Genomic DNA, 72,089 nt, shown 5'->3' on the forward strand with positions numbered 1-72,089 from the left:
CTGTCTCACCTTCTGGTACCATAGGAATTGTCCTGGGGGGAGTCCATCTGTCTGTTGCAGTGATTCAAAGTCTCTAAACAGCCCATCGCTGAACATGTCTCCCCATGAGTAAAGGCCGTGGTGCTCCCATCTCCTCATCGCCGATAAGTCGCTGTTGGTTTTGCACACGTCTGCCAGGATGGGAATCTCTGGTGCGTACGGGTGCCGTAGCCCCAGCATAGCTGTGACCTTTGTCCATACCTGTCGCCCCAGCTGTGCTATCATGGGTGGGTCATGAGGCCCCACTTGCTTGTTCCATATTAGCTCCTTGGGGTGCATGGGGGAGGTTAGTTGGTGCAGGAGATTCGTCTCTGCCGAGGGGTCGTCACATAGCCATTTTGCGATATGGGTCAGTTGTGCCGCCAGGTAATACCTCTGAAAGTCGGGAAGCTGAACGCCACCCTCAGCGTAGGGGAGCGTAAGGATGTTCAGTGCAAGCTTGTGTCTGGTCCGGCCCCACAGAAAGTCTCTTAATAGGGATTCTAGCTTCCTGAAGAAGGGTGGTGGGATGTAGTATGTTATGTTTGTGAAGTAGTAAAGAAATCTGGGCAATATTATCATTTTGGATATTGCCACTCTACCCATCATTGAGAGCGGCAGTTTCGACCAGAATTTAATAGATCTGCGTACTCCGGACATGGCCACCTCCGTGTTGCAGTCATGGGTAGAGGCCGGCGTGTGCTTAATGGTGAGGCCCAGGTAGCGGAACGCCTCCACCTGCCATTTAATCCCAATCGTAGGGAGTTCGTCAGCGCTCTTGCCTCTGAGTCCAGCCAGGGGGAAGGAGCATGATTTCTGGCGGCTAAATTTTATCCCTGAGTATTTCGCGAAGTTGTCTAGGATATCCAGGGCTATAGGGGCGTTTATCTGGGGGTCTCGTAGGTATAGGAGGACGTCATCGGCATACAGGGAGATGATATTGTCTGTTCCGCCCAAGCTGATGCCGGCATCGAAGAGCTGATTCCTGAAATAGATCGCCACCGGTTCAAGGCCCAGAATGTATAACATTGGGGAGAGGGGACATCCCTGCCTGGTTCCCCTCTGGATGGGCCACGCCCGCGATATCATGCTGCCAGTCTTCACTCTCGCAACTGGGTTGTTGTAAAGCACCTCGACCCAGCGAACAAATTGATCGCCGAGCCCAAATTCCCTCAGGGTCTCAATCAGCCACTCCCAGAAGATCGAGTCGAAAGCCTTGATGGCATCTAGCGACAATACTGCCAGGTCTTCGGTGGATTCGGCCGTGTATGCTATCACATGCTGGAGTCTACGCAGGTTGGCCGTGGTGTTGCGTCCCGGAACGAAGCCAGTTTGGTCTTCGTGTACCAGGGTTCCTATTACTTTCGAGAGCCTCTTTGCCAGAATAGTTGTTAGTATTTTGCTGTCGTAGTTCAGGAGCGCTATTGGGCGGTATGAGTCACAGTTTTCAGGTGGTTTGCCAGGCTTAAGCAGTGGGACTATAAGGGTCTCCCTCATGCTGCTAGGTAACCCCCCAGTTTCGAATGCTTCCGCGTAGACTTCTTGTAGTATGGGGGATAGGAGCCCCTCGTATGCCTTGTAGAACTCCGGTGTAAGGCCGTCTGTTCCGGGGGTTTTGCTCGTGGAAAGGGATCTGATCGCCTCGGAAATGTCCTCGGGCGTGATGGGCTCCCCCAGCATGTCTCTCTGCTCCTGATTCAGTCTGGGTAGACCGACTTCCTCCAAGGTGTCTTTGATATCAGCCTTGGGTATGCGATTGGTATGGGCGTATAGTTCGGCATAGTAATCAGAGAAGGTGTCGTTTATAGCTTGCTGTGTCCTGTGGGGTGTACCCCGGCTGTCCTTAATCAAATTTAGTGCCGACCTTGGGTGTTCTTTACTGCATAACCAGGCAAGTATCCTACCTGGTTTATCCGCTTCGCTGTGTGCCTTCGCAGACCGAGTGGAATAGTCGAACTTCGAGAGTCTCTCCCATGCGGTTTTGCAGTCTTCTCTAGCCTCCTTCAGCCTGGCTTCCGTCTCCATCGTTGGGGGGAGTGTACTCTCAAGGTGCTTGATCTCCTCCTCCTCGGACTCTAGTACTTGTCTCAATTGCCTCCTGATCCCGCCTGCTTCGGCAATTACCTCTCCCCTCGTCACCACCTTCATTGCTTCCCAGAGTGTACTCCATTTGTCGACTGAGCCCTTATTGAGGTCTATATATTCCTCAAGCTTCTCAGCTAGGGTTTCCTTGAATGCGGGATCGGTCAAGGCCTCTGTTGGCATGCGCCACATCGGGATAGGGGGTCTAGGGCCTCTCAGACAGAGTTGCAGTACTAGCGGAGAGTGGTCCGATATCGATCTGCCCAGGTAGGACGCAGATTCAGCTTGTGAAGTCAGCTCATGGTTTATGAAGAGATAGTCTATCCTGGTGTGGAGGTTGTGGGGGGCCGAATAGAACGAGTAGGATCTATCGACTGGGTGCAGGTCCCGCCAAATGTCGGTCATGTGCAACTCCTTCATTGCTCTGCGAAGGGCTTCGGAGGAAAGATTGTTGGGTGCGCGTGGTGTGATAGACCTGTCCATTTCAGCGTCCATGACACAGTTGAAATCCCCTCCCCATATTAGGGTATGGTCCCTATGGAGCATGATCCTGGCGCACAGCTTCCCGAGGTGAGAGGGAATGCCGTGTTGGGGGAAATATGAGTTCACTATGCATAGCCGAGTGTTTTCCAGCATGCCCCACATTATCAGGTATCTTCCTTCGTTGTCTCTTTCTACGCCCAGTTGTTGGAAAGGGGTGCCTGGGCTTACCCATGTGTACACTCCCCGTGCATATCTCGAGTAGGATGAGCCATGCCCCTGGCCACCCCAGTATTTCAATAGTTTGTCCGCGGAGTCTGTGGAGAGGTGCGTTTCCTGTAGTAGAGCGAAGGATATCTTCTTCCTCTTCAGATAGGAGTGTATCCGGTTTCTACGAAGGTAGGATCCCATTCCCCTGACATTCCACGTGATCACCTTAGGTTTTGATGCCATTGTGCGTCGGCTTCAGATGTCAGCGGAGATACCCCCACTCTTCCAAGGGTTGATCGTATTTTGTCTCGGGCCATGACCTGTCCAAACCGTGAGGGGCGATCCGTTTCAAAGTTTAATTTTGAGTTTGTTCTGGAGCCGGTAAAAGTTCTCGGAGGCGGGAGAGTTAGAACAACAACAACTTGAAAAACACAACTGTAACTGGTGCACCCAGCTCCTGTCACAACGGTGCAGTGCTCGGGTGCTCTCGCACTGTCTGTCCCCATCCGGGTGTCTAGCGCGAGTAAGTATGTGCTGGCAACTGGCCTGCACTGGTCTCTCGCGGGAACGGGGTCCATGTACGCGCATGGGGAGTCCGGCGGGCCGCGCACTCGTTTAGCGAACTCTTTTTGTAGTTTTGCTTCAGGTGGGTCGGGACTCTTTTACCATTTCTGGTGTGTTGGGGGGGCATCTGTGTCATCCCTGGCTATCTTCATTATGTTGTCCGAGAGAAGCATCCGCAGGGACCTCGGCCAGGCCGTTATGTTCCATCCACATAGTGGCCGCCTCCGGAGTTTCCAGGAACACTGCTCTTCCCTTAAAAAGCACTTTCAGTCTGGAGGGGTAAAGCAGCATATATTTCAGATTGAGTTTCCTCAGTCTAGCCTTGATTGGTACGAACGAGTTCCTGGCTCTCTGGACCGACTGGGTGTAATCGGGGTATATAGTGATTTTAGAGTTGCCCCGTTGTATTTCTCCGCCTTCTCGAGAGAATTTCAGGATTACCTCCCGGTCCCGAAAATTGAGTACCTTCGCAATGATGGGGCGAGGGTAGGAGCCTGGGGGGGGTTTCTTTTGGAGGGATCGGTGAGCCCTCTCTATGGCGAAGCCCTGGGAGAGATTTGCCACCCCAATCTCCTGTTGGATTAAGGATTCCACAAAGGCTGTCGGGTCCATAGCCTCTGTCCCCTCCGGCACCCCCAGTATCCTGATGTTGTTGCGCCTGGCGCGGCCCTCCGCCTCTTCGGACCTCGCCTCCAGAAGGGACACCTTGTTTTTGAGAGTTGCAACCTCCGACTTTAGGACCGCCGTGTCGTCGGACCTGTCCTTCTGGGAAGATTCGATAGCGGTGACACGTTCCGTCAGGTTGCGGGCATCCTGTCTTATCAGTTGGATGTCAGCTTTGACTTCGCCTATCTTCGATTCTATGGATGATCTTAGGGCGGCGATCGCATCCAATACCTGATTGTGCCTGGTGTCGTCCTCCGAGCTGGCTCGCGGTGCTGGGCCTGTCGGGGTGGTCTGGGAGGCTGGCTGAGACTTAGATGTAACGAAAGGGTCCATGGTGGCATTTCTGGCCTTATTTCTTGCGGCCGCCATAGTGGAGTTTCTTGGCTTCGATGAGTGAGGCAGGGGGTTCAATGTCTTCCCGCAGAGTGGGTAAGCATGCGACTTCAGGCAGCCCACCGCTGCGTGTCTGTTAGGTGCGTCGTGTCGCCAATCCCAGTGCACCTCTTGTGACAGGTGTGCAGCTGCCCCGTGGTGGGGGCGTGCAAGTCGTTGTGGCCCGAGGATGAAGTGGTGGCGGGAGCCGGTCAAAGCTGGTTGCTGCGGGGCAGGGGGGTGCTGGTTGGGGGAGGTGGGAAGGCTCCCGTCATCTGGCTGATGGACTGCTGGTCTGAGGCCCGCAAGAGATGTTGGGGTTGGCCTTTAGATGGGGCGGGGGGCTCCCGTAGTGAGTATGGTGTACGCCCCAAGTGCGGCGTCCTTGTGTCGGTCCCAGTTGGAGGCCGCCGAGCGCGGCCGCAGTGTGGAAGTCCACCCAAGTGAGCCGGCAATGTCTGATCTGCGGGGGCGCTGATTCTGGGCGGGAGGCGGAGGGCCCCCACAATGCTGTCCCTTGATCCCGGTTGAAGTATGTGGGGCCTCGTTCCGAGGTGTGGCTCGGGCCCCTGGGTGACAACAGTCTGCAGAGGGGACGGCAGGTGACCCAATCTCCGCGGGCTTTCTGGTGCCCCGGGGTCGACGACGTGATGTGGTTGGAGTGGTGGGGGGAGCCGGTCAAAGCTGGTTGCTGCAGGGCAGGATGGTGCCAGTTGGGGGAGGTGAGGAGGCCCCCGTCGTCTGGCCGGTGGACTGAAGCTCGCAGGAAGATGGTGGGGTCGGCTTTTAGATGGGGTGGGGGGGGCTCCCACTGCAGGTGTGGCACACGCCCCAGATGAAGTGTCCTTGTGTCAATCCCAGTTGGAGGCCAGATGCGGCCCCGGTGTGGAAGTCCGCCCGAGTGTGCGGCCAGGGCCCCCGGGTGGCGGCGAGTGTGTCAGGCGCCCCACAGGCCAGGGCTCAGAGTCCGCGGGGCCGGCGGTGTGTGATCCGCGGGGGCGCCGGTTCTGGGCGCGAAGTGGAGGGCCCCCGCGATGCCGCCGTCCGATCTTGGTAGAGGTCTGTGGGGCCTCGGTTCGGGGGGTGGCTCGGGCCCCTGGATGGCTGCTATTATCCGGAGGGGCGGGTGATCAGTCTGGTGGGCGTCCCGATCTCCGCGGGTGCTCCGGAGCCCCGGAGTCAACGACGTGATGCGGCCGCCATCTTGGAGACTTCCCTCGGGAGGTGGGGGGAGCCGGGCTGAGTCGATTCCACGGGTGCCCAGGCTCCGATTTTCTTCGGGAAAAGATGCCACACACGGGCAACCGCCTTATGAGCAGCTGTACCGGTGAGTAGACGGCACAGCTACTCTCGTAATGCCCGAAAAAAGGATCCGACTGCGCGGCCCAACCGGAGCTCAAGGAAGCGCCGTCCTCACTCCATGCGCGTCAGGCCACGCCCCCTTGGCAGACCCTTAAATGCGTCGCTAGTAGCATTACCGCCGCATTTAAGAGTTACCGCCAAACTCGACATCACAGAATACATTACAATTAAGAGCCTATATTTTGGTGCGGGTGAACAAAAAAAGGCAACATGCAGAAAATGGGAGAGCAATGCACATATTACAAGCATACTTAAAGCATTACAAGCATAATACAAACACCAGTGCCCCATCTATCAGACCATTGCCCATTTGCAACAAAAAAGGAATTTAGCACTGAACATGCTTCTTACATAATATGGAATGGAACAAAGAAGTGTTTCCCTAATTCGCATTACCGAAAAATGTTTTCAGCAGGGCAAGTTTGTTCTATTTGCTATGTTTGCTGTGTAACACGAAAACAAATGTAGTAAGCACATTTCTTTTATAGTTTGCAGCAAAGCTAGCACCGAGTTCAAACAGTTTTATATCTTATGGAGTGAAACGAAACCTGTTTGATCTGTTCCGTAATATGCAAATACTTTGCTAGAATTGATGCAAATTTTAGGTCATCTGGCCGGAGTCCCAGTTCTGCTGCTTTTAGAATAGATAATAAAGCCAAATGTTTTTGCCCCAATCCATATTATCTAAACATGTTTTCAATAGGGAACTTAATGAAGCAAACTGATTCTGTTTCTGTAAAAAACAAAACAAATCTAGGAACGTATTATATTTTATTTTGCACAAAACCCTAGTGCAAACTGTTTTCATTAATACAGATTGGGGCTCTACAAGGGGCCAGAGTATCAAATCAAAATGTTGTTCTTGTGCAAAACATTTAGTAAATTAATGTATCATCAGTTTTGCTGTTCAGATGTTATGGAATGGACATACAGATTTAGCCTCAAATTAAAATGATCTCTAGACGTGTTGTCAGTTTTTTAATAGCAAAAAAGAAGCAGGCTATTGCATCTACTGGTTTATAGTGATATAATCGAAAACAAAAAGGTCGAAAAAAAAGTCGCTTTTTTTAATGACTTTTTTTTCGAAATGGGGGGTTCCCCCTCCAACACCCCTTTTTTAATTTTTTTGTTTTTGTTTTACCCATTTTTTTTTATTCCCGGACCCCAAAATAAATATATAATTGAAAAAAGAGGAATTCGACTTTTTTTTCAACATTTATTTTTTGACATTTTTGTTTTTCCACCTTTTTATTTCGATATTTTGACTACACACCGTATCTACTCTGTTTGCTGTCTACCATGAAAAGAAATGTTGTAAAAACATTTCATATTAAGCAGGACATAAAATACACAAAAAAACAGCCTGATTACATTTTGCCCTGGTGCAAAAGTGTTTATATAATATTGCTTGTGACACAACCTGTTTACTCCATTTGGTATTATCTAAGGATTTTGTTAGTGTTTAGCACTGGTGCAAATGTTAGATAATGTGGTCCGTGGACATGTGTTGATAACATAAAATTAAAAATTGCAGACTTGGAAGCCAAGGCCATTGATAAAAAATGCCTTAACAACTGCTCTGCTGCTTAAATGGTGGCTGTATGTCACAGCTACAATTAAGGTGGATCTGCCACAAATGTGGTGATCCTTGTCCATAAGCAACTAGAGGTAAATATTCCTACATGCAAAAACCTCATCATGTTAGAAAGAATGTGGGCCCAGTCAACATTGCTGGCTTTAGTGGTTCCAGTCTCGAAAAGTTCATGAAACAGTCACTATGATGGCTGAACATTTATGTTGACTCTAGACTAGTTGTAAGCATGGTAAATGTATCAAAATAGGCCCACTGGAGGTACAGACTCCACACAGTCAGATATTAGTTTTCTGAGCCACTGTATGCCATGGGTAGAGGATATATTTGTGGCCAGCAGAATAATAGAAAAACAATAAAGAGGGACTAATAATTATTAGGAATAATTTCAGGTCGAAAATTGGAAGGTTCAAACACAAAATGTGATAGCTGAAAGGTTTATAATTAAGCTTACCATGGGCACAGCTCTGGGCAACCCTTCAGACCATCGCTTTTCATCCTGCCATGCCACTACAGAAGGGAAAAGGCCATATGCAAATCAGACTAGGCCCCATTCCAAAATGGTCAGTCCAGCCCTAATGGCTAGGTCATATCCCTTATGCACTAGACCACAAGCATCCCCAGACATGTTTTGGCAAAAAATTGTAATGTGAGCAGGAGAAGAGTGAAAAGACAATTGATGTGTTTATGTGTTTATTTAAATATATCATTGTAATATGTGTAATGGTACACATCCTCTAATGATGCACATATTTGTCATGGGATTCCACACAATGTTAGGCATTATCTAGAGGTTTGTGAAAAGTGAATGCATCTTGCAATGAAATGTGTATATTTAACTCTCCACCAAGAGATGTTGGTCACAAAATATGTATCCTGCAATCATGCTGCTGTATGCATTGCATCTACATGCACGGAAACACACACATCCCATTAAGATGCACGTACTTAATGCCGAATGTCTGATAGGACTTACATTATACCCTTTCACATTGACATATCAGACCTGACGCTCAGAACATTACAAAGTGCACTGGGAGAACTTTTTAACTTGTGTGTTTTTTTAAATAAACGTGTAGGACACTGCATTTTCACTTCTGTAAGGGTGATTCGATTTTGGACAACCTTTTAATAGATTGGGAGGACAGATTCAGGTTAAGCTCATGACAATTTAATCCTGATGAAATGTTTCTGTAAACCTTGGGTTGAGGAGATCAGACATTTTCCTGCCAGGACACGTCCAAGCAAACAAAGTATAAAGTTAATGGACTAGGTTAGGCCTTTCTTGCCAACGATGCTCAAAGAAAGCAAAGTGTCTTAATGAGCAATGGTGTGCCCCTGGCTGTTTACACATGTAGAAACACAAATTAAATAGGTGTTTCCAGCTGACAAATAATTCTAAGCTTTGAAAAATAAAACAAAATACATGGCTCATTTTACAGTTTCCTTGTAAATTACTCATGGTGGAACTTTTACATTTGGATTTCGGTGCAAACAAGCAGGACACCACCATGTCATTTTCATCATTCGCACATCCAAGTGCAAAAGAGAGGTGTAAAATTGAGGCATAATCACCTTTAAGCCTCCTTTTTCACTCTGCTATGCAAGTTGACTAAACATTGACCCCACCATGTATGCATGGCAGGCAGTGTTTACAATGGATTCGAATCTGCCTGCTGTTTGCTGCTCTAAAAAGCTGACATATTCCACATCAATCCACAGCATCACCTCCAGCAAGAAAATGTCATACTGGCATAAATACTGTCACATATGTATGGTGAAGAGGATGGTGGTGGCGGAATTCAGAATTACTATTTGTGCCCCTCCCCACATTCAAAAGAAAAAATACAGTGTAGTGAAATTCATGTATACAATGTTTTTGCATACATGTTATGTATGCATTCTAATAAACGCCATGCCAAACATGACCTCTTTAGTCACACATTTACAAAAAGTAATGCATTTTATTTGTATGCGTCATTTTCAGAAATGCTCAGAGATTTTCAAAAATGTGCATGTCACCTTATTCAGATACTTTGTGAATAGGGCACATCTTTGTTGGCCAAAAGTGATGAGATGCATTCATTTATCTCATCATTTGCAGCAACAAATGTTTCAAGAATCATCCTCTACATATATGTGTTTTCCACATGTCCAGAGCTCATCACATTGCAATACTACCTGAATAATTGGTAATCTGGTAAGGAACATTAGCATTATGTCTGCATCGTGAATGCTTGATGCGTGACTAATTCTGCCTCAGTCCTTCCTTTTTTCTGAGGTCATTTATTTGTAGCCAGTAGTCCCCTTGGAAGAAAGATGATCAGGAAGAAACCTCATGCACCCCTAATGCATGACCGACTCTTGTATAGCCCTAAAGGCTTTTTCAGAGGTGTATAAATATTATGAATGCTGTATCTTGTAATATTTTGGAACTTTATAATACCTCTGAATGATGAAAAGGAGACTCGGGCATGCCTGACATTTGACTGACTCAGCTGGTCTGACATGAAATAATATGTGTCCTTTAACCTTACTAATGTGATCAACCTCAGCTGGATGAAAGTCTGAGATCTTACTCACAGTCAAACCTTAGAACTACAGGTTACACATAGATATCTGCAGTAAGTGCATTAATCAACTGAGAAAGCTTACTGCAGAGTTACATGGGCTTTCCTACTTGGATTACTACTTGGATTAAATTTACATATGCACAGAACTTAATTTCCTCTTGCTATGCAATACTATCCTCCCCTGACCCCTCCCCTTCCCCTAACCATCATCTTCCTTCCTGAAGTCTCTTGTTATTGTGTCTATGCTTTTTCCAATAATCTATACACACCTATCCCACTCTTTCCCAAACACTTACGGCTCTTAAAGTTGATTGAAAATCACTTACTATGTCATTTCTCTGTGGTTCTTGTTTTATTCAAAGTCTGTAACCTGTTGATATCTGTATCAAAATCAATATTTTAACAATAAAAATCATTAAAATAAAAAAATAAAGTTGATTGAAAAGATGTGGGCTGGAAGATACATCTGTGGGACTTCACAAACCTACACAAATCTCACTACGAGCTTGGAGGGAGTCTGTGGAACACATTTGAGAACGTTATGTACTACAGGTCCACAGAGAATCAACCGTAACTTCAAAAGTCCTTCCCTAAGTTATCTGGGGCTGTATGCCCAAATGTTCCAGCAAAGTTCTGATACAGTTTGCGATGCAGGAAAAAATGAAGGTAGGGTCACTGGGGTCCAGCAAACAGTTCCAAGGGTTAGAGGACAGTTTAAGCTAGCTAATAGGAGTGTCCCCAACCTTTGGAAGGCTTGTGTGAACAAGCAATGGCAAGGCCAAAGTATATCAGAAGTTTTATAAAAGTTAGGAACATTTTTAAAGGGAGTTTAGGCACAGTTAAGAATCACTGTAATTTACACCCCATACTCCAATTCTTCCCAGGACTTGGCATGTCAATGGATGAAGGTCTGAGGTTGATTTCCCCACTGTCACCCTTAGTCCTTGATTCACAGGGGTTGCAGCTTCAAGCTGATCTGGTCTGTGTCTTTCGCTGGTGCAAGGACTCTCGGATGACAAATGCAGAAAAACACAATGCAGGACCCCTCTCTGGACTGGTCTCAATGCAGATAAGCTGTTTTGAATGGTGGTCACTGCAGCAGGGCAACACAAAGGGTCTCTCTTGTTGTAGTCAGACTTTCCGTCCTTTCTCGGGTTCCCTTGACACCAGGACTCTGAAATTTTGCTGAGGTATGTCTTGTAGGAAAAGCTGAGGATCTCCTAAGTTCCAGTTCTCAATTCGGAACGGCAACATCAGCAGCATGGTAGCCCAAACTCAGAGCAGGTCAGCCACAGAACGGTCCAGGGACACTTATTTTGCAGGGTACCGAGCAGATGTCAGGAAATGGATGTTCCCTCCACTCCAATGGTCAGAGCTCTATTGCAGGACTACTGAAGATCACAACCAAGACAGAAGTCCACCAGGACAGCAGCAGAAGTTGGTCGCCAGGCCTGCTTCAGACGGGCCTTCAGTCTCTTCAAAGGTCTCACAGCTGAACAGGAATCTTGACTCCTTCAGGTTGCTCCACGATCTCTGAAGAATGTGTGCAGGAGTCCTCTTCTTAACCTAAATCCAGGTAAGAGCCCAAACTCCCACAAGCCAATAGCAGGACTAGCCACACACACACACACCAGCAGTGGTCCAATCAGGACCAATGGCAGGAACACTCAGGCACTCAGGCATACCACTCAGACACCTAGAAACCAGTTTGGGGATTGGGTCCGACAGTCGCAGCCCACGCAAACACACACAGCCCTCCAGTAGCCTGTCAAAAGCCTCTGCTTTCCCAGGCACTGGAAGTCCATCTAAGGATTGTCCTGGCCTCACAGGACAGGAATAAAATTAAAGAACAAGATGAACAAAGGACAAGCGAAAAACCATGTGCCACGGCCATGTTTGGACACTAGCCAAAGTTAGTAGCCAAATGCAGTAAACGCGGTAGGGCTAAACAAAAATCCCCAAAAATGACAAAATCACTGCTGCCACCAGCTTGTCCATTTAGCACACTTAGAGTAACCAAAAATCATTTGAGTGTTAGTCTTGGACAAAACAAAAAGTGTACCCCATTGTACTGCTTTGTAAGATGCATTGTACAATGATATAATTTACCACAAGTGATAACAAGTTACTAAAAGTGGTAACAAAGTAGCAAGAATAAGGGAGACAATGTTTTCCAGTACTGACAGCCTGAAGGACATGTCAGTTTCCCCATAGCATATGAGCAAAAGACAGTGCAGTGAATCTGAGGGCTTAAAGTCGAGTCAGGATCAAAAATAAAAGCAAAAGGTGTGGGGTCCATAAAAATTGAAGGAAATGTGAATCTGAGGGCTTAACTGCACTGTTTAAAGTCGAGTCAGGATCAAATATAAAAGCAAAAGGTGTGGGGGTCCATAAAAATTGAAGGAAATGTGCACTAAAGAGCTATCTTTCCTAACCGTCACCAGCACAATGCATATGCTGACTGGACCTTTGCATACATGAGTTTAGAAAACATGCACCAGACACTAAAGTATAATTGTTTTACAACACTCAACTTAAAGAATGTGCTAGTACATTTCATAACTTGAGTCACAAAACATTTTGTGAATTTGGATCTTAATAATCGTCATTCACACAACAATATTTGGCATGCATTGTGTCTTGATTTTTTTTATTTGCAACTTAGTTGCATGATTGGGCAAGCACATCATTGCATGATCCACATATCCCAATAAATATCTGATTTAGATTTCATAATGACCTGTTTGTTTTTGTATAAATGTAGCAGAAAATGGTACAAAAATGAATTTGCATTTTGTTGTGCTAAGGTGCATTTTTCGTGATGTGTCCCAAAGAATCTTTCGTAAATGTGGGAGTGAATGAGAATGTATATCATCCATGTGTCAATGACGTGAACGTGAAATGTGTTACAAATGAATCTGCAAAGGTGAGGCTCCACAACATAGTTCAACTTTTGCAACAACAGCAGCAACTAGGTGATCCACAAGCCGATATTTATCAAGTGTGTTAGTCAATAAGTGACACTCAAATTTAGCACAAAACGAGCTCTGCATCTAGATTACAAAAATATGCATAAACTGCACAATACAGATTTTAATCGAGGGTAAATTGCTCACAACTTTTCTTAATTTATTTTAGGATTAATAAAATAAGGTTCATTGAAGGGCTTGAAAAACATATATGGGGTGGTATTGCTCTACTTTGCATTGATGTAAGTGCAATTAGCACTATGGCACAAATCACCCTGGTGCAAACGCATATTCTTTTAATGCATGTTTGCCACAGGGCAATGGGTGCCCTAGTCGTGGTCCAATTCCCTGTTGCAAAACCTGCATTATTTTGCTCTAGGAGACTTTGTACCCTCGTGCTACTTGCGCTTGTACCAGTGCAAAACGTATGCCTCTAATGTTTTCAGCAGAGCAAATAAACGCCATTCTAGACGAATGCTCTCAAAAAACCCTTTTGATTATTCACTCTATATTGGACATTTTAGATTCTCTGGAATATATCTTTCAACAATGACGCACAACACAGCACATGTGAAGTGACACTTCAAGGAGTGACATATTGTTACTCCCCTTTATATGACTATAACATTTGCGATGTTATATGGAATTCTCCATACAGATATTCTGTGCACCGCTCGAGTTAGAACACGAGCATTGCAAAGTCCAGGCGACTAGTGGAAATCGACACTGCAGATTGATGATGGTAAAGGGTTTATGCAGTTGGAAATGTTGGACAGCACGTGCTCGGTAGAGGGGGATGCTCATTTGGGGTTTTGGTGCTACCTCTACTTGCTTTCAAGCTGCCCCACCAATAAACAAAAGAAAGCAGGGCTTTGGAAGGGAAGCACTTCCCAAACAAGTTCCTCGTCTCACCTTTCACCAATAGCTCCGCCCCATTCTGCCAGTTGCATTAAACATGATACCTTTGAATTTCTTCTTAGATTATTGCAAAACGATAATGTTAATGCGTGTGTAGAGACAGCATTACACAGAGAAAGAAGGCTGATCGCTTACTGCCAGCTTGTGTGTAGATAGAGGTGAACATGACACATTTAGAAATAGGTTTCTTATCAGTGTGAATGTCATTTTATTCCCGTAATAGTGGAATGCGAATACATATTGTCTCCCCATCAGTTGTATTTCAAGATGGGCCTGTCAGAATATTGACATGGAAACGCAGTGTTCAAATAGTTAATTAGGGGAGAATTCTCATACAATTGCGAAATGAATGTCAGACTAATTTGAAATAATATCTTTTATATCAGGTGACTGACAAGTGACATATGCTAAAACATGATAATATAACTGCAAAAAAGTAAGGCAAGCACAAACTTCAATGAAATACCCTATATTGCAGAACGGTGTATAGCACAGGTGGCCTCAGAATAACCTATTTTGCTTTCATTTGTAGAACCTAAATAATGGTAAGGGGCAAGGAAACATACCAGCGTGAAAGAAAATCTCTCACCCACTCCCATCAAAAAATATCTTTCCATTTTTTATGAATTCAGAATCATTGATTGGTTCTGTGGCATTGTTGCTCTTAACATACATTGGATGTCCATTCTCTCTCTGCTCATTTTCATTGTAAGGACCAATGCAGTAAATAACAGCCAACTGTGATAAGAGATTACATTATTGAATACCATATAAAGCTGTTGGACTACATATCTACACAGCTCCATACGGATGATCTGCAGCACCTTGACAGACACAGATGTGTATCAGAAGACTGGTCTGCTGACCCGCTTCCAAATGGTCACCTGCTGTTGATATAAGCACACAGAGAAGAAGGGGGTTCCCTCACTTTCTTGAGGTATGCCACATTCTGCTGAGGGAATCCTGATGACCTGCTGAGGGAATCCTAATGACCAATTTGTAGTTTGCTTTACCAAAGCATGCGACTGGACCTGTAGGAATGTCAAGAATGTGTGCCACCCGAGAGGCTGCACAGATTCCATGAATAAACCCAGGGTAACCTTTGCAGGGGGATTTTGTGGTCTCGGACACTTGCCATGGGCTCTCTGTGATGGTGGGTGGACAGTGCTGCCAGGGAATGTTCTCCTTTGTTAGATATATGCATAAGTGCAAACACTATAAGCTTGTCAGGAGATGCTTAAACAAACTATTGCAAGCATACTACTCAAACCATTTGACCTAACATGCACTTGGGCCACGATTCTGACAGCATGCATTGGCTTGCACTGTGCACGGTATGGATACAGTGGAATATTATGTGTTCATGGAGAGAACAGCACAATTCCCCTTTCTGACCAGGAACTTTTGTTTGTGCTTGTGTATAATTGCACAGTTTGTCTGTGTGATAGGTTTGCACATATTCTTTTAGTTGTCAACCTAATTACGTTTAAATCAGAGTTTACTTCAATTACATTGGTTAGTTTTAGTCTCTAAATGTACTCCAATATCTGTCATAGTCATCTTTCACAATACCTCCCTGTGTCTATCGCACATGATACTGTAGTAATATATATAGCGCTTTATAAGAATATATAGCGCTTTACTAAATGTGATAGCATTTTTTGTTGTTGTTTCCAGCAGTAATGTGGCACACACATGTAGTTATTTTTTGTGTTGTCAATATAACAGGTGAATATGTTGCTGGTGGCATGTAAGGTACAGAAATCAAAACACAGCAAAAGCCCAATGTGAAACTGCAGAGAATAAGTGCACCATTTTCTTTTCTTGAATACCTCATACATAGAAGACTACACTGTTTATATAACTGACTAAGTTTAATTAACATTTACTAAACACAAACTCTAACTTCCTTAACATTATAATGTAGTCTCATGTGCAAAATGAAGTGAACATACATATTTTGGAATTTGTTTTTAAATGTGCACTGGCATTTTCTTTTCTTCTCTCTTTCTGTGTTGGGTTGCAGAAAGCAGAAAGTTGTTACAGAAGGAAATACAGTTGTAACAGTTGCCCTGTGAGCAAGGATCCCATTGTGTAGAAGTGAAGGGTGGCTCTGAATACATGCTTTCAACCTAATTGGAGGAACGTGTCTGCAGACCTATCAGGTAGACAAGATAGAGAGGTCCCACGTTCTGCTAATGGGAAAACTTACAGAGAGAAAGCAGTTTGTGTTGACTGGGCTCGGAAGACAGAAGTTCATGGTGTCACTGAGCACTGGCTTGAGAGTTTCTCTCCCTGCTTCCCAGACACTCAAGATTACAGGAGCAGTTTGAGCTGACTGAGCCTGTCTTTCTGAGACGAGCAAAGCAAGGTCATGTGGAGGAACTTCAAACAAACACTTTTGGAAAGGAGATAAGTTAAGTGAGGTCTCTCTGTGCGGTCGCATGGATGACTGAATTATAATACCGTGTAGACAGGATAGGAAATCCCCCGCATTGTTACTTCGTCATGTTCAGAGTGTTAAAAATGAACTCATGTTTTAAGAGGCTTGCTTGCTCTGTTTCTTTTTTCTTTAGTATTACAGATGATGGTGCAATGTTTATGGTAAGAACTGATAATTGTGAATTGCATGTGTATATAATATATTTAGAATATAAAAACAATTGGTTTAGTGTTATTTTTGCAGCTGTGAATTTATATGAATACACAGCGGAGATTCATGCTCTTTAGTAGGGCATTTGTCAATTTGCCCATGCAGATATAATAATAATCCAGAATAAGCTGATCATATTCAGTGATAAAGCAGGTTTGTGTGTGTGTGTGCCTTCCTTGCATGTTGTTTGGAAGGAATCTGAAATAATATATAGATCACTGGGTGTAGATAAACCAGTGATGCCCAATGGCGCATAGATGGCTGGATGTAGATAAGCCAGTGATACCAGCCACAACCTTTAGGTGGAACTCTATATAAAATTGTTAGGTTTCCATCACTTGCATATGTCCAGGGCTCTCTATAGATCACTGGGAGGTACTCTAATAGAAAGAAAGGTTTTGTTTATGATGGGGCTAAAATATAGGGAAGAAAAATATGCTCACCACTAAATACCGCAAACAATATATCACCACTAAATACCGCAAGTAATATATCACTAGATTCCCCAATAAAATATAACAAGGTATGGTCACTAGAATGGTATGAGGCCAAACCCAATCTAAATGCAAGGATAATTTATCACCAAACTACCGTTCATATTTTGGCGGTAAGAAAATACTGCCACCCCCAAATTTACACAAAATATCCTACAATACCCTCTTTTCTTCTGTAGATCAACACTCTGATGATTACAATCAGTTACACCTGTATGCATTCCTTACTTGTCTCTGCGTACAGCTGAGTTCCTGAAGTGGACACCTGCATGGCATAGTTTGCTGTGGAATAGCTCCCGAACAGTGACTGATGACTGATTGTCAATATTCCCGTAAAAGTCACATTTAGGGAAATATTGGCAGGGTTTTTCCTGGCACAGTGGATGTGGATTGCACACCTGCCTATCAGTTGAACAGATAACTGACAGGGTCAGATGTGTTTTTCTTTTCTCTCAACCCTCACTCAAACACAGAGGTCAGGATATTGGAGCAGTACTGCATCTGATTGTTGCTTGTATACAAGGCAAGTGGTGTCATCAGCAGGCATATAGTTTCAGAATGGTCACTACCGGATTGTGGGTGCCACTCCATTCTAATACCAGCCCACAAGGCTGTATAGTAATCACATTCAAGGATTAATCCCACAATTCCTCGAGTTATCTCATTGCAAGAAGGACATCAACATCTTCTAGCCCTAAAATTAACTTTTGTATTTCTTGTCTTAGACCCTGTATACAGACAGGCATAGAAGGCACTCTCACTGATAATCCAACAGATACCACTCTGGAATGGCTGACCTACTTCACAAAATACTGTGTTTTTGAATTATTTAGCTTTGTTCATGTTTCATACAGATTAACATATTTTTGCACTGGTAAGTCAGGAAGTTACATTCATGAATACCTGTCAGCAAAGCTCATTGGTGCGATGTCCTTCAATATGAGAAAAATGTAGGTAAGACAGCAATACTGTCCATTTCCTTTGACTCGTTGTTTTCGCTCTAATTGGCCTGCTCTTTTTTGCACCTTCATGCACTCTTTCAGTCATTCATGTCTGTGTGGATGTGTGAGTTTTAGGAGGGGTGGGGATCTGCAAAAGCTGCTCAGAGGTTCAATCACTCATCACTGCCTGATAATAACACTATTACTTACTATATAGCTGTATAAACCTCTACGGCAGTATAATATATACTGTATGGAAACTCTTCGGATTGCACGCTTCCATGTGAAGCTATGGGCTTTGAGAACATTATGGGGCCAATTCATAGAATTCGGCGCACAAGTGGCGCACGCGGCTGGCGCACAGTGTGCGCGTGCGGTAGTCTGCGCCAGCCGCGTGCGCCGAAACACATTCAGGCGCACAGCGTATTCATGGATTCCAACATCCACAACCAGCCGTGGCGCAGAGTGGCGCAGCGACCCTGCAGCAGCGTCAGTTACGCCCCCAAGAACGCCCCTTGCGCAGGGAAAAGCCATCAAAATCCCCAATCCAGCGCAAAGGGCAGCAGCAAACGCAGAGCGGGGAGCGTGTATTTCAGGGGTGTGCGGGTGTCCCCACACGCGATAGGCCTGGGTACGTGTATTACAGGGGTGCGCGAGAAAATCTACACGCGATTGGCCTGGGTACGTGGATTTCAGGGGTGCGCGAGAAATTCTACACGCGATTGGCCTGGGTACGTGGATTACAGGGGTGCGCGAGAAATTCTACACGCGATTGGCCTGGGTACGTGTATTACAGGGGTGCGCGAGACACGCGATTGGGCTGGGTACGTGGATTTCAGGGGTGCGCGAGAAATTCTACACGCGATTGGCCTGGGTACGTGTATTACAGGGGTGCGCGAGAAAATCTACACGCGATTGGGCTGGGTACGTGGATTTCAGGGGTGCGCGAGAAATTCTACACGCGATTGGCCTGGGTACGTGGATTTCAGGGGTGCGCGAGAAAATCTACACACGATTGGGCTGGGTACGTGGATTTCAGGGGTGCGCGAGAAATTCTACACGCGATTGGCCTGGGTACGTGGATTTCAGGGGTGCGCGAGAAAATCTACACGCGATTGGCCTGGGTACGTGTATTACAGGGGTGCGCGAGAAATCCTACACGCGATTGGGCCTGTGCGAGTGGGGCAGTGTATTACGTAGGTGTACGGGAAGTTGAAGAGGTGAATTGCCAGTGTGGGTCCTCCCAGGTCTCCCCTCTACCCCCTCCACGACCTCTGCAGGCAGCCCACATCACAGGGGACTACCCTGCACCCCTGGTCATGTCCCGCAGGCAGCCCATCCACCATGGGCATGCCCCCCAGCCAAGCAACATGTCCCCTTGCACCCCCACCCCCCAGCACCGTGGGGCACCTGCCAGCAGGCCCCCACTCATGTCCCCTTGCACCCCCACCCCCCAGCACTGTGGGGCACCTGCCAGCAGGCCCCCAACCATGTCCCACTCATGTCCCCTTGCACCCCCACCCCTCCAGTCACCAGGGGCAGCCTCCACCAGGCCCCCCACACATGTCTCCCACCACCCCCACCCCTCCAGTCACCAGGGGCAGCCTCCACAAGGTCCCCACCCATGTCTCCCACCCCCCCCACCCCCCAGCACTGTGGGGCACCTGCCAGCAGGCCCCCAACCATGTCTCCCAGCACCCCCACCCCCAGTCACCAGGGGCAGCCTCCACCAGGCCCCCACCCATGTCTCCCACCACCCCCACTCCTCCAGTCACCAGGGGCAGCCTCCACCAGGCCCCCAACCATGTCTCCCACCACCCCCACCCCCCAGTCACCAGGGGCAGCCTCCACCAGGCCCCCACCCATGTCTCCCACCACCCCCACCCCCCAGTCACCAGGGGCAGCCTCCACAAGGCCCCCACCCATGTCTCCCACCACCCCCACCCCTCCAGTCACCAGGGGCAGCCTCCACCAGGCCCCCAACCATGTCTCCCACCACCCCCACCCCCCAGTCACCAGGGGCAGCCTCCACAAGGCCCCCACCCATGTCTCCCACCACCCCCACCCCCCAGTCACCAGGGGAAGCCTCCACAAGGCCCCCACCCATGTCTCCCACCACCCCCACCCCCCAGTCACCAGGGGCAGCCTCCACAAGGCCCCCACCCATGTCTCCCACCACCCCTACCCCCCAGTCACCAGGGGCAGCCTCCACAAGGCCCCCACCCATGCCCCAGCAGGCCCCCACTCATGTCCCCTTGCACCCCCACCCCCCAGCACTGTGAGGCACCTGCCAGCAGGCCCCCAACCATGTCCCCTTGCACCCCCACCCCCAGCACTGTGGGGCACCTGCCAGCAGGCCCCCAACCATGTCCCCTTGCACCCCCACCCCCCAGCTGGCCCCCACTCATGTCCCCCTGCACCCCCACCCCCCAGCACTGTGGGGCACCTGCCAGCAGGCCCCCAACCATGTCCCACTCATGTCCCCTTGCACCCCCACCCCCCAGCAGGCCCCCACTCATGTCCCCTTGCACCCCCACCCCCCAGCAGGCCCCCACTCATGTCCCCCTGCACCCCCACCCCCCAGCACTGTGGGGCACCTGCCAGCAGGCCCCCAACCATGTCCCCTTGCACCCCCACCCCCCAGCAGGCCCCCACTCATGTCCCCCTGCACCCCTACCCCCCAGCACTGTGGGGCACCTGCCAGCAGGCCCCCAACCATGTCCCACTCATGTCCCCTTGCACCCCCACCCCCCAGCAGGCCCCCACTCATGTCCCCTTGCACCCCCACCCCCCTGCAGGCACCCACTCATGTCCCCCTGCCCCCAGGTCCTGACGAAACGCAATCATGGCAGTAATGGGCAGCATACCCAGCACAAACACCCAGCCAAGGATTGCATCCACCCACATAGTAGATGCAATTACATGATACAACCCCAATGGCAAGTATGTAAATGAACACATGTCCGTCACACACACATACACAATGGGTGCAAGTGAATGTCAAAACCCATATCATGACATACATGAAACCAATGAGAAAATACCACAAATGTAAGTAATAAATATATGTATTAAAGATGAAAATGAAGTAAAGAAATAAAACACACAACAATGGGGATGACGAAACAAATGGTCCATGTCCGAGAACTAATAGAAAAAATCAAAAAACAAAGGAATCCAAAAACTAATGTAGTCCAAAGCATAATAATGGGGGAAAAAATAAGGAAAAACCATTGCCTCATGGTGAACACAAATATAAATCCAACAAATGTTTTCCAAACATCAAACTATGTACAAGAATATCCCAGGGTCCATGAGCCCAACACCATAAATGAAACCTACTACTACTAACTAATAATAAAAATATATACAGAAAAGTGGCCATTGTCCGAGCGGTCCAAAAAAAACTTAAAAAATAAAGGAAACCTAACACTAACTAACTAAAGAACTATATACAATGGCAGCGGGCAAGTCCTGCGACTCACTCTGTGATGTTGCCGGCCAGGGCATCCTCGAACTCCATGTCGATATCCCGGAGGCGGGACTCTGTCCTGGCCCCGAGGTCTCGCAGGGACAACCCCGTGTCCACCTCAAACTCCCTGCGAGCTTCCTCGAGGCACTCAGCCCGCCTCAACGCCCGACGCATGGAGAACTCCGCCCTGACCATGGTGAGCCGCTCCTCTTCCGCCCGCTGCCGCTCCGCACCTATCCGCTGGACCAACTGCTCCCACACGGAAGACACTGCCATCCCAGGGTTCTCCTGCCCTCCGGCCGATGCCTGCCCCTCTGATCTTGATGGCCCCGAGCCATGATGCCTCCCACGTCGAGCCTGCTGCTGCCTCCGACGCCACTGCCTCTGCCAGCACGACGGCATCCAGGCTGATGGAATCCACCGATGCCGTCGTGCACGTGCCCTGCCAGATGATGCCGGCACATCCTCCATCTGCAGGGGGACAGTTGCTGGTGTGTCCACCCCTGCTGGACCTTCGACTCCCGACTGTGGCAGGGATGGGGTCCCCACCGAGCTGGCTGCGTTGGTCGGGGCAGGTCCACAGGGGGCCCTGGTGGCATCTGGGCCTGAAGACGGCATGGAGCACGACTGGCGCATAGCCTCCACAGAGGAGGAGAGGGTCGCCAGAAGGCCACACACATGTAGGAAACCCCCGACCATGGCGGCTCCCAAATTGTGCACGTACGCACGGTGCTCTTCGTGATGATGTGCATGCTCCTCCCGGGAAGCATGCACCTCATCACGAATGCCAGCCGTGCGCAACGCGACACCAATCAGGACCCTCTCCACACGGCCAGGGGTCCCCTCGTCCGCAGGTAGAGGAGTGTCAGATGACATGGACATCTCCCCTACCTGCGGACGGGCCTGGGATGGGGCATCCCTGCTGGTGCATGGTGGTGCAGTCACAGTGTCAGGGACAGTGACATGCACAGGCACCTCCACGGTGACCTGTGCTGCCTCCTGCCCCTGGCCCTGGACTGCACCACTTGCACCAGCGGGGATGCCCCCACCAGGCCCCATGTGTGGCTCAGTAGCGGCCTCCTCCCCCTCTGTGGAAACCACCAACCTGGATGTCTCCACGCCGTCTTCCGCCGGTGCAAGCCCCTGTGGGGGCTCACCCACCCCTTCCGCTGCAGCCGTGGTGGCATCCCCGCCGCTCTGCTCCACAGCGCCTTCTCCGCCCTCTTCTTCACTTGCCACTGTGTAGAGGGAGACATAGAACACAAGCATCAGGGTACTGTACAATGGTCCCCTAGACAGGAAGCAACAGCAGATGAGTGGCACTGTCATACATCACTTCCATCATGTCCCTCCACAACACATGGGTCAGTGCAGGCAAAACACATACAGTAACAGGCATGGCGCATGCCATGGACATTGGCATACATGACCAAGGGACTCATGATTCATACAATGTTGGTTTTAAACTCACATGCATCATGGGTCTTGCCATCACATGCACACACCTCACCGTAGTTCCATCCATCTAGCCTCGTACACCACAGACGCAGTTGATACAAGGATGACTAGGCTGCATCAGTGAATCTGAACATTGTCACAGACATGTGTCATGCATCCATGGCAGTTACAAGTCACAGACACGCAGGTCAGACACACACACATGGACACCATACGTGTACATGGGACCAGCACCCATCCCTCACCCCCACCCATGTCCAGGAACAGAGACTGCCATGCTTCCATGTGTCCATTCCGCACAGAGCCCCCCATGTTGCAATAGAACACATGCACCAACCATGTGGTTCACACATCACTGTACTCACATGCCTGACCATGATGTCCCTGCACACACACATACGTACATGGCCTATGTCACACATACAGGCATGTATCAGACAACCAGCACACTGCAACATGCCCTGTCTCACACAGTAATGCTTGGCCACTTACCGGCCAACTCCAGATGGGTCTGCCTCCGAAGGATCTGGGCGTGGAGCGCTGGGTCTACGCGTTCCAGGACCCTCATCTGGATGTCACTCAGGCGTGCCCGGCCCCCCTCCGCGAGGCGCCGGGCCTTATTGAGGGTCCTGGACCTCAAGTCCTCCCAGCGCTTCTTGATGTGCTTGATGTCGCGGGTTGCCACCCCCTCCGCGTTGATGGCAACCACTACATCGTCCCAGATCCTCTCCCGTCCTTCCTTGTTGGCGCGTGGTCTTCCGAAGAGGGCATCATAATGCCCCAGGACATGCTCCACCAGGACACCAACTTCCTTCTCACTGAAGCTGGTGGCCCTCTGCCTCTCTGGCTGGGGGTCGCCACTGGTCTCAGATGGTGCTTGCCCCGACATGGCGACCCCCGAGGCAGGCGTGGGTGGGCAACTGGGTCCTGGGGCTGGGCTGTGGAGCGATGGTATCCCAGTTGGGAGTCTACTGTTCCAGCAGGGGTCGACACAGCAACTGGACCCCTGCAGATGGCTGATGTGCAGGCACCAAATGGCAGGGCACGGTGGCAGCAGGCAGGCAGGCAGGCAGCAGCAGATGGCAAGTGGGAGGCTGCTCGGGGCACTGGGGGGCAGTGATTCAGCCTTCTGGGCAGGAGCGTGGTCTTCCGTGTGTATTCGCGTGGCCAGCTTGATACGGAGTGATTTGGCACGTGAAAAATCTGCACGTCAGCGTGTAATTCGAGGAAAGGCCCGTAGCGCTTAAGCGCGTCTGCACGCATACGCATTTTCATTGGACCAAAGGCCCTCAGGCTAATCGTGTGTGGAACTACCCGCGCACCCGGAAACACACGTACCCAGGCTAATCGCGTGTGGAACTACCCGCGCACCCGGAAACACACGTACCCAGGCTAATCGCGTGTGGAACTACCCGCGCACCCGGAAAAACACGTACCCAGGCTAATCGCGTGTGGAACTACCCGCGCACCCGGAAACACACGTACCCAGGCTAATCGCGTGCGGAACTACCCGCACACCCGGAAACACACGTACCCAGGCTAATCGCGTGTGGAACTACCCGCGCACCCGGAAACACACGTACCCAGGCTAATCGCGTGTACGCTCGCTCCCCTCCGATCACACGCGATGACACCCGAATACGGGAAACCCGTGCACGGCAAAAGACGTGCACAGGCGTCAACGAGTCCGCCCACACGGAGGCGTCCCGCGGACAGCATAAAAGTGCGCGCAAACAACAAACGCGTATATACAGCGACGATGAATGCCCCATTTGTTGCTGCACTGATCGTGGGACACCGCAGGAGGAGGAGAATAGCCAGGGCACACATTTTTGCACCACGGACAAGCCTTTTTGGGATGCCTGACGACCAGGTCTACGGCCGGTATAGGTTTCCACCCCATATCATCCTAGACCTGGTCAGGGAGTGGGAAGATGACCTCACATCCCCCACCCTTTGCTCCCAAGCATTGAGCCCCTTGGAGAAGCTGCTCAATGTCTTGCATTTTTTGGCCACTGGGTCGTTTCAGCGGACCACTGCCATAGTGGGGGGGGGTCTCACAGGCCACGCAGTCACGCTGCCTACACCAGGTACTGGCAATCATGACAGCGCGCCCCTCAGTCCGCAGGCACATATACATGCCCAGAACACCCGCAGAAAGGCAGGCCATTGTCCTGGATTTTTTCCAGGGTGGCACACTTCCCCAAAGTGCTCGGTGCCATAGATTGCACCCATGTGGCCCTACGTCCACCTAGGGCCACTGAGCACATCTACCGAAACCGCAAGCACTGGCATTCCATCAATGTACAGGTGGTATGCGATGCAAAGGGAATCATCACCTCTGTCTATGCAAACTACCCTGGCTCCACCCATGACAGTTTCATATACAGAATGTCCGCCCTGAGCCGGGCCCTGGAAGCTGGGCAGCATGGCGACACATGGCTCCTAGGTCAGTACGAATGCCCTTGCACATGCATGCAAGTCACACACAGACAAATATCCCAACCCTAATAATCTCAATTATTATTACCTCCCCAGGGGACAGTGCCTACCCTCTGAGCAACCACATGATGACGCCAATCCGGAACCCCACCACACCACCCCAGGAAAGATACAACGCCGCCCATATTGCAACCAGGGGCATAGTGGAGTGCTCATTCGGAGTGCTCAAGTCATGTTTCCGCTCCCTTGACCGCTCTGGTGGGCAACTACTCTATGCACCACCAGTAGTGTGCAGGATCATTGTGGCAGCATGTGTCCTGCACAATGTGGCAACACGGCAGGGCGTCCCGGTGGACATGGTGGTGCCCCCACATCCCCAACCACAGGCACAGGCGCTGCCCATGGGAGGGGACAGGGCACGTGGCGAGGAAGCCCGGACCCAGCTTGTGGCCACATTTTTCACCTAAACTCCCACCCCTGCGGAGTGCACACAGGCCTGGCACATACCAGGTGACAATCGATGATGACAAAGTGACAGTCAACTGTCAGAACCCTACCACCCTGAGATAGTTGCCATGGAAGTGCCACATCGTCTGCATCCCTAGCTACTTAAACACAAGCAATCCTGTGCAACCAAAATGCACACATATGACATGTGACATGACATGGGCCATACACAAGTATTCCAAGGCGCAATGAGGCAGGGGGGGGGCAAGGGAACACAGAGAACGGTACTACTAGGCCAGGTGTCATTGAGATTGTGCAAGTGCAGGGGTAGGGGGAAGGGAAAAGTGCAAGGGGAAGGGTGGGGGGGAGTCCAGTACAGGGGAAGTAGGCCAAAAAAATAATACATAGGTCGCCTGGTGGCAACTGCAAAGGTAAGTGCAGACAAGTGCTGGGAAGGGAAGGCTGTAGGGATAGAGAGACAGTACTGCAGTGCAGGGGTTGCCAGGGTGGCAGTGCAAGTGGACAGTGGCTGGGCCAGGGACCGAGGTTGGTGAGAGTGTCCCAGTAGCAGCTCCTGTGCAGTTCCAGTGAAGAATTCTGCAAGGGAGAGGCAGAGAGTAAGCAGAAGCAAAGAGGAAGGTCTTGAGGTGCTTCCAGAACTGGAGATGGTTCCCCTCAAGTTCAAGTCAGGCAGGAAGTCTGTTCCAGGGGGAGGGCCCTGCTGCGGAGAGAAACCTACCCCCAGCTAGTTGCTCTGAGAAGCGGATGACCTGGACATGCAAGGTGTGCATCACACACACCTGCAAAACAGGCCATGGCCATCACTGTCATGTCAGTCAAACCCTCCCAAACATCAACATGACATGGCAAGCAATACCCATACACTAACGCAGTAACAATAAGGTACACATTGCCATGTCCTAAACGTACAGTGGCATCGGACAATGATGCCTGACCCGGAATCAGATGAAATGACAGACCAACAAAATGTCGCACCCAAAATAAGTCGTTTCCAAATGCATTGCAACAGTCGTAGACGTAACATCACAATGAATGCCTGTCTATATGCACATTATGCATTGAAAAATCAACACTGCAGCTCATGTGTGCAGTGTCCCACTCCTGCATCACACTGCTCAGCGCACAGCACAGTGAACAGCCATTGCGTGTGATGCACACCCTGAGCATCACATCTAAGTGACAGACTACATCAAACATCAAATTAGGCATGTACTGGAACCATAATCGGTCACAGAACATGTGCTGCCGGGACACAGTGGGCACCAGAAGGCAAACAGTGTACACGTGGATATGCAAGGGTGGGAGTACATGGAGTGCATCCGAGTGCAAGTGTGTGGTTCTGCAGGGACATGCACTCCACATATGCATGTGCACTCAAGTGACCATCAGTGTTCCCTACACATCACATCTGAACATCCACCATGTGTACACCCCAGCATGTCAAACCACAACTATCCCCTCGCACCTGAAAGGAAAACACAACACATGAACAGGCATTGATCAGCAGAACACAACATGTACATAGGACAACAACATTACAATGTCAGAGTTCCCATCACACTGCAGGGCAATGCAACTATCAACAACAACCCCCCCCTCCCGCGCAAATGACCATGACCCACTGAACAACTGCACCTGGGTCATGGAGCCTCCAACCCTCATTTCCACCTGGCCACAGGATCACCTTTACCATTCGTGTCCATCTCCCACCTTGTGTGTAAAAAGATGCCTGAACCCTCAGAATCCACACTCATTTCCAAAATCACAAAATCCAAGGCATGAAAACGAACCCAAACACCCTCCAGTAGATGACTTGACGTAGCAGTACCTCACAAACGCCAAGTACTACCACAATGATGCAACAACCAAGGTAGCACAGCAGAACAATGTCACGACAGGATGTGAGACATGTGTGGTACATGACATAGGATGATGCACCATGAATGGATGTGTACTGTCACAGGTCCCCTGTACAGGCGTGGGAGTCTCATGAAACAACCACCCACACCATGTCCCGGGTGCCTGCAAGGTCAAACTCACACAGGCCCCTGAGATCATGGTGGGGAATGAGGTTCAGGGATATGCAGTCGGGACAGGTGTAGACACACTGGATGACTGGAATGAGTGGCAGGTGAGGGGAGGAGGAATGACACATGAAACTAGGGAATGCACGAAAATGTACAACCTGCATGAACACATACACAATCCAAACAAACTTGGACATCATTGTCATGGCCTTCTGTAGTCCAGGCTCAGGACTGGTACGAACCAACCACCCCCTCTAGGGTTTTGGCGCCTGCAAGTTCGGGGCTTACACAGGCATCCGCAACCCCAGTGGGGAAAGAGGGTCAGGGAACGTTGCTTGGATAGGCACGGGAAGCAGGAACACCGGGTAGAGGGTACAGGTTGCATAGGATCACGGGTGATTAGGGAAAAAAACATACCAAATAGGGCCACACATACATCCATGCATCAGTATACTCCCCAGCAAGCCTATGCAGGGCAGTTTGTAAGGAAAACAACAAGACACTTAGCTCTGGTTTTGAGTGCTGGCCTCCTGCCTGCGCACTCTCAGGGCCGGTTACAGGAGCACTGCAATGCTGCAAAGAGAGACACAGTCAACAACCTGTATGTGCCAATTACACGAAAACACAACACAAAACATGCCCCATAGCAACAAACTACTCTACAAACAGACAATCAGTGCTCGATGCTTCGTACCCATATATAACATCACACCAGTGACGGGTCATACACAGTCAATGCAGTAAGTCAGGCACTGGTGGGTGCGTGGCAAATGGAACACCAATGTGTCACAATTCACACAACATGCAATGTTCCCTGGGTAAGCAGACAGACCCATATGGCAAGCCATGACTACAGAGCAAGTTGCGTACCACCATGACCAAAACAAAGTTGTCAGTGCATTTATCATGAAGTACGTGGAATAGACATGCACTGCACCCAAGTATGTCCCTTGCTGTATGTCCCTGTGAGCTGCCTCTTTCCATGTCTCGGAAGGCTACATGGTTGATACAAGTGCCTCAATGAACCTTGGTGTACCGCAGGGTATGTGCCACTGCCCCTGCATGTGTCCCAGACAACCCTACTATCAACAGCCATCAGTCCACAAACACATCTGAGCTGCATTGTGTGCTTCAACACCAATATTCGTCTAAGCTCACCCTCAGTGCTGTGACTAAGCCTGCATGTGCAACTCGCCTGGTGCAAGCTTTGCTGTGTCGTGGCCCCCCTGTGATGCTCACCTTGCCTGGAGTTCCTTGGAACATGTCAGCAGTTCTAGGATGTGGGTCTGCAATCACTGTGGCTCTGCTCGTGCACACATGTGCATGTGGGCACCAACAAACGGGTCAGGAATTCCGTCGTCCAATGGGCCATGTCTGCTGGCAAAGGTGCTCTGGTGCCTCATCCCCCTGCAGAAAGTGCATGAAACAAATGATTAATGCATCAAAGTGATCTGTGTGTGTCTCATCAGGCATCTCATTACTTGACCATGTCAGAGAGTCACATCACAAATCACACCATCAGTCCGTCTTTGACTTCCAAAGTGTGGAACACTATCTACAGCATGAATTGCAACAGGCACGTGTACAGGAAAGATATGAGACATAATACACAATGCATAGCAATCAATGTCCACATTAATCATGACACACCCCATCTAGCAAAAGCTGAACAGTGGACAATTACACCTAAATCATCCCCACTAGGGGTGTCAACACAAGTCACAAAGCACCAGACATGCCACAGATATGACAGTCCAAAGCCCTTGTGTAAAATTCTGTAACACCGAACCATCCTTGCGAGCCCATGGATAAGGGAGGCAGGAGTGGCATATGTGAGTCAAGGAACCCAAGCAGCAAACACATACACAAGACAACCATGAAGGGCCCAGCTGGAACAGACAGTGGATGCCTTCAAAAACCACAAGGCACCGCACTGTCACATGAAAGCACAATAGACTACAAATTTTAAACTAACTCAACTATTAACTAATTACACTAACTATGGAAAACCTACATTACCTATTTAAACTAACTATCATACAGAAACTTAACTAACTAAACTAAAAGAAAAATCAAAAATGGCCACATACGACCCGGGGGGGAGGGGAGGCACCCAGGAGGGGGGAGGTACAGGGTGCTGCTCAACATCCACATGCGATGATGCTGAGCCAAAAAAAAATACCGCCATGGGCTCAACGCCTGCACAGCACGACCTATGTGGGAGATAGATTGTCGTCCGAGTCTGGCTCATCCTGGAAAGGAGGATGTGGCACAGTAGCCTGGCCACGCCTAGCCGCAGCTTGCCCCTCGTCGGCAGCAAGTCTGCCGGACAGGTGAGCCTGGTTCTGTGTGGCGATGTTACATAGGTCTGCATGCAGAACCTCACGTGATACACGTGCTTCCTCTTGCAAGGTAGCACGTGTAACACGGAGTTCCTCCTGCAAGGCCTGGCTGGACAACCGCTGCACCTCCCGGCAAGCCTGTAGCTCAGCCGAGATGGTGCGCTCAAGCTGTGCAAACCTCTCCTCTGCCTGCTGCCTCTGGGACATCATAAGGACACCCATAGTGGATCTGAGGGAGGCATACTCCTCCCTCAGGGCATCCATGTGCGCCTCTGCGTGAGCAGCAATTGCTTGACGCAGAGACGACATTTCAGCCTGGCGTGCCCTGTCTGAGGCCGCCATGCCCAGCCTGAGCGAGCGGGCCGTGGACCGTGCCGCCTGCTGCTGGAGAAGCACCTGCCTAGCAGGGGGGAGCACAGATCGGGCCACACGCTCCATGCTGTCAGCGATGTTCTCCATTGCTGCCCCCTGCCGTTCGGAATTGGCAGTCATGTCTTGCTCCCACTCAGTATACAGCGGTTGCGCGCGGCGACCGCGTTGCCGGGCTTGACCCCTGCGGGACCCAAGGACCGGAGGTCCTCGCTGTGTTGGCACCGCCTGCGGCTGCACGACTACATCCCCCCGTCGACGTGATGTCCCAGGCACATCAGTGACTGGTGTGGAGGGTGACCCTGCGTCCCGATCCACCACGGGCGGAGGAACCAAGACTGTCTGATCCCTCAGTGCAGGTGTCGCAGACAGAGGAGTGTCCACATCAGAATCACTCACCCCTGACACATGGACTTGATGCTCATCCAACTCAACATGGACGTCAGAGTCGTCATCAAGGCTGGACTCATAGGCAGCCAGAGACAGGATGGACTGCAGCACTTGGGGGTTTTCGTGGCCTACCACCCCACGACCCCCACTAGTGCCGGGTTGATGTGGTCTTACCAACCCTGTGTCTGGCATGACAACACCATCCTCTGCATCCATTGCGTCATCACCCGAAAAATAGAGAGGAAAAGGTCACTACACATGTCAGAAGCACACAACACACACACACACCGACAGCAAAGGCATCCGGCAGACATGTGACACACAACATATGACCTGGCATGCATGCTGGGTCTACTTTGAATAGCCACTATGATCAGACCTGTTGAAAGGTGGCAGTTTGCATGGAAGTGGGTCTATGCAGTGCTGAAAATGTGTACGCCACTCACTACCTACATGTACAAGCACTCCATGGTGTGTGCCAGGAAATGTGAAGGCAGTGCAATGTCAAATTCAGACATCACGTGCATTGTGTATTCAATGTGTACCATGTCTAGCAGCCAAGCACCCCTCCACCCCAGTACCAAAGCAGGGATGCCTAGCATGGTATCAAAAGGCTGCCCATACACCTGTGTATTGACAAGCAGTGTTGACTGGCATCAACAGCTTAATGTGATTCAAATTACAACACTGCTAATGATGCTGGGACAGTGGGCAGGACACATGATGGAAGATCCGGAGGCCAGCCACGTGTGAAGAAGACACAACAAGAGTTGGACAGAGTCATTGGCCATTGAACAGGCTGAGGCCTGTGAGCCACACAGATTGTCATTGCCTAAACATGTGTGCAACGCAGGACTGAGCCACAGTTGACATGGGGAGGCCGATAATATGGCAGGCAATGTATGTAACCAAGGACTCATATTACAGTGATCATCCAGTCAAGGACACATAGGGGCATGCGTGCAATGCACATGGAGCATGAATGGGCACTCATGTCCCTGCGGGACATCTGACCCATGCACAGTACAAGTGGGATACCCTGCATCGAGTACTAAGGCTGTACCACACGGCATATGTCTGGCAGTTTCTAAGCTGGAAGTTAGCATCTACACAGGACACATGAACAAGAAACTACACATTGGCAAGAATGTAGCAGACCAGTGCAAAGGTGGAACTGGGGTGCAGAGTGGCGGAGGAGGGGCAAGGGAGCATGCCCACATGGAGTCCCGCATGCAGGCAGAGGAGACATGCATGACGGTAGCATTGCATTACTTACACATCAGAACCATGTACACGTCACATGTAGCAGCAATCATGCACAACACATCCCACAAGTGAAACACACACGTCCTCAACAACTACGCATCAACACTCACTGGACTGGGCATCAAAGTCCAGCATCTCTCCCACACCTTCGACCAATTCTGGTGGTATGAACTCCGCAACGAGAGCCTCATGCGGAGTGAGTTCTTCCTCCTCTGGTGCAGGCCCACCGCCAGTCACCAGAGTCAAGTTGTAATTTGAGGCACGCTTAGCCTTAGTGCTGCGCTTGATGTCATTCCAGCGCTTTTTGCACTCCTGCGCCGTGCGCACCTCATGGCCGAATGAACTGACATGTTCCGCAACATGCTTCCAGTGGGTGTCACGTTGGGCAGCCGTAGTCTGACTATTGGCACCCACTAGCATGTCACGGCTGTGTCCCCGCACGTAGTCCACGAGGAAGTCCAGTTCCTGCTTACAGAAAGTCTTCTTCCTCGATGTGCAGGAGGTCGTGGCTGTGTGTGGGGTCCCAGCCTGTGCTGCAGGTGCAACCTTCCTCCTCTTGGACTGTGGCGCAGACCCTGGCTGGCTAATGCCGCCCTGACCAGTATGGCCAGTGGGTTCGGTGGATTGAGCCGAGGGAGTGGCAGGTGGAGGGATGACCAAAGGCCTGACTTGTGTCAGTGGCAGCTGGGTGCCCACTAATGGACCCTGCGCAGCAACATCAGCTGTGGCAGGGTCATTGACTGCAACGGTCCTGGTTGGCAGACTCACAACCGGGGTGCTGTTGGGTGCATCTGCCCCTGCACTTGCCAACACCCGGCTGTTCGGGGCAGCAGATGACATGACTGCCCCAGGGACACGTGTCTTGGTCTGAGCAGCCCGGCCTGCCCCTATGGTTTCCCCCCTGGCCTGTTGGAGATCTACCAAGGGCTCTTCAAGTGCCAACGCAGCCTGCGCTGGCAGACCCTGAGCCTGGGTGGCGGTGTCCACAGCTACACCTGCAGCTACCGCTACCCTTGGGCCCGTGGCAGTCGATGGAACGGACTGCTGGGTCATACGGGTGCCAGTGCCAGATGCAGGAGCTGCATCCCCCGGAACCACAGGGGGTGGTGGCATGGCTGCACCAACACATGGCACAACATTGTGCTCAAGTGGCGCACCCCTGCCTCTTCCCCCTCTGTGGCTGCCCTGGACACCCTGGAGTCCCCCTACTCCCTGGTCACCACGGCCACGTCCCCGACCACGCCCGCCACGAGGAGTACGCCCAGCTGAGGCGCCCCTCACCTTTGGTGGCCTCCCAACCATGGCACAGATGTAATAGTGCTGGCACAGATGGAGTGGTGCCAATGGGAGGTGTACACCACAATTGACCTGGGCAATTGGGGTGAAGGGGGTGGGAAGCAAGATGTTAACAGCCCCCCTGCACCTGCAAGGCTGTATGTGACCCCGGTGATGTGGTGACGGGTCACGCAACGCTCAGGCACCCCAAAACTGCAGTAAAACTGTGCACGCAACCCTGCAGCCTACGTGCGTGGATTTGACCTCCCGCAGTACGCGGTGGCACCCAGTAACACGAATAACGCGTACGTGTGGGACACGCAGGCTACGATGACATCGAAAATGGGTGCAATACACAGGGGCACCCACAGTGGGAAAAGGAGCGTTTGCGACTCACCGTCTGACTAGCGCGATGCAGAAAAACACGCGTAGCCAATACCCCCGCCAAAAGAAGAGATACGTCCTTGAGAGCTGTGAAGTAGATGGCACGCGAAACAACTGGAAGCATCAACACACGTCGGTCTCCACGGAAGGCATGTACAGCGAACTGCTGGGCCCGCTCACCTTTAACCCGTGCTGAGGGAAACGCACGCGCGCGTCACGTCACATGCGGACGTGCAGTTTTTCACGCGCGATTACGCGCATTACACGCGGACGTGCAGTTATTCACGCGCGATTACGTGCATTACACGCGGACGTGCAGTTTTCCACACGCGATTAGCCTGGGTACGTGTGTTTCCGGGTGCGCGGGTAGTTCCACACGCGATTAGCCTGGGTACGTGTGTTTCCGGGTGCGCGGGTAGTTCCACACGCGATTAGCCTGGGTACGTGTTTTTCCGGGTGCGCGGGTAGTTCCACATGCGATTAGCCTGGGTACGTGTGTTTCCGGGTGCGCGGGTAGTTCCACACGCGATTAGCCTGGGTACGTGTGTTTCCAGGTGCGCGGGTAGTTCCACACGCGATTAGCCTGGGTACGTGTGTTCCGGGGTGCCGTGAACTTTCACACGCGATTGGTTGAAATCCACGTGTGTTCTGTCATCACTTGCAATGAGGGATACACCCTCGCACGACACGTCACAGACGCGCTCACGCGCTGAGGGCCTTTGGTCCAATGAAAATGCGTATGCGTGCAGACGCGCTTACGCGCTACGGGGCCTTTCCTCGAATTACACGCTGACGTGCAGATTTTTCACGTGCCAAATCACTCCGTATCAAGCTGGCCACGTGAATACACACGGAAGACCACGCTCCTGCCCAGAAGGCCGAATCACTGCCCCCCAGTGCCCCGAGCAGCCTCCCACGTGCCATCTGCTGCTGCCTGCCTGCCTGCCTACCTGCTGCCACCGTGCCCTGCCATTTGGTGCCTGCACATCAGCCATCTGCAGGGGTCCAGTTGCTGTGTCGACCCCTGCTGGAACAGTAGACTCCCGACTGGGATACCATCGCTCCACAGCCCAGCCCCAGGACCCAGTTGCCCACCCACGCCTGCCTCGGGGGTCGCCATGTCGGGGCAAGCACCATCTGAGACCAGTGGCGACCCCCAGCCAGAGAGGCAGAGGGCCACCAGCTTCAGTGAGAAGGAAGTTGGTGTCCTGGTGGAGCATGTCCTGGGGCATTATGATGCCCTCTTCGGAAGACCACGCGCCAACAAGGAAGGACGGGAGAGGATCTGGGACGATGTAGTGGTTGCCATCAACGCGGAGGGGGTGGCAACCCGCGACATCAAGCACATCAAGAAGCGCTGGGAGGACTTGAGGTCCAGGACCCTCAATAAGGCCCGGCGCCTCGCGGAGGGGGGCCGGGCACGCCTGAGTGACATCCAGATGAGGGTCCTGGAACGCGTAGACCCAGCGCTCCACGCCCAGATCCTTCGGAGGCAGACCCATCTGGAGTTGGCCGGTAAGTGGCCAAGCATTACTGTGTGAGACAGGGCATGTTGCAGTGTGCTGGTTGTCTGATACATGCCTGTATGTGTGACATAGGCCATGTACGTATGTGTGTGTGCAGGGACATCATGGTCAGGCATGTGAGTACAGTGATGTGTGAACCACATGGTTGGTGCATGTGTTCTATTGCAACATGGGGGGCTCTGTGCGGAATGGACACATGGAAGCATGGCAGTCTCTGTTCCTGGACATGGGTGGGGGTGAGGGATGGGTGCTGGTCCCATGTACACGTATGGTGTCCATGTGTGTGTGTCTGACCTGCGTGTCTGTGACTTGTAACTGCCATGGATGCATGACACATGTCTGTGACAATGTTCAGATTCACTGATGCAGCCTAGTCATCCTTGTATCAACTGCGTCTGTGGTGTACGAGGCCAGATGGATGGAACTACGGTGAGGTGTGTGCATGTGATGGCAAGACCCATGATGCATGTGAGTTTAAAACCAACATTGTATGAATCATGAGTCCCTTGGTCATGTATGCCAATGTCCATGGCATGCGCCATGCCTGTTACTGTATGTGTTTTGCCTGCACTGACCCATGTGTTGTGGAGGGACATGATGGAAGTGATGTATGACAGTGCCACTCATCTGCTGTTGCTTCCTGTCTAGGGGACCATTGTACAGTACCCTGATGCTTGTGTTCTATGTCTCCCTCTACACAGTGGCAAGTGAAGAAGAGGGCGGAGAAGGCGCTGTGGAGCAGAGCGGCGGGGATGCCACCACGGCTGCAGCGGAAGGGGTGGGTGAGCCCCCACAGGGGCTTGCACCGGCGGAAGACGGCGTGGAGACATCCAGGTTGGTGGTTTCCACAGAGGGGGAGGAGGCCGCTACTGAGCCACACATGGGGCCTGGTGGGGGCATCCCCGCTGGTGCAAGTGGTGCAGTCCAGGGCCAGGGGCAGGAGGCAGCCCAGGTCACCGTGGAGGTGCCTGTGCATGTCACTGTCCCTGACACTGTGACTGCACCACCATGCACCAGCAGGGATGCCCCATCCCAGGCCCGTCCGCAGGTAGGGGAGATGTCCATGTCATCTGACACTCCTCTACCTGCGGACGAGGGGACCCCTGGCCGTGTGGAGAGGGTCCTGATTGGTGTCGCGTTGCGCACGGCTGGCATTCGTGATGAGGTGCATGCTTCCCGGGAGGAGCATGCACATCATCACGAAGAGCACCGTGCGTACGTGAACCATTTGGGAGCCGCCATGGTCGGGGGTTTCCTACATGTGTGTGGCCTTCTGGCGACCCTCTCCTCCTCTGTGGAGGCTATGCGCCAGTCGTGCTCCATGCCGTCTTCAGGCCCAGATGCCACCAGGGCCCCCTGTGGACCTGCCCCGACCAAAGCAGCCAGCTCGGTGGGGACCCCATCCCTGCCACAGTCGGGAGTCGAAGGTCCAGCAGGGGTGGACACACCAGCAACTGTCCCCCTGCAGATGGAGGATGTGCCGGCATCATCTGGCAGGGCACGTGCACGACGGCATCGGTGGATTCCATCAGCCTGGATGCCGTCGTGCTGGCAGAGGCAGTGGCGTCGGAGGCAGCAGCAGGCTCGACGTGGGAGGCATCATGGCTCGGGGCCATCAAGATCAGAGGGGCAGGCATCGGCCGGAGGGCAGGAGAACCCTGGGATGGCAGTGTCTTCCGTGTGGGAGCAGTTGGTCCAGCGGATAGGTGCGGAGCGGCAGCGGGCGGAAGAGGAGCGGCTCACCATGGTCAGGGCGGAGTTCTCCATGCGTCGGGCGTTGAGGCGGGCTGAGTGCCTCGAGGAAGCTCGCAGGGAGTTTGAGGTGGACACGGGGTTGTCCCTGCGAGACCTCGGGGCCAGGACAGAGTGCCGCCTCCGGGACACGACATGGAGTTCGAGGATGCCCTGGCCGGCAACATCACAGAGTGAGCCGCAGGACTTGCCCGCTGCCATTGTATATAGTTCTTTAGTTAGTTAGTGTTAGGTTTCCTTTATTTTTTAAGTTTTTTTTGGACCGCTCGGACAATGGCCACTTTTCTGTATATATTTTTATTATTAGTTAGTAGTAGTAGGTTTCATTTATGGTGTTGGGCTCATGGACCCTGGGATATTCTTGTACATAGTTTGATGTTTGGAAAACATTTGTTGGATTTATATTTGTGTTCACCATGAGGCAATGGTTTTTCCTTATTTTTTCCCCCATTATTTTGCTTTGGACTACATTAGTTTTTGGATTCCTTTGTTTTTTGATTTTTTCTATTAGTTCTCGGACATGGACCATTTGTTTCGTCATCCCCATTGTTGTGTGTTTTATTTCTTTACTTCATTTTCATCTTTAATACATATATTTATTACTTACATTTGTGGTATTTTCTCATTGGTTTCATGTATGTCATGATATGGGTTTTGACATTCACTTGCACCCATTGTGTATGTGTGTGTGACGGACATGTGTTCATTTACATACTTGCCATTGGGGTTGTATCATGTAATTGCATCTACTATGTGGGTGGATGCAATCCTTGGCTGGGTGTTGTGCTGGGTATGCTGCCCATTACTGCCATGATTGCGTTTCGTCAGGACCTGGGGGCAGGGGGACATGAGTGGGTGCCTGCAGGAGGGTGGGGGTGCAAGGGGACATGAGTGGGGGCCTGCTGGGGGGTGGGGGTGCAAGGGGACATGAGTGGGACATGGTTGGGGGCCTGCTGGCAGGTGCCCCACAGTGCTGGGGGGTAGGGGTGCAGGGGGACATGAGTGGGGGCCTGCTGGGGGGTGGGGGTGCAAGGGGACATGGTTGGGGGCCTGCTGGCAGGTGCCCCACAGTGCTGGGGGGTGGGGGTGCAGGGGGACATGAGTGGGGGCCTGCTGGGGGGTGGGGGTGCAAGGGGACATGAGTGGGGGCCTGCTGGGGGGTGGGGGTGCAAGGGGACATGAGTGGGACATGGTTGGGGGCCTGCTGGCAGGTGCCCTACAGTGCTGGGGGGTGGGGGTGCAGGGGGACATGAGTGGGGGCCTGCTGGGGGGTGGGGGTGCAAGGGGACATGGTTGGGGGCCTGCTGGCAGGTGCCCCACAGTGCTGGGGGGTGGGGGTGCAAGGGGACATGAGTGGGGGCCTGGTGGGGGTGCAAGGGGACATGAGTGGGACTAGGTTGGGGGCCTGCTGGCAGGTGCCCCACAGTGCTGGGGGGTGGGGGTGCAGGGGGACATGAGTGGGGGCCTGCTGGGGGGTGGGGGTGCAAGGGGACATGGTTGGGGGCCTGCTGGCAGGTGCCCCACAGTGCTGGGGGGTGGGGTGCAAGGGGACATGAGTGGGGGCCTGCTGGGGGGTGGGGGTGCAAGGGGACATGAGTGGGACATGGTTGGGGGCCTGCTGGCAGGTGCCCCACAGTGCTGGGGGGTGGGGGTGCAGGGGGACATGAGTGGGGGCCTGCTTGGGGGTGGGGGTGCAAGGGGACATGAGTGGGGGCCTGCTGGGGGGTGGGGGTGCAAGGGGACATGAGTGGGACATGGTTGGGGGCCTGCTGGCAGGTGCCCCACAGTGCTGGGGGGTGGGGGTGCAGGGGGACATGAGTGGGGGCCTGCTGGGGGGTGGGGGTGCAAGGGGACACGGTTGGGGGCCTGCTGGCAGGTGCCCCACAGTGCTGGGGGGTGGGGGTGCAAGGGGACATGGTTGGGGGCCTGCTGGCAGGTGCCCCACAGTGCTGGGGGGTGGGGGTGCAAGGGGACATGAGTGGGGGCCTGCTGGGGGGTGGGGGTGGTGGGAGACATGGGTGGGGGCCTTGTGGAGGCTGCCCCTGGTGACTGGGGGGTGGGGGTGGTGGGAGACATGGTGGGGGCCTTGTGGAGGCTGCCCCTGGTGACTGGGGGGTGGGGGTGGTGGGAGACATGGTTGGGGGCCTGGTGGAGGCTGCCCCTGGTGACTGGAGGGGTGGGGGTTGTGGGAGACATGGGTGGGGGCCTTGTGGAGGCTGCCCCTGGTGACTGGGGGGTGGGGGGGTGGGAGACATGGGTGGGGGCCTTGTGGAGGCAGCCCCTGGTGACTGGGGGAGTGGGGGTGGTGGGAGACATGGGTGGGGGCCTTGTGGAGGCTGCCCCTGGTGACTGGGGGGTGGGGGTGGTGGGAGACATGGGTGGGGGCCTTGTGGAGGCTGCCCCTGGTGACTGGGGGAGTGGGGGTGGTGGGAGACATGGGTGGGGGCCTTGTGGAGGCTGCCCCTGGTGACTGGAGGAGTGGGGGTGGTGGGAGACATGGGTGGGGGCCTGGTGGAGGCTGCCCCTGGTGACTGGAGGGGTGGGGGTGCTGGGAGACATGGTTGGGGGCCTTGTGGAGGCTGCCCCTGGTGACTGGGGGGTGGTGGGAGACATGGTTGGGGGCCTTGTGGAGGCTGCCCCTGGTGACTGGGGGGTGGTGGGAGACATGGGTGGGGGCCTTGTGGAGGCTGCCCCTGGTGACTGGGGGGTGGGGGTGGTGGGAGACATGGGTGGGGGCCTTGTGGAGGCTGCCCCTGGTGACTGGGGGGTGGGGGTGGTGGGAGACATGGTTGGGGGCCTGGTGGAGGCTGCCCCTGGTGACTGGAGGAGTGGGGGTGGTGGGAGACATGGGTGGGGGCCTGGTGGAGGCTGCCCCTGGTGACTGGGGGTGGGGGTGCTGGGAGACATGGCTGGGGGCCTGCTGGCAGGTGCCCCACAGTGCTGGGGGGTGGGGGTGGTGGGAGACATGGGTGGGGGCCTTGTGGAGGCTGCCCCTGGTGACTGGAGGGGTGAGGGTGGTGGGAGACATGGGTGGGGGCCTGGTGGAGGCTGCCCCTGGTGACTGGAGGGGTGGGGGTGCAAGGGGACATGAGTGGGACATGGTTGGGGGCCTGCTGGCAGGTGCCCCACAGTGCTGGGCGGTGGGGGTGCAAGGGGACATGAGTGGGGGCCTGCTGGGGGGTGGGGGTGCAAGGGGACATGAGTGGGACATGGTTGGGGGCCTGCTGGCAGGTGCCCCACGGTGCTGGGGGGTGGGGGTGCAAGGGGACATGTGGCTTGGCTGGGGGGCATGCCCATGGTGGATGGGCTGCCTGCGGGACATGACCAGGGGTGCAGGGTAGTCCCCTGTGGTGTGGGCTGCCTGCAGAGGTCGTGGAGGGGGTAGAGGGGAGACGTGGGAGGACCCACACTGGCAATTCACCTCTTCAACTTCCCGCACACCTACGTAATACACTGCCCCACTCGCACAGGCCCAATCGCGTGTAGGATTTCTCACGCACCCCTGTAATACACGTACCCAGGCCAATCGCGTGTAGATTTTCTCGCGCACCCCTGAAATCCACGTACCCAGGCCAATCACGTGTAGATTTTCTCGCGCACCCCTGTAATACACGTACCCAGGCCAATCGCGTGTAGCATTTCTCGCGCACCCCTGAAATCCACGTACCCAGGCCAATCGCGTGTAGATTTTCTCGCGCACCCCTGTAATACACGTACCCAGGCCAATCGCGTGTAGAATTTCTCGCGCACCCCTGAAATCCACATACCCCGCTCAATCGCGTATTTAACTTCCCGCGCGCCACTTTTTTGATGCGCTGGGACTCTACAGCCTGCCTTCGTGTGGCGGCCGTGTTTCAGCTTGTGCGTGTCTTTGGCTGTGCGTGGCTTTGCCCTATTCGATTCCATGAATACGTGTGGTTCGAGTGCGTGTGGGCGTTCCGTCTACTTCCCTGCAGTACATCCCCAGTTACGCCCTTATTTTCACGTGTTGTTCCCCATTCCGCGCGTTACGCCCCATGTCCCGCCCACTTTCTGGTGTGTGCACTGAGGTTGTGCGCTTTCACTGTGCGCGTCGCGCATGCCTTTCGCGATGTTGCAGTGACTTGTGCGCCATGCACGGGTTTGGCGCACATCCCGCGGTGAACACGCGCAGGGACTTCCATGAATCGCACGCGTGCGCGTGCGCCTGTTTTTTTCCGCTTGCGCATGCTTGCGCATGCTTGCGCGAAGATTTTCGGCGCACGTTTGTTCCATGAATCGGCCCCTAAGGCTCATAACACTTAATCCTCCCCATATTGCCTTTTTTTCTGTGCATCAATTCTTTTGTCTTGAATCAGATCAGTCTGCTTTTTTCATTATAATGACCACAGTTTCCATTTGTAACCTGTTTATGTGATGCTCCTCTGGACAAATGGTCCCTGACATCTAAATCAGGACACACAACTGTCTCCATACTTTGGTTAATGCAAAATATAATTTGGCCAATTCTCGATTATACAAAAAGGGCCTCATTACAACCCTGGCGTTAAGGGGTTAACAGCGCCGTAGAAGGCTGCGGCGCCGTTAAGCCCTTAACGCCAGATTACCACTTTAATGCCTGCTTTTTGCAGGCTTTAAAGTCCAAGGCGCTAAGCGACCTTGGTGCTAATTACGGCACCGTAATTTACGGTGCCGTAATTAGCACCGTCCCCATTCCCATTGAGCCCTATGGGCCAAAAATGGGAATGGGGAAGGGGCCATGGTGAATGGGGATTTACCGCCCCGCCAACCTTGGAATGGGGCGGTAAATCCGCCATTCACCATGGCGGAATCCGGCATGGACCATGGTGCTAACAGCACCATGGTCCAACTCCAGGGTTGAAATGAGGCCCTAACTCTCCATTCTCCTCCACTTAGTACTTTGTATACTCATGTACAGACTATTCTATGTCCTGTTTCCCCTGTGAAATTCTGCTCTCCCAAATGTAATGTGACACAGGCACGTGGAAGCTTATGGATGCTTGACAAGCTATACAATGCCACACAACAAGAATGCTACAGTGGTGTGTGGTATTGATTAGAAATTGCGTAGCTCAATGTCAGCTCTTGCAATGAGAGAAACACATTGTTCCTATCTTTGATTTCTATATGCACATTAACACAAATGTATCATACATCTGACACTGTCACTGTTAAAATGCCTCCCTGAACCAGCAGTTCTATTTAAATTGAGGTTATGATCTGGTCATGACATGTTCCCCCATATGCTACTCTTTTCCATTGCATCAGATGACATCTGTAGAGTAGTCCGCTCTATGAAAGTCTCCTCTAAACAGGTGTTGCCCTGCTCCTCCAGAACCATCAAGGACAACATCACCTCTCTCGCCCCAGCCTTGGCTGACCACTGCAACCACTCATTCGCCACTGGCTCCTTCCCTCAACCCCATTAGGCACACTTTTGTGCAACCTCTCTGCTGACCCTTCTTGCCCATCTTACTAGTGCCCTATCTCTATCATCCCTTTTTTGGGCAAACCTATGGAGAAGGTGGTCATTCTCCAACTGACCCTCCACACCAAAGTGGCTGGCTGCCTCCATAACCACCAGTCTGGTTTCAGGGCAGCAAGAGGCATGGAAACTGCTCTCCTGAATACCTGTGAAGACCTACTCTCTAACCTGGACTCTAACACTCCTTCTCCTCTGATCCTCCTTGACCTTTCTTCTGCCTTTGACACAGTACCCAATCTATCCTCATAAACTTTCTCCATGATACCTTAGGCATCCTCTCAAACAGATGTTCCCAAGTGTAATAGTGTCTTTTTCTCTCCTCCATCACACTCTCTACCTGTGGGGTCCATCAGGGCTCTATCCTATCACCAAAGCTCTTCAACATCTACTTGACCCCTCTGGCCCACCTGATCTCCTCTTTCTCCCCTCATTTCTATTGTTATGCAGGCAACACTTGGCTCTCTTTCAAGCTGCCATCCTCTACCTCCTCCTCCTCCTCCCTCATACATGACTGCCTGACTCCTATTCAAACATGGTGCTCTGCCAAGGATCTCTGCTCTAATGGCAGTAATGCAGAGATCCTACTCATTGGGACACCTGCTCCTTGCTTTTCCCCGACCCTCTGGCCAGACTCCTTGAGTACCCTCCCCTCACCCACTTTTGAATCAGAAATCCTTTGGGCATCTGTGACTCCTCTCCCTCTTTCTCTTCACACATCACAGACCTTACCAAGAAGCCCAGCTTTCAGCTCCGCCTTGTCAGGGTCATTCTACCTTTCCTCACCTTCCCCCAGGAGCTCAACGTCTCCATATCCTTGGTTCTCTCTAGGCTTGACTACTGCAACAGCCTCTTCCTCCATCTGCCTCTATCCACCCTTTGTCCCCTCCAACTAATCCAGAATTGGACTGCAAGACTTATCCTTGGTCTCAAGTCCAGGGACTGCACCTCTGCAGCCCTAAAATATCTACAATGGCTCCTGGTGACCGCAAGGCCCAAATTCAAGATACTGTGCATCATTCACAAGGCTATCTGGGGCCTGGTACATCTTTACATCCAGCTTTCCCTCCCTAAATTCTTCCCGGCCAGAGTCCTTTGGTCCTCTGCCTCCAACTATCTGCAGGTCAAACGTTTCTTCAAGCAGAGAGTAGGAGGTAGATACCTTTCCTCGGCTGGGTCCTCCCTCTAGAATGGCCTCCCTCCACCCCTCAGACTTGAGCTGTATCTTCTAATGTACTGGAAACTCCTCAAGACTTTCATTTTCTCCCCTTCCATCCTCTCCCCATCCTGTACTAATTCTCCCTCTGCTGCTGCAACTGGGGCCTGGTGCCTTCAGAGTCATACAGGGCTGGATCAACCCCTACCAGTCCCCCCAGCATCCTGTGCCAGCACTTTCTCTTTGGCTCTGTGGGATGCATTGACCCACTAGCTCTGCCCTGCGACATCACTGTGTGCTGGTGGCACCGGAACTGTTGGGTATTTTGTGTAGATTTGGGACCTAGCGGTATTTTCTTACCGCCAAAAACAAACATAGTTTAGTAATAACCACTCCTTGTATTTAGATTGGGTTTGGTATTATAGTGGTATAGTGGCTATGCATTATTTCAGTACACAGATACATTTGGTTGCTATACATTTTGTTGTGGTATAGTGATGAGCATAATTTCTTTGTTTTATTTGTGGCCCCAACATACAAAACCCCTTTCTTTTGTTTAGACTGTTCTTGTGATCTCTAGAGGCCTCAGGCTTCTACATTATTCAATAACACCACATTTTTATATGGAGTGCCACTTATGGCTGTTATCACTGATTTATTTACACCAGTGAGCTATGCTTCCATAAAGTATTCACAATAACATGTGGTATTATCACTAATTTATTTACATTAGTGAGATTATGTTTCCATGGAGTATTCACAATAACATGTGGTATTATCACTAATTTATTTACATTAGTGAGATTATATTTCCAGAGGCCTCTCTCTCTGCTGACTCATGTACGTCCAGCAGACTATTGTGTTATGTTCCACTCAGAAGACACACACATACATATACACTGAGTGGAACCACGCACACAGCTATTTATAATTGCTCATAACAGCCAGTGCAAAGCTTTTCTGGCCTCTGTGTTGTGATCCCTCTTGCCTAAGCCTACTACATCATGAAAAGCAGAATTCTGGACAACCTGCAACCTGGTGATTTCTCCTTTTCCCATCCCCTGCAGCAAGCTTGCACAGTAGTCCAATTTGCTCCCACAATGGCCCTGGGAATAGTCACACAGATGTCATGCATCAAACACAGTGTAAGTTGATGGATCATGTTGACGAAGTAAGAAGATGAGGCTATGAGGTTGTTCACATGAGCCTTCATATTCATTTCTTGATCCAAAACAAAGCCCACAAATGTATTTTGTTCACACATTGTGGACAGTGCAGTCTGCTATGAGGACTTCCCCATATTTGGGGTCAAGCATCCGAAGCCGAGCAGCTGTACCAGTAACTATAAAATATGTTTTTTTTGTATCGTTGATAACCAGCCCATTCTCAACCATCCACTGTTCAACTTTATGTTCAGTTTCCTCTCATCCTCTTCTCTTCCTGCTTGCACTTTTTCTTCATCCAGTTTTCCTCACTGCATTGGCTCGCCTCTCTGCAACACCTTGTGTGCTCAATACTAGGTAGATCAATTCCAGACATTGGCCCTCCTTATGAGTTTGCCGGGAGGCCAACGGTAGTACTGGTGGCCTACCGGCAACATTGGCTGACCGTTTCTGCCTCTGATAACCTGGTAATAACAGGATATTACGGGCTTGTGGCGGAATGGTAAGTTCCCATTCCCATGGAGTCCATAGGACTCCATGGGAATGGGAACACTGTTAACAGTGCCAGTGCTTCAGTCAATTATCTGCCGGTAAGTGCCTGAACTACCGGTAGGTCAAGGCTGACGGTAGTCCTCTGTACTTACCGGTAGATTCAGCGTATGCCGGTCCGGAAGAGAGCCTGGTAACTATTGCTACCAGCATTTTTTTCAAGACCGGCATGGACATAATGAGGCCCATTGTGACTTTTATCAATGAAGGCAGGTGTCTCCCAAACCTCAAATTTCAGAAAATGCAGTTCTCGGGTCTTTCCTAGACATTTGCTTTCTGAGCATGTCTGATTCAGGCCTCCCATATACCTCTGGAGTTTTATTATTTAGCTTCAGGTCTCTCATAGACCTTGGGTTTCCCTGTGTGTGCTTGTTCAGGTCTCCTACAGTCTGGAGTTGTCAGTATTCACATATTCAGGGTTACCATAGATCTCTTGGAACCCCAGGATTCACTAATGACAAAAACCTTAGATTTCACAGCGTTTTATATTCAGGTCTCTCCTTTACTTCTGACAGGCATAATACCTTTGTATCAGGGTCCGGGTAGCTAATAGGGACCACAGAAAAGTGTCCACCTTGTACCAAGTGTCAGTCTAACTGTCCCTGATTTCTGCAAGTGCCATTTGCAAGCGTTGTTGTGGCTGTGTGGCTCCCGGATCCTAACCTCTACTACAACATCACCACGATGTAATTTTGTTTAAATAAGCAATTTAAAGACAAGACCCGCCCACCCCACCCAGAACTCCATATATCCAGAGCCTGCGCGCATTTGTGAAAGTGCCATTTTCAAGTGTTGCTGTGGTTGTGTGGTTCCAGGACCCTAACCTCTACTACAACATCACCACGGTACAATCTGAGGAAGGAAACAACTTGCTGGTTATGGATTTGATATATTACATGCCATATTCGATCCTTATACTTACTACGTTTCTTTTCCATTATTTGTAGGTGTCATTTTGTCTAAATAAGCAATTTAAGAACAAGCCCGGCACAACCCACCGAGAATTCCATATATCCAGAGTGCGCGCACATTTGTGAAAGTGCCATTTGCAAGTGCTGTTGTGGCTGTTTGGGCTGGGTGGCTGGAGGCCTGCTATTCTCTGTAAGATGTCATTTCGTTTTACTACTCTTGTCTGGTGTTCTTCATTATATGCTTTGCTCAACATTGACATCTGCTTATCTGTAGGAAGTCATTTGTTGCTTTAATAATTCCATAAACGGCAGTTCAAAAGCGTTCAAAACTATCTATCTGATAATCTGTCTCCTGTCTCGTGCGGCATCGCAGCGGAGCGACTGGATACACTTTAAAAACTGACATGCCGTTTAAAACTGAAACTCTAAAGCTGATAGAGCGTTTAAAGCGTACACTGCTGAGAGGAGGTCAAACTGCAAATCCCACAAAGCCCAGCGTTCCAATTACATGTGCTCGGGCACACTCTGCAATTACTCATATTCGCCTGTTTTACACAACCAATTCTACAGAATCAGTGCCAACAAATGCAGATCCAACGTCGGCTTCTGATCTCTTAAACCCAGAAAGGAGCATTTCAATCACACCGCAGCAACATCAGACTATTGACTTGACAACGCCTGCACAAATGCCCACAGCGCAGGATATTAGCGACACAACTATGGACTGTCTGACAGAGACCATTCTCTGAACACCAGACGGATGTAGCAAGCAAACACCTTCGAAGTGGTAATGACGCATGTCAAACCAAAGACTCCACAACTATTGCTCTAATATACGGCAGATCCATATCAACCGCCGTAACAAATTATCTTATTATAATTAACTCACCTTCGAATGAGTGTGATCACAATTCAAAATCTGTTGTTCCGGATGACTGCATAATATCTAATGCTGCTCCAAATGAACGCACGATGGCTAATGCAGCGCATTGCATCTCAATTACCACATTGCCTGCTCGTGAACCTGTGTTGCTTCTGAGTCCGCAGTGTCACTCAAAACAACACTCAATATTGTTGCAGTCTCCTATAATGTTTGAAACATCCAATCATAATTCTTCTCCCTTATATATTTATTTTACTCATCTAACACAGAGGAAACAACTGACAATGCAAAGTGCTCACCATTCATTGCATTCTATCCCATGTTCAAATTTGATGATGCAATCCACCCTAGTAGCAATGAACCTTGCGCTTTCATCCCTCATAAAACTTAACAACATAATGGACACTAAACTGAACGCATAAAGAACTGTTTTAGAGAAAATCATGCTTTCTCAAAATGGTAAATCACCCAGTTATGGTAATCACTTGCTAGTGGCAACATCTGACAAGCTCAGAGCCAAAGATCTTGATGACGCGAGTTTCTCGAATGAAGTGGCGTCACAACGTGGAAATGACTTGATAATTGTTGAGGGTACATCAGAAATGTCAAAGCCCTCAACGTTGACAAAGACGGATGTGACAAACATAAACAATAAACAATAAACAATGAGGTTGCAGCTACAATAATCAAGAAAATTGCTATAAACAACCAATCCATGCTCCCTGATAAAACAATAGATCTTGCTTCCAAGAAATCTAAAGGGGAGCTAAAAAAATAAACAAAAAATTAACTATTAGCTTTTTTCAAAGCCTAAGGGGGAAAATGACCCCATGATTAGTCCACTCGAACACAAAAAGAAAAGTAAAACATTTAGGCAATCTTATCACACAATCAAGCAGCCCCCAATTTCTAAACAATCTTTCTAAACAAAAAGCTTGCCTTTCTGATGCTAGACAAGCAATTGCCCAAAATATGCAAGCATAGCAAGATCTAACGAAGTTAAAAAATTAAAACAAGACGACATCAAAAAGCCGAATAAACAAAAAGAACCTCTAGATGACTTATTGGATGAAATCGAACTTCAAAAAGGAATAACTGTGGGCACCAGGAAAAAAATAGAAATTTAAGTTCAGACAGAGGATCCTAATGACACAACAGACAATAGATTCAAGACCCTAGACCAAAGAAGGGAAGAAACAGCTACGTCTTTGTTGCTATACTTTCAAAATGCCCAACATCTCAAAAGGATGCACGATGCAACCAATCTCAATAACTCCTAAAAAAAAAAACAACTGGCCATAGAACCGCGACTGATTCAACAGAATCATAAATATCATTCTGCATCTAGTGTCCTCATGGAGAGCGCTAAACCTATTAAAGATCATAAAATAAATTCACAGTTTCATAACTTAGTGTTCCAATGTAGACCGATCCATTCCCAGTCTATGACCTCAATAGGACATGCATATTAAATATATTTAGTGATGTCCCAAGCTTAGAAGATCTGACGACTTCCGATTAAAATTACGTAGAATTTCTCTATGACCCAGATCTTTGGGCAGCTAGACTGTGGATCCATTCGGGGATAGTGGTAAATTCAATATGGCAGGCAAGACAATGGGCCTCATTACACGGATGGCGGTATGGATTTACCGGTACCGGTAAAATACCGGTACCGGTAAATCCCTACCGCCTTACTACGAGGTCCCTTTGCGGGTTGGGGGATTTAACACCTGCTTTTTGCAGGCGTTAAAATCCAACCCGCTAAGGGACCTCAGAGCTAATTACGGCACCGCAAATTTGCGGTGCCGTAATTAGCGCCTTCCCCATTCCCATAGAGCCCTATGGGGCAGAAATGGGAATGGGGAAGGGCAATGGCGGAAAGGGGATTTACCGCCCCTCCAACCTTGGAATGGGGCGGTAAATCCCCTTTTCGTCAAGGTGGTGCCGGTATTTTACCGGCATGAGCCATGGCGCTAATAGCGCCATGGCTCACCGCCTACCGGGTAATGAGGCCCAATCACTCTATAACCTTGGCTTCACACTCACAAATGAACCACCTGTAAGGAGGGCTCCAGATTTAAAAACAAACACTGAGTATTCCATGCATACAGACACAACACAAAGATCTTTAGATATTAAAATGGTATGCATACAAAAGCCTGCATATGAGAGACATGAAGCCCAGTCTACAGCAAATCATCAAAATCCTTCCCAAAAAATGACTCCACGCATCAAGTTAGCAGCTCCAGACGCAGCAACTCCAACGCTTCCAGCTAGTGAGCTGGAACACCCAAGGTCACAGACATTTACTGAATTCGAAGTCACATGGCTTAGACCAATTTGATATAATAGCGCAGCAGGAAACATGGTTGAGCCAAATACCAATATAGAATAATTTTACCAACCTAGCTATACCAGCTAAAATTAAAGCTAAGGGTAGACCGATGGCTGGCCTTCTCATCGCCACAAAAGTTTCTACTGGATGTAAACTAGAGTGATTGGCTGAACCTAACAACTTCTATCAATTGGTTAGAATCTAATTTCAAGCAAATGTCATTGCATTAGTGAAAGTCTACTGGAACCATTTTGGAATCACAGTAGACACATTCTTCAAAGACCTGACAATGATACTTGATATGATCACATTAGATTAGACAATAACAGCAACTATTCTAGTTGGCGATCTAAATATACATTGCATGACGACAACTGGAAAAAGTGACCTGATCATAACCCATAGATGGGTGTCACTGATGTTGGATAGGCAACTCTTATTGCTAAATAGAGATTTTGAGGGTGATGTACCACCAAACCCCATGTGCCGTAGGAACAACCAACATAAGACCATCGACTATATGTACACAGACAGAGCTATGTTCACAATCGTGGATCACTTTAAAATTATAAGGCAGATCCACAGTGATCACGATCAATTAACCTTATCATGGCGCTGGGATTGCTTGGTCACACCCGAAAAGGCTAGCAATTATACCTCCAGTCTGATCATAACAGGAGGTTGAAATCGCTTGCGATGGACCTCTAATCGGTTAATGGAGCTCCGCAATTGCATAACATCTAAACCAGATCTGATACCAAAACTAGTTCATATGGATGGATATTACGTGGCTGCTCTACAGCTATTTGAGGCGAAGGCAACATCTATGAACAAACCAAAGTTTAAGCACAAGCATATACATGATCAAGCAGCTAAGCAGGAAAGAAAAGATTATCGCAAAGCGATTAGACTAACTAAAAACCTTCCCTTAGAATACCGACTTGAAAAACTATAGCACGTAAGAACTAAACATAAAAACTGGCAAAAGGTATGCAAGGTATTTATGTACCAGCAGGAGGGTGAAGAAATGTTGCCTACTATCGCTTCCAAAAACTCAGGGCGACATGGCAGCTACTCAATCAAGCAACCCACAACTCCCAGGCCCCACTGCAGATAAATGCGGTCACTGAACATGACTGGATAAAACATTTCACCAATATCTATGCCTGCATTGATCAAGAATAAGCTGAAATAATTCTTCCCTCTGATTAAAGGTTGCTACTAGACTTAACATGATGATGACATTATCTATTACATCTCCAAATTAAGCTCTCCGAGAGCCCCTACACTCTTAAAACAAATCCTGAGCTCTAGGCCGAAATTCTCCATCAAATTTTCTCTGATATCATACAAACTTCAAGTCGACAATAATACCCATCTTTAAAAAGGTCTATCAGCAGGCTGCCTGCAAATACCGCTCCATTGCGCTCCTCGATGCTCCAGGCAAACTGTTTGCCTGGCTCATCCTCAGAGACCTCAAATATGGCTGAACAGAAACAATTTACAAGACCCGCACCAAACAGGTTTTGTAGCTGGCCTCGATACTGCAATCAACCTGACCATACTAACTGCTATTAAAATGCAAATCAAACATATAAAACAACCAATAGACGTGGCATATATAGATTTCAAGTCTGCTTTTGACTCCATATCTAGAAATAAGCTAACAACAAAACTTGCAGATGCTGGATGTCTGCAGTCTCTTCTTAGTTTGATTTCTCTACTACATTTGAAAACAACAATACAAATAAGGCTATCGCTAGAAGCAATATTATCTGCTCCTTTCACAACATATCGAGGCCTTAAGCAAGGTTGTGTTTTGGCCTCTACACTTTTTAATTTTTATAGTTCTATAGTATCAGACCCTCTGCAGCTAGGCACTTCACCAATAGCATGGTTTTTCTACACAGATGAACTCACTCTACTTTCTAAGATGCCTAGAGGTCTACAAAACATGCTAACTGCTCGTCGAGAGTATGCTCAACAGAACTATATTGAGATCAACACACATAAGACATAGCTTCTAAAATCTTGAAAATGGTCCTTAAATTGGGAAATGCTTGACATTGTTAATAACTATAAGTACCTGGGCATAATCATGAATAACCATATTTTAGATAAACCCTATCTAGATGAGCTGAAAGCCAAAATTAGATTAGCTACCTCGCAAGCAATATATGGTAAATTCTCATCTCATATTCAGCGATAATAACGTTTGACATGCAAAAACTAGTGCCCACTGTCCTTTATGGAGCTGAAACTAAACCTTACATGTCAGAACCCATCTAGACCAAATTTGAAGGATCTTATTGGAAATCTGTTCTAAGGCTACCGAAAAGTCAACCCATGTGCATAATATGATTTGGACTAGGTTTGCTATGTATAATTGGAAAGCATGTTGTTTATATAGGAAATGTCTACTAGCAGATAAGTCAAATATGCTCTTGACCACATTGTCAAGTTACCTGCTGAACTCTGAACAAGCAATTGTCCTGGCATGGAGATCTCAGATTGTTTCACTGTTGGCTGCAGCAGATATTACAGAGGAATTGCTTACTTCAGATCCTACAAGAGCTAAATGTAAGCTATTGCAATTTGATTGGCTTTGCACCATCAGAGCGTGCAGGAAATACAAATCATTTAAAGATAATTTACTTGCGGATAAACATTTTTAAGTGGTTGAATCATATTCCGTAGTCCAAAATGCAGAGAAATATCTACAAAACCAGAGAAATCCAGGCCAGACTGTGTGAAATCTCTAGAAGTGACAACATCTGTAGATTTGGCTGCAGCCTACAGAAATGGAAAAAATCATCCACATTTGTTGTCTGAATGCCCTTCACTAATGAAACCACGACTAAGATATATGTGTCTCTATTTTAAGGACTTTGGAATATTGACATCAGAATCCTTATGGCTAAAATTCTATCACACCAAACTATTAATGGTTCAAATTGCAATTGTCAATGTCATTCTTGAAATTAAACTTGAGTAGACTAAGAATCTCCCCTGATCAAGAAAGCTAAATTGATGTAGATAGTCTTGTAATCAGCGTTCCACAAACAACTATGAGCTGTTTTTCTAAACAAAAAACACCTAACAAATATTATTTTATATACGAGGATCACTCGAAATACATTTTCTCTTTTATTCTAGAGGCTTATTATGTCTGAACAAAGTTGTTGCTCTGCGGTAAGAATGGAAATGAACATTTTTTTTTTTTAATTGATGATGCAATCTTTTTAATCTTATTCCTTTCCTATGTTGTACAGTTTGTCTGTGTATTCTTTGACAACATGCAAGTATTTAAACTTGAGTTAATTATTGTAACTAAATAGTCTGTATTGAAAGGTTGAATTCTTTAACCATATCAATAAAAAATGCGTTTAAAACTGTCCCGGATTGGAGCAGCAAGGTGCATGCCCATCATAACCCAGGCTTCTGCTGCTACTCTTGCTAAGCTCACCCAGCTGCTTTTATAATTCCTAAATGGTTTGTATATTTGGGCCATCCCTTGTGATTGGCTGGACTGGCTGGGGTTTTGTGTAGTGGGTTTGATTTGGGCTTTTCAACTGGTACATCGTAACTGATCCTTAAATGTATAATAAGGAGACTCTCTAAATTGGCTAACTACAGTATGCATCTCATCCAGAGGTTCAGATATGTCGATGCCATCATGGATTCTGTGCCACAACAGCTAGCTATTCGATGGTGTCCTGTGTCTTCCCAGGAAATGGATTGCTGTGATGTCTCAGCTCAACCATGTGGACCACATCAGCTCTGTTTTTTGGCTCTTCCCCGCAAGGATGTTTAGACACCATTTTTATCCGAATCCACATTCTCAGTGGGTCTGTCAACAGATGCGTAGCAGTTATTGTCATTACACAGTTCCATCCTCTGAACTGGATGGGATGGACTTGCAAGTTACACTACCTATTGTGAGTTGGGGTCTGAAAATGTCCCTTGTGGGGAAATACTGCACCTTGGTAGTGGTGGCAAACCTGCAGGATCCTGTTGCATTCACCCTCTGAGGTGCACATTGGGTAGCGTCAGGACTAACTCAGACCTCACATATAAGGATGGATATTTCTGTGAACTATTAAACTGTCCCATACCTTTGAGAATGTCCAAATACACCCAGCAGGTGTTTCTCTCCTTTTTACAAATGGCTGTACAGTTAGGAAGCCTGTGCAATCCTTCTATTAATTTATGGATTGTGTGTTGTATTTGAAGGTGATCTCTTCCCCCATTGTACTTAGACCATATAACATACCAAGGTCAATACAGTCATATGAAAAACAGTCAAAATAACAAAAAGCAAATCTATGAGCAAAAAACATGTTAATAATATGTTTCTCTTAAAAAACACGTTTTCGATGGAACAGCACCCTCCTAAGTTCAATCAATACACTTGTATCTTTCGGTGTTACTAGCTAATATACATATAATGTCTAATTGACCAGCTGCATACATATCCTAGAGGCTGTAACACTCCTATCAACCTATGTACAATTCAAAAACATAAATGCCAGATTTCGGATTCAACCAATTTATATAAATTCATGGATTTATTATATACATTAGAATCTATACAGTTTCAAATATTATTTGGTGTCCACATTAGATTTCCCTATAAGGATATATATATATATATATATCACAGGGCCACAGAAGTGGCTGTGTAGTTATGGTTAAGTTGCTGTTTCCATAAGAAGAGCACTTATTGGGCAGCTTATAACTCTGCTCCCCCTGGACGAATTCTCACCAAACTTGGAAAAATAAGTATATGGCCACTCTGAATTTTTTTGCAAAGTTGGTGATGTTTGGCGCAAGGGGGGAAAAGTTATAGGGGGGGTCCCAAAACGTCTTTCTTTCCCATAGACTGAATGGGGGAAAAAGTTTGCGCACGTCTACAGTCCAAACGCTGGATGGATTTTCACCAAATTTGCGACAGGAGCAGGAGCTTGGTCTCCAAAGCGTGCTTTTGTAAATTTGGTGCCAATCCGTCCAGCAGTTTTCTTTAAAACGACCAAAAAGTACATCTTAAAAAATTAGTGATATCTATGTCCGCTCCGCGGACAAACTTCCCTGTTCGCTCCGCGGACAAGATACCGATTGGCTAATCCATAGCGTCATGTTCGCAGACATTTAGCACACTCACTGATTGGGTGTTGAACGGCGTGAAGTGCGTCAGATTCTGTTGCTGCGCCCGCCATGTTTTATTCGTGTTTTAGTGTACGGTAACACATATAAAACAAAACAACAATGCACTTGTTAAATTTACGAAATATTGTATCGGAATGTGAGGGTTAATGAGGGTGGGATAGGATGTGGAGCAGGAAGGCAAAAAGTGGTGTTTTCTTGTCATCTAAGGCATACCGTAAATAGCGTCATAGAGTTTGGAATCTGAGGGAGCCACCTACAGTGTTTGATGGAAAGAGAGAAGGGAGTATGGGAGTACCACTTCTCATGAATGCGTTGAGACATGTTGTTGAAAAGTCAGAATGTATTTGCATTTTGGGCGAAGGTCACTTGCTTTGCTTTTGTGGTTGCAAGCTCAGTAGGCCCAAGCATGCAACTGAAACCCATAAGGGTTAATTGTTTTTTGACATTGAGCGAAAGGGAAAAATTCAGTAAGAATGCAGGGAGTGCAAGTTTGGGAAAAATACCATTTGATGAGGTTATGTAGTCAAAACGTTTGTAAAATACATGTAATATCAGTTGAAGAAGATTCTTTGCTGCAAGTACCTCACTGTCTGGGTTCTAACGAAGACAATGGAGACAGTAAATATCGTGTAAGTTTACTTTTGACGACTCTACACCGGAACGAGTTTTAATTTGTTATTACCACAACAGTAATTTTGGCATTATAACTGAGGTACTATCTTTCTGTCTAGCTGTCAATTTTTTTTTAACGTTATGGAGAATGCAGATTCTCACCGTTAGTAGGCTATTGTTAAGTTTGCCCATGTGCAACGCTATTATTTTTTTTAAATGTCATGTATGACCACATCGATTTGTGTATCACTTTCCACATTCTTATTGGCTTTTTTGCAATTGTTTGCTAAAGGTTGGGTATTGATATGTATTTTCTGTTACATTTTCCGAACAGCTAATATCTGCCGTTCTGTGATTGCCATGGATTCCAAATGCCAAGTGAAGGGTTCTTTGGACGCCAAATGCATGTACTCGTGACCGGCTGCCCAACCGTGACTGTATTGTGGGACGACAGGGCCGGCCCCATTTGTCCATACACTGGAGTGGCCATTAGGAGTAACATAACATCTTTTATGGTGGTGTAGTCCAAAGTTCATGCCGACGTCTTGGAAATCACTGTGCGACCGAATTTCCTTGAAAATGGGAATAGTCCGATGGTCTCGGACAGTTTATTGTGAAATTAAAGTACTTTACAAATTTTAAAATTGTTAATGTTTTCCTTTAAAAAACAGTGTATTATTTCAAAATGTAATGTGCTATCTTCTGCGTCACTGTGTGTTCATTTGCAGGTTCTGAGTCACGGCACATAGGTGATTATGGGTGCATTTGGCTACACCGGAGAGGAACGTCATCCAGAAAGGTGTTGAATATCATGTTTTCTTATTAGAGTTTTGGCTACTGTGAAACACGTGATAGGTAGGTAATGAAAAAAAATACTACATAATGGCATTATTATAGACACAACACAAAGAGATATCTTCACATACAAATATGAGTATATACACAAAAATTGAAATAAGGAAAAATACAGCAGTACTAGCCGTATGTGTTCATAACCTAACTGATAATCGTTATGCAGAGAAATGATTGCTTTGTTTCAAAGGTGATACTTACCCTATGCATATGTATCACATGATTTGACCGGACCCTAAGGGAATTACTGTAAGAACGTACTTGAAGGATAAGTCTACAATTATGTTACCTGTTATATTTTTAATTCCTGACTGTTACTGAAGAAAACCATGTGGCCTGGATATGTTAGTAAAGGAAAGAAAGGGGGAGCCAGACATGTGATGTCATCAGTGATGTCATCAATGACATTTTTGATGTCATCTTTGATGTCCTGGGTGTTAGTGTTAGCAGTGCACAGTGGTGGCGCGAGTTATGGTTGCTTAGCTTACCATAACTGTCGAATTTCAAGGATTTTTCAGTTTTATTTGGACCCTAACGTCCGTTAACAACGTTTTTTTTAACTGAATTTCACAGGTTTTTAGTCAAGCAACTTAACCATAACGCCCCTTAAAACAAAGTTATATTTGCATCCCAAAAACAATAAACTTTTCCATGCATCATCAGTACCAATATTGAAAACACACTACAATTCAGAAAACCATGTCCCATGTGCCAACATAAAAGCATTTGTGCACGTGCCAATGTTTCGACCACATCAGGCTTTATCTAGGCATTTATAACCTTGTATTCTCATGTAGAATTCATTGTGCATTTAAAGTTAAAAATAAATCCAATCTTGCTCCAAGATTCACCTATATGTGATAAATCTGAAGAGAGAAAGAAACAAGAATTTACAGTTATAAAACAGGAATATGTGTTTTGCATTATAGTTAATTGGGTCTCATTACAAGTATGAAAAAAAGGGTGTCGGTAGGGGCACAGATCCTCTGCAGGCCTGATCTGCCAGGAGTTCAGGCCCCTACCGGCATGTCTCTCAGAAGCACTGGCACCATTTGTAACAGTGCCGATGATTCAGTGTCCCCATTCCCATGGAGTCTGATGAGGAGGGCCCTGCATCTGCCATAGCCATTGACACCGGTGGACTTAGATACTGGAAACCAGCCAGAGAGGGAGACTGGTGCCACCACTGTGTTCAAAATCATCTTTATTAAGACATCAGAAGTGGCAGCCATGAGCAGAAATCTCATCATGCTTTTATAGGCCTTTTTCAATGACGTCATCTTTTCATGCAAATTCAGGAAACATTCTTCATTGGCTCTCTTAGCTAACATATAAGCCCTCACATTCTCCAATTGGATGGCTTGCTAGTCAATCACCAAGCCCACATGACTTCTCTTGGCAAGGCTCACTTGACTGGCACATAGACTAATTAAATTGGTGTGAATTCCTACTGACCTTCATTATAAATCCTTTGATGTCTGGAAAGGATCAGTCCTTATCAGATCACTGGAGTCTTTTTTGCAGGCTATACCGTGCTGTTCATCTCATGTGTTGCAAACCAAGCAGCTGTCTGCTCTAATTGGTACTTTCCCAGACCTCTAACTGGGCCCCACGACCCATCACTGTCAGAATTATTGCCAAGAAATTCTAAATATATACACCAGCAGCAGTGAACTATCTTTGGACTGCTGTTAGAGAATTATTTAATTATCTTGCATGAATATCGTTTTTTCCACCATCTTGTTGACTTTTCTCTAGTCTGAATTTTTTGTGCCACTATGGGGAGTTTGTTATTTACTTTTGAGCATAACTCGGATTCTGTTCAGTTTTTAGACTAGATTTTCGGAATTCAAAATATATGTGTAATACCTGAGATACCCTCAACTGCATGGGGCATTCTGACCCTAAAAAAAATGTATCGCCCTAAAAGGCGATTTTTGTCCTAAAAAGAGCTACAATTCTGACTTTTGCAATACTGGGACTATTGATCAGCCTGACAAGTTATCTGCATTCAGTTTGAGGGGGTGGGGTCTAGCACGTCCACTACAAGTCCTATGGGACTCTGTGGGAATGGGGATTTACCGTTCTGCTGCCATTTGTGATATCCCGGTGGCACCAGGATAACAGGCAGCAAAATTGGTGTTACAAGGTTTGTGTCAACCACTGGTAGCACCAGGGGGTTACCGCCAACCTCGTAATGAGGCCCATATGTCTACTTACATTCCTGCTTGTAACCTTAGTAAATATAATATATGATTCTACAAGCCTTAATGTCAGGTTACTTACTCCCTGTTGGCTGCCCCATGGTGAATTTCACAATGTCCACATATATCAGCTAGTGCTTAAAAATCAGAACTCTAACCATGTATCTTTATACTTATTTACTCTCTACCAGATTAGTTTATATTTTTAATACATTTTTTTAAAAAGGAATAATGTAACCTTCAACACTGATTTAAGGAACATCTGACATCTGAATAAATCATACTTCTGTGATTCTCTTACCAATCTATTTGTATAACTGCATTCTTAGCACCCTGGGATCTAATTCTCTGATTGATGGTTGTCCTGGGTACTCTATGAAAAGGTTGTGGTATAAACCAAACATGGTTTTTTCACAAGTACAAAAGAAGAATAAAATACATAAGAAAGGAAAAAAAAAAGAAAAGAAAAATGCAGAAATTTACATTTCCTATTTGACACAGAGATAAAACCATATTTACCTATTTCTTGTCTCCAGCTATCACTATGTAGAAGAGTGAATAGACATTTACAATTTCAAATGAAGCCTGTCTGTTGTAGGAATCTAACCACATTTATCGTCAAAGCTGTTTCATGGCCTGAAGTCATTCTCACCCAAAAATCCTCAGATGATAACCAATCACTTGAACTAACAAAGTGTCCCAAATGTTTCTTTTGCGCATCCCATATGCCTTCACAGAATCTTAGTAGATGCTCTAAAAACTGGTCTTTTGGGTCTTGACAATGTAGACATAAAGGTCTACTCCTTTCTCCCCAACCCAACGAGCAAGGGCCGCACCTGTGCGAGTCAGTCCCAAATAGGCTCTGAGGAAGTTTTGCCTCCCGTTTACATCCGGGAATTCCGTCAGATATTTGCCTAGATATCCAAGTCTCCTGTCCGTTTGAGAAAGTGAGGGTGCCACAGTAGAAGATCGTGTGTGGTCAATTGTCTTTATCCAGTCTGATGATAGTAACACCCTCTTTGTCTTCATGGGGTTTGTGGTTAGTGTGTCCATATCACTGTTACATCTGAAGAGAATTAATTTGGATACTCTTTTTAAATCATACAGTACCCCCATGGAAGCACAGCTCAGGTGGACTTGTAGGTCTTCATATAGAGTGCTGCGCCTTGGGTTTGTTATTAGGCTAAAGTGTGACAAAAGTTTCCGGTCTGCCTGCGACCCGAGTGAGGAAAGGCCCAGATCAAATCTCAGGCTGGCCATTGGTAGGCTATTAGGCAGGCATGGAGCTTTTTTCCAAATCCTGCCCTCTATTTTCTGCCAATCGATATTCCAGGCCAATGGTTTTGCCTCTAAGCCATATAAATGTACTGGGATGATCTTTGCTCGATAGAAACGGATTGCAGGTAGGAGGGAAAACGTGCAGTATTGCTTAATCATTTTCTGCAGTTGTGCCGTCAGTTGGGTACTTTTTTGTAATGTCTCTGCCCATAAAAGACAGGCTCTTGGTGTATCATAAACAGTATAGCCCAAATAAATGACCTCCTCAATCACTGGAACCTGTTTGCCCCCCACTGTCCAGCAATACTTGCCTCCTCTACCACCATTCTTTCCAAAAATCACGACTTTCGATTTTTCTGGATTTACCTTGAGATCGTTTTTTTCCATATATTGGTCCAAAGCATTTAACAACCTCTGAAGGCCCAATGGTGTTTTGTCCCGGAGGACGATATCATCCGCGTACATGAGCCACTTTATCGTGGTTGTACTAATCTTGGCACTGCCCAATGCCGCAGCATCGACCTCCTGTCCAAAATCAGCTAGATAGAAATTAAACAAGTAGGGAGCAACCATACACCCCTGTCTAACCCCCCTGTTCACTGAGATGTATGTTGATAAAAACCCATCTAAGTTTAGTTTTACTTGCACCGTGCAGGGAAGCTAATATGTCATTGAGTGAGGCCGGAGCACCCCTACCTTTTAGTTTGGCCCATAGTCTATCCCAATTCACCAAATCGAAGGTGCTTGATAGATCAATTAATGTGCCATATACTCGTGAGGTTTTTCCCCCTTCCTTGGTATTACAGAGGGTGGAAAGTACTATGCCATTGAGGATGTAGAATGTCTCTTCTGAAAACCTGTCTGCTGTTTCGGAAGGATGTTATTTGACTCGGCCCATCATTCCAGCTCTCTCAACAATAGGCTAGCAAACAGCTTGCTTTCCACGTTGAGAAGAGTGATTGGTCTATAGTTTAGAGGGTCCCTTCGGTCCCCCTTTTTGAATATTGGAACGATAATTCCCGAATTCCAAGATGACAGGATCTTTTTATGCCTCAATATCTCCTGGAACAATGTATTCAAGAGATTGGCCAACCTTTTAGGGTTTCCCTTAAAGACTTGGTAAGTTAGGCCATTAGGGCCTGCTGCCCTTGACACCGAAGATTTCATTATTAGGGCATAAATGTCCTCTTCCGTAGTGTCCAAAGTCCACTGGCCACCAGAGAAAGAGAAGATTGGCTCCCCTTTCGACTTTCTTTGAAAGGAAATTTACCCACTCTAGTTCGGTGACCATGTTTGACAAAGCACCGACTTGATTGATGGATTGGTGATTAATAAAAGACCCAAAATTTCGTGAGTTCTTATTTAGAACAACATGAATCATAGTGTCCCCATATTCCTGGGCACGAGACATTCTTTGTTGTTTTGACCATTGTTGATATTTAATTTTGATGGCCTTTATTTTCACCTCCCTAATAGACTCAACAGTTTCCTCCCTTTTGATAGCTCTTATCAACCACTGCATCTCACGTTTCTTCTCCCAAGTGTGTTCACCAAATATATGTTAATGGGCTTTTCTCATTTGGTCTACCACAAATCTGGGCGTCTCAACTGACCACAGAAAATCATGGAAGGTATAAGGATTGCAAATATCTTTCAATTCTCTGTCACTTGGCTCATAGATATATTTGTCCAGGGCTTTATTCAATTTCTCTCCTTCCCTTTTGTATTTGACTAACCGATTTTTTTGATTATTTACAACTATGCACTCCACCTGCCTCTTTATGTTCGTTACATAATGCCATCTAACTGACATAGTCCTTTGTGATCGCTTGTACCTCCTTCTCTCACCCCAATGTTTTCACATTGGTCAAACATGCTTGGTGACATGAACATATAATCCAAAATGGATTCTGATGATCCCCGGGACCATGTGCTGGCTGGGGGAATGTCCCCTTCCAAGGATCCATTCCCCATTTTCAAGTCCCATTCTTTAAAAAAAGATACCCAAACATTCCTATTTTGGGAAATAACCTTATGTTTCGATACTCCTCTCCCTTTACAACTTTCCACACATTGTGAATTTAAATCCCCTGCCACCAAAATATAAGCATCAGGATAGGACAATTTTATTTCCGTCAGCATGCTAGACAAGCCACCCAAAAAAACTACAAGCTGTGAACTCGCGGGGTTCCAGTATAGATTACTGCTATTTGTTTCATCCCTTGAAATGTTGAAACCACACATTTAATTGCCAAGATCTGCTCTTTTTCATTTGCAATTACTGTCACCTCTTTAAAGAGAGTGGCATTACAGGCAAGTAGTAAGCCTCCCTTTGGTCTTCCTTTCCCGGATGTCATTGCTGGTTGTGTGGTCATTATGAAGCCCTCTAGCTCTGGAGCATTGACTAACCATGTCTCCTGTAGGAGCATCAGGTCATTCTTGCCAAATACCTCTGATCTCATATTGAGGTTCCTGAAGGAACTGGAGCCCCGCATGTTCCAATTTACCACCCTCATGCTCTCCCAACTAAAGGCGTATCTCGCCCACACCCAGTTTCTGGCAGACCTGTGTTATAATCTCTGGCAATAGCGACCATATTGCTAGCTTGTCCCCATCAACTTGGTCTTGCACCGCAGCTTGCATTCCCTTTGCTTGGTCATTTTTTGTTTTCACCCCTTCATTCGCTGCCTCCGCCCTTCTTTCCCCCACACTGGTGTCTGATGGCATAGATTCATATATGGTTAGACCTTGTTTCTGTAAAAGGCCTGCTGCTTCCAGCACTGCCCTGGCCCCTATCTTAGATGTAAACCCAACTTCCACTAAGTGGGCCAATTGCCGCTCGGGGAATTTAACGTACTGTTACTGATGCAAAAAGATATAAATCTGGTATCTTTTTGAAGAGCATCAGCAGTGACCCTCTATTCAAGTATTTACAGTTCATTTTGTCTTTGTGGCCCTGGAACCAAAGTCGCGGGGCTGCGAAAGGATTGATTTTTTCAGATGATCATTACCTTTCATCACTTTCATTTTGCTCCCCTTCTTTTCGATTTCCGGTTTCTTTATAGTTTGGTTGCTCTACAGGAGTGGTATTTAATGCATCTTCTTCTAATGGTGATAGTGTTTGCAGATCCCTTTGGCTCAAGATTGGCAGTAGACTTCCACTTATTTTCTCAGCTCTATTTTCCGGGGCTTCTGATGCTTTTGTGGTCTTTTTATGACCTTGGAGAAATATCGGAGCTATATTTATTGCAGAGGCTCCTGACTGGGCAGTATTGTTGTCACCAATTTGACTCTTGGGAGGACAATTGCAACCCACTTTATCGATTTCCCTGCAATCAATGGTGGTAATGTACCCACCACTGGCCCTGCTGAAATCTGCACATTTTTGTTGCCTACTTGCTCTGTTTGTATTCCTACTGTTTTATTAGGCACGTTTTTAACGTTAGACTTGGTTTGTCACTTGTCTTTTTTTTGTTCTTTCCCATCACCTGAGCATCAGGGGACTCTAACTCAATGTCTGCAGGAGGTTTATCTCCTGTATGTGTCTTCTCTTTAAATTGTTTTGATGGATTAGCTAGGTTATTGATAAACTTGTTTGTGTCAGTATTATTTGCTTTTTTAATCTTCATCTTTTTGGGTTTATTTTCTTGTCTAGAAGGTTGTTCACATACAACATGAACAAATGTGTATTACCCTCCATAATACTTGTGTCTCGGGAGGATAGCTCAGCGGCAACTTGCTCTCCTTGGAAGCAAGACAACACAGAGCTAAACAAGTTCGATCACCGGGTCCGTGCTTAGAAACCTCTGGGTATTAAGCACGTTATAAATAACCTATCATATCATCATATATATTAATACCTTCCAGGCAAAATATGTCATACCTATTATTGCCAATGATCGTGCCTAATATACTTGTCAGTGCAAGTTACCTTATATCTGTTGCAAGTACCATGTGCTGTCAAATTGAATTGATAATCTTCTCATAATTAATCTTCTTTCGAGAACATTTCCCAAGTTCTTATCTATAAGAGAAAAATACAGATAATGTTGTTTGAATTCTGAATAAATCCTAATCTATTTGTCCCTTGAAGCTTGGAAACTTACCTTCATTGTTTCACACAATGGAGTGCCCAGGTTTACAATAAAGAACAGATCAAATTCATCAGTATCAAACACATTCCAACGAGTGACCGATGGGCGGATCAAGAACTGATCCTAAGACAAGAAGAGGCCAGGCAGATATGTAGTTTCAGAAGTACCAGGCCGTTCTATTACCTTGGCTGGTTCCCTCCTCTGGACCAGCCTCTCCTTCCCTCTCTCTTACTTGAGCTGGTTCTCCTCAAATTCCTCAAGAGCCTCAAGACTTTCCTATTTACCTATTCCTTCCCCCTGCCATGCTAAGCTCCTCAGTCACTGAGAATGGTGGCCTTGGCCCTTATGTGTCCTTCTGGGCCCTGGCTTCCCTCCTAATCCCCTGCAGCCCTTTTGGCTCCCAGCACTTGCCTTTGGGCACCCACCGGCCTGTATTCCCTGACAGGACTTCACTTTTGGGACCGGCAGATGACCACCCTGTACTTTTTGACCTCTGCCAAAGCAACTTAGTCCCTTGCACCTCCCCCTCAGTGTTTCTCCCAGCACTTACCCCTTCCTCTGTCTCTCTGTCTTTCTTTGCGCTTGCACGATCCGAAGGCTCACAAGGCCTATTAGGATCACCTCTTATCCTGTTTCATTATTGTATTTTGTTGCATTTGTCCCATGTTCTCTCCCCTGCGGGCACTTTGAAACACAATTACATGTTGTATAAGCACCTTACAAATGCAAAATAAAATAAATACAATCCCTACACCTGTGCACTCAAAAAGATTTAACCACCCCCCAAGTATTTAAATTTGCCATTGCATAATCAACATGGCTGTTCTTTTCACCACTGTTATAGGTTGGAGTAGGAGGCATCCATTACATGCTCGATGCCCTACTCTAAAGAGGAACTCAGCAGTTTGAAGTGCATATTTATACACTGTTTTCTTGCTAGGAGGAACACATTCTGGTATTCCCCAGATGAATTCAACTAATTCCTCTTGAGGCTCAAATTGTCGATTCATGTCACTGTCTGCTTTCATTCTCAATTTGCCCCCATACTTCTGATCTTATTCGGTCATCAACCCCTCTAATCTATTCAAGACATCCATGTCCTTGTATCCATAATGCAGACTGTTAATTCAATGTTACACTCAGCTACTAAACATTGTAAATCTTGAGAAGGTGTTTCTACAATGGTAACATCAGCATTAAGTGCATTGTTGATCCATACACATAGTGCACCATTCGTTCACCCGACTCCACATCTATGTCTGGTTGCCAGAATTGTACATGCTGAAAAACCTTCCTGTGTAGACTGTTCTGTTGCCCATGTCTCCTGGAAGCATAATACATAACATTCTCTAACATGGTTTACCCAATCAGGATCATCCATATATCTAAGGAGTGCCGCAACATTCCATGAACCTATGTCAACCACTTTTAATATAAAGCGCAACTTGTCATGATTATTGGCTACATCCAGAACTCTTTGTCGGGAAGGCGAGGGATATCAAAGAAGGGTGCCATGCAGCCACAACTAGCAGGTTTGGGGTTTCTGTTACACTATGGCGTGGTGGTCTTCCCCTTATTTCAACATTCAAATCAGTTGCTTGAAGCACCCTTGCATCTATTGATAGCATTCCAACCTTAGATAATCGTTTACCAAGGTCAGTTTAATATAATCCAACCTCATTTGTGAGTCTTGACAAAAACACCCTGCACTTAAGATATCAGATCTAACCACAGAGAGACCTTGCCAGTTACCATTCACGTCTACTCCTACAATTTCCACCTGCTCCAGAGTCTATACTTCTCACTCTGCCACAGTTTACAGCTGTGACAAGGCAGATGAAGGGCACAGACCAGAGATGCACTCTCGCCTGTGCTGACCACATCTGTCTTCTCAGTGCTCTGTGTTGTATGCCTGCATGAGATGTTCACAGAGGCATTAAGTTTTAGGTGTGAAGAAAACTATTGTGGTGGATGCACCATGATGTTGCAGCTCTGGGCACGACCTCCAGATTCCTTGGTCTGATGATGAAAGACAGGACACTGGATGGGGTCTCTCAGCAGCAGTCTTGAGGGAGGACCTCTGGCACAGCTTTTATCAACTTCTTTGGTCACTCTGCAGTTTTGGTGCCTTTTCTGCAGCACCAAAAAAGGATGCAATTTACCTGGTCAATCTTCTTCAGTTCTTGCAGTCCCACACTCTGTTCGGGTCTGGTCAAGTTCGATTTGGTCTATGGAGGGTGCCGAGGGCTCAGCAAAGACTTGGATGTATTTGGCCTTTCCACGATGATGCACTTGAAATGGGCAGCAGGTCTCGTGGTATTGGGGTTCTACAGCTTTGGAAACACAGAGGACCTCGGGAGATGGTTCAAATAAAAGTTTGTCTTGGAACTTGTTGTTCCCATTAGTCAAAGGGAAGTAGTCGCCTTCTTCTACATTAATTTGTCCCACAGAAAATGGGGTCAGGACAGAAGTAGTTGCTTCAAGGTGTTGCAAATAATAGTCTGCAGACATCTCTGGTCATCTTCTTCAGTTACTTCAGCTTTCAGTGGTCTACTTGATTTTCACTCCAGGAGACTCACATTTTATACAGTTTCAGTACTCACTCCCCTGCAATCTTCCTCAGCAGTTTACAGAAAGGGGTGCTTGGCTGTTCAATCAGGACAACCAGACCCCCAGTGGGAGCTGGTGCCATTCAGGCACTCTGGCAGATATAGGACAGGGGGGTGGAAAACGCATCCCCCACTTCCTGCCTGCGCAGACACTCTGGAGCCTAGTCGGGGGCGCCCAAGGGTTCTTGCCAAAACACACACACAGGCCTCCTCCATCCAGAATGGTAGAAGAAGGGCTGACAAATATTAACCATGTTAATAATGGTGAAAAAAGAAGGGAGGGCCCATGTTGGTACTTGGGTGTCCATGTTATGTTGTGCACTACCAAGGCTATGCACATAACCTCCGGTAGGAAAATCACACAATAGTTGGTAGAACATGTCCACTGCCACCAGCCATAATGAGGAGATTCGCTATGTGACTAAAAAGTCACAGGAGCAGAGAGAAGGGGGATACTAGGTATCCCTTTGGCACTGCACATGAGGTGGTGTGTGACAATCTCTTAGACTATAATGTTTTAGGAGAGATACCACGTATCTCTCTATCCTTAAGAACTTCAGTTACTCTAGGATAAAGAAAAATAATCTCAAACAAGGACCCTGAGGGTCCTCGGCAACACTGCCCATACGGAGCTGTGTGCTGCAATACTAAAATACAGATGCCTTTAAGAGTTATTGAGGAAAATAGACTCTATAGGATAGGTACAATACACAGAATAGAGTTCCAAAAGACAGAGCCTATAAGAATGGATGAGTGAAAAAAGGCTCCACTTAATCAGGATTTCAGAAAAAGGTCCAGATGTCCAGCAAAAAAGTGCTCTGGGTCTTACTAGGAGAGGAGGTGGAAGCATACCAATGATACATCTTCCTAACAGGAATATCTACAGACATTTTGAAGGTTGGACAATGGATGCTTGCTGATGATGTATAAGGCCTCCACGTCACAGGGTGGGTATGTATTGGTGAGGGAGGCATTTTTCTGTTTGCAGGTGGTGTGGAGGAAAATCATTAATGTATTATGGTCCTATTATACAGCACATATTTGTTTTACATGAGATTTATTTTCATTGTTCACATTTCATTGGTTGTCTGTATGCTCATCCCACTCAAGCCTCACCATGTTTCTGTCTATCCATCAGGCCAGATGGGCCTGTTGCAGTTACACTAATGTGTTTCCATGGCATACACCTGCCATGAACACCACCACTTTCGGGAGCCATGTCCATGTCATGTGGAATTCAGTGGTTGACAAACATGTACAACCAGATGTGACAGATTTCACAGGTTTGTTATCCACTACATGTCAAAAATGTTATGTGATGCATGAAGGGTACGTTTTGGCATATCAATCAGTACAATCTGCACTGGTCCCTGCCATGAAAGTGTCATGGCCCAATGGGGACACTACTGGTGACTTGCTAGATTGTTGAGGCATGCTTGTATGCTTGCATATAAGGGGCGTGCCATTTCTGTACGTATGTGCATGTATCCCGACTTTGTCAAAATGTCCCTTTGCTGCAGTTTTTGGATGCCAGGTATAATTTCCTTGCTGCCTCTTACTTCTGGCTAACTCATCTTAGAGTGCATCTGCATGGTATACTCAGGGTGCAATGCAGCCATCACAACCACTTAGTCATGAAGACATACCGTTCTCATGAATGACTAATGCTTCTTGGAGGTGCTGTGGAATCAACTATTTCCTTCTTGTCTATGGTGGTTGCCCTGCACAATGCATAAAGGGGATGGGACACGTGAAAAACATGGGTGCTTAGTTGAAATAATATCAGATTTGCATGCGAGCGACCACCAATGTTTGCTATTACCGGATTTGGCTCCTCTGTATTAATTTCTTAACATCTGCAAGATGGCGTGCCAAAGGGAAGACGGTAACCAGGCAAAATCTCCTTCAGTCTCTCATTTTATGAACCGTGTTTTAAAAGTAAATGCTACCTGCACAGTACACTTGTAGCCAGAACTTTCTATTGAATTCCAAAAGATTCCAGCTCCTCTATGCAAGTGTTGAGTATAGGGGGATTCCATAGGCAGCCATATTTGCAGTTGCATGTAAATCACCTCCTGGCATTTAGCAAGGTTTTCTTATGACACACAGGAAGAAAGCAGGGCAGACATGTTCACACAACAGTGTGGTCCTTCTCTGCCTTGTACGCATTTGAACATAGGATGGGGTGGAACATGAAGGTGTTCAAGTAGTCTTCATTGCTTGTACACCTTCATTTGCCACTTTGCACTTCATGACATGACCCCCTTTGCTTAGGCACATGTATTTTGGTACCCTTCTACTTTGCAGCTATGCTAGGAAATGGGGAAATCACCTGTCATTTGTTATGTGCATGTGTTGGTTCACCAGAGACATGTCTCTGTGCATCGACTGTGTATTTCTCTTGTGTCTGGCAGTAAGGACCAGGGTTGCCATATTACACAACAGTGTTGTTTTTCTCTTATGTCATAATCTACGTTGATTTATCACACACTTCAGATCACACCCTATGGGTAATTTTACATAACATGGAAACTGAATGAAGGTGCAACCAACATTAACACTTACGTGCTACGGGGTCCCCCACAAGCACATTTTAACACTCTAAAACGAGCATGCAAATGTCAAGTGTAATACTAGGTGAACTTTCCTGTCCTCCTCACTTTAATCTCCATTTTGTGAATGAATAAATACTGCTTTCTATTACATTTAGCTAATGCATTTATTCATGGTTTCAGATGGAATGTTCCCGCTCTTAAACAGGCCCTAAATCAAGGTGGATTCCATAGTAATCCATTCATTTAATGTCTGCATGTAAATCTCATCCAAGCCTAATACAAATTGTGCTGACAAGATGGAGAAGGTCAGCATAGTGGAGTGGAGCTCTTATATGCGCGCCTCATCACTGCAGCAATATGGGGCAGAGCAGGAAATAGAGGCTGCTCCATGTAACATGAGGCTGAATATCTTCTGCTGCATGTATGCTCTGTACATACCTCTGACTCCAGTATGCACTCATCTGATTCCCTCAAGGCCGGAGGATACTCGCCATCATGGCCTGCTTTTCCCATGACCACAGCTCTAGCTCTGCATGGTAGCAAAACCTCGTGTGGCCAATAAATACCACCACACTTTGCTGACCAGCTTCTGAACATGCCTTAGTAGGTACTGCTAGCACGTCAGAACCTTGGCTATGGGGCATCAGGTGATTTAGCTAGGTGAGAATTGTTTAAAGTGCTGACGGACCGGCAACTTTTGTTTCCCAGAAACTGCATTACATGTTGTATCCTTCACTACACCCTCCAACAGTTTTTAGCTCGTACTCAGTGAACTTGTGATGGTCCTAATAGGTGACCAGTGGCGAGGAACAGCGAAGAAGGCAAGATGGCCAGGTGCAAAGCGAGTTATCTCTTGGGAGGGTAGCTCAGGGGTAATGTGCTCACCTTGGAAGCAAGACGATGCAGAGCAACACCGGTTCGATCCCGAGTCCACGCTTAGAAAACCTCTTGGTATTAAGCATGTTATAAATAACCTATCAAATCATATAATATTAAAGGTTTTGGTCTCATGAATGGGGAATCATTTCTACAGGAGTTGAGGATGAGGATGAAGATGAGAGGTTGGGGGCAAATGAGATAAGATGATGGTTCTCACAGCATGGTGGGAATAGGAGTGAGGGAGGTTCACAAGACTCTGAGATGGGATTACTGGGAACAAAAGGGGTCAGGAATAAGAATGGTGCACAGGGGCATATACTCGGTCAATGGAGGACAATATGGAGCAGGAGCTGTCAGATGCAGCAGCAGACTAGAGAGAACTGGAGTGTAAAAGGGGCAAGCAGGAGGGTGTCAAGGGCATGTTGGGGATATCAGGAAGGACATTAATGAAATAGTTTGTGTGTGTGTGTGTGCGCGCGCGAGCACACACACTCAACTGGGCTGCGTGTGAAGGATCAAGCAAGAGGGGAATGGTTTACTGGTGTTATTTTTCAGTTTATTTATTTATTTATTTTGTTAGGAGTTGGGGACGTTAAGGGGTGTTTGGAAAGTCAGTGGGGACAAGGGTTGATGAGTGCATTTTTTGTTTAGGGGAGGGTGAGGAAGACCTTTGGCGCTAAGCCTTTTTGTGTATTTTGAGATGCCGGGTTAGGCATGGGAGGGGAGGCTGGTGGTGAAGGAGCAGGCAACGAGGGAAGGGGTCTACAATTGTTGTTATATTTGTTTTTATTCTGGGTCATGTGCACGTGTAGTGCCGAAAGTCTAGTGGGTGCCTAGAAAGTCTGTAGGGGCAAGGTACAAAGAGCAAGGGATGTTATTATTTTTTTTTTAAATGGGGTGAGGGAAGTCTCTGCTACTCTATGCCATTTCGTGTGCTCTGTGGTGGATGTGGGGAGGGGCGGTTGCCCTAGGAGTAATTGTTCACCCACCCCCATTGAATGTGCCACTTTGTCCACGAGCCAGGTCACTCTCCCCTCCAGGACACACTTTGGTATGAAGCAGACCCGGAAGCAAATCTGACAGTCTGTGCTTTTGAAAGCTCCTTAAAATCCAGACATATACGGCTACAGGTATGACTTCTGCAGCTGAACAGAGCAGAACTTGCATTCTGTGTTGCACTACCACGTGAGACTTAAAGTGCATAAAATCAGGATTCTAAATTGCACTGATGATGCAAAATATAGGGTGGTGATTTAGAGAGCACACCTAGGGCCTGATTTACACATGTTTTCAAAGGGACACTCCCATGTTAAAACATGTGTGTAAATCAGTCCCTTAGTGTGGTCTTTAAAAATGACCCTCTTAGTGATACACATTTTAAATTCATTATTCCTTCCTTAGAATAGATAGATTGGTGGAGATTAATTAGGACCATGCACTTGTTGACATATGACGAATAAAAATAAAGTAGAAACAGGATAAACGTCTCTTCAGGGAAACTAAATACGTGTCTGGATAGAGACCTTGCTGTAAGGCAGCAGTTTGGTTTCAGTGGTACTAAGGGTATGTATTTCACTCGCTAATTACATGGTTACTTGGAAAAAGAAGATTGTGATGTTTATTTATTTATTTTTACATTTTTTAAAGCAAGCAAAACCAAGCAGGTATCGAGTTGTTGAAGCTTGAGGGGGAGGGGGAGTGGGATGGAGTTGGGGAAAAGGGATACAGTGATGTGGGAGGGGTAACGTTGCAGTGACAATGTTAAAAAAATAGTACCCAGGGGTAAAAGGTAAAGGAGTCTTGTAGTACGGGTCAAAGTCAATTATATAGGCACGTTTTCAGTTGTTTCCTGACAGGCTATTAGAGATGCATGGTGCACATGTAGGTGGGAAGGTTGTTCCAAAGATGAGCAGGTGTGACCGGGAAGCTGGAGCTTCCAGCTCTGATGTGTTAGAATCTCGGGTGGACAGTAGGTTGCAGTGGGGCGATATTGTGGGTCTGGAGGACTTAATCTTAGCAATCCTTTCAGAGAGGTAGACGGGTGCAGTGTTGGTCAGACAGTGGTGCGTTATGGACAATATTTTGAAGTTAATCCTTTCTTTGATAGCCAGTGTCCCAATTTTCTGTGGATTGAGACATGATCCTGTTTCAATAAGCCAAATGCAGCTCAGAGAGCATTATTCTGAATAGACTGGAGCTTGAGGAGATTTTGTTCTGAAGTACCAGCAAAGAGAGAGTGACAGTAGTCCAGCCGGGAACCAATTACTGCTCTGGCAATGGTCATGAGGTCCTGT

This window comes from Ambystoma mexicanum, chromosome 7q, assembly GCF_040938575.1.
Source record: "Ambystoma mexicanum isolate Mex_15411 chromosome 7q, UKY_AmexF1_1, whole genome shotgun sequence".
Taxonomy (NCBI): Eukaryota; Metazoa; Chordata; class Amphibia; order Caudata; family Ambystomatidae; genus Ambystoma; species Ambystoma mexicanum.